Raw genomic sequence first — 72,089 nt, 5'->3', positions numbered from 1 at the left:
TTCACTCAAAGTTGAAAAACAACACAATGAAACAACTTGGTGAAGTCATGACTACTTGAGAGTCCTATGTCATGACTCATTATAGGTCTTATCCAATATGTAACCATACACACTAGTACAGGAAACCCATCCCGATGGCCAAAACCAATTATTCCTCCAATTAGGAGGTAGTGCACTACAATTTCTAATGGGTTGCTTAGGCACACAAACTAGTTGTGAACAAGTCATCCTCTTACAAGGGACTCATGACTTAGATTTCTGTCTAACTCCTATCCAATTCATGTACAATGCAAGAGATGTAGGCTAGAAATCATTTAATATATACGAGAAATAATATAAGTTTGAAATAAAGAATAATATTTATTTTTATTATGTAAGTTTCCAACATATCTAAAAAAATATTTATTATATATTATATAAGTTTGAAAAAAAAATATTTGATGAGGTATTTAAAAGTTATTTACTTGAAAAATGCATTTAATGATAATTATTTTTAGTCATTTATCTTTCATATTCAATTTGATGGAGAAAAATGATTAGGAAATTATTCAACTTGGTTCCACTAATAAATAGGTGAGAGAATGGTGAAAGAGTTAAAAAAGAGAATGAGAAAGGTGGGGTGGTCGGTTAACTTTTTCATTTAATAGTCAAGGGTATTTTAGGTATTTTTTAAAGGCAACATACTTCCTCTCAATTCATACTTTTTCATTGGGTTTTGAGTTTAATTATAAGTGATATGAGGACCTTACCTCAATTACCAATTCCAATAAGGGTGAAAACACAATTTTCCTTTGAATGAGACTCATAAATGTCCTCTTACAAGTTGTCCTTTCACTCTTAATTCACTTTCAATTCTACTTGGTTCCAATTCTTCTACACTAATTTTTTTTTTTTTTTATATGATCATCATTCTTATATAGAGTGCTCATTGGCACCATCTTTACAATCTTGGATTCCTTAATTTATAATTTAAGTTGGGTTTGAAAAGAAGTATCACTCCGAATTCATTTTGGATTAGACATGTATTGGCAACACTAGTCTAATCGAATCTTGATTATGTATTTCTACAAAATTTATAATTTATAATTAATCATAATATGTTGATCTTATTAAAAAAGTTTTTTTTTTTTTTTTTTTTCTAATTGAAGAAATGTTTCCAATACAACTTTCTAGATTATTTTAACTATATTCTTGTATTAAATTTTCTTTTTGACCACATCCCATAAGATGTTTCCCTAAAATAAATTAAAAGAAAGATATTCTTTACATTTTATTCCAAGGAGTAAATATTTCATTCAGAGTCATAAAATAGATCAATTCTACTCATTCTAGTATTTGAGTTGGATGACTTTTGACCATTTAAAGGTGTGTTTGGAATGCTATTTCATAGAATAACTATTTATGGCTAAATCCTTGGATTAGAATTTCATTTGTAACTAGATGGTGTTTCTCCAAAACGGTTGAAAGGGATTTTTCTTTTCGAAATTTCATTTGCCAAGAAATGGATTAAAGATACCAATTTTATGGTGGTATGGTGAAGAATAGCATTTCAAGCCGTGATTATGAGTGGCCAAAAGTTGCCATCATGTTCTTTAAGATTCATGCTTAGTGGCGGACAATTCTCTTTGGGACCTTCCATCATTTTGTTACTAGTACATAATATTTTTCTATTCATCACTCTTGTGTGGGCTCCTCTCTTTTTTCCTTTTATGAAAAATGGTTTTAACTTAACTTCAATTTGTTTACCCTCATTAAGCTATTCTTCTTTTATGCTTGTTCAATCTTAGCTTACAAAGAGCTTATGTCCAATACCATTTAAGGAACTACTATAGTCATAATTTACCTAAACACACTTTCTTAGGATCATCCAATAAGACACTTTATCTTAATCTCATGAGATATGATGGTACCTTTATTGAGAATAACTATTGTTATAAGTTTCCATCCATAGTGACTCAATCCATAAGGGAATATATGATCACTTTAAAATCTCACTTGTAGGTCAAAGCCACTACTAATTTTAGTATAAGCTCAATATTCACTCAAGGATGAAAAACACCATAATGAAACAACTTGGTGACGTCGTGACTACTTGAGAGTCTTATGTTATGACTCACTATAGGTCTTATCTAATATGTAACCATACACACTAGTACAGGAAACCCATCCTGATGACCAAAACCAATTATCCCTCCAATTAGGACGTAGTGCACTACAGTTTCTAATCGGCTGCCTAGGAACACGAACTAGTTGTGAACAAGTCATCCTCTTACAAAGGACTCATGAATTAGATCTTCTATCTAATTCCTATCCAATTCATGTACATTGCAAGAGATGTAAGCCATAATATTCATAAAGTATAGTGCATGAAATAAGGATCGATATAAGTAAAACTGGAACTTTATTAATAAATAATAAATTCTAAATTTTGTTATATCATGTCATGTTTTTAAAAGCTTTATCCTAACATCTTATGAGTTGATGAGTTAGTTTACGATTGTTTTTTAGACTAAGGCAATCCATCAAAAGTCATAATGCACTACCTCTTAAGTGGTGTAATAACTTATTTTGGTCATCAAAATAGGTTTACCACGATGAGTGTACTAATGCGTATGGTTACAGATTGAACAAGACCTTTGGAGAATCATGACTAATGATTATTGGGTTGTCAAAACTTCTCTAAACTACTAAATATTAATTGCATGGGTTCTCAACCTTTAGAGAATATTATGCTAATATCGAGGTCATCAATTACTTTGACCTATGGGTAAAATCTTAAAGTGATCATATATTCCCAAAGGATTGGGTAACTGATGGTTTTGGCAAGTAACAATAGATATTATGATTAATAGAGACATTATAATATCTCATGGATTTGAGACAATATATCCCCTTGAATGATCCCAAGGATTTCACGATCATGTAGTATATGACTATAACAATTCCTTCAATGAAATTTAACATATATTCTTTGTGGATTAGAGTATGTCAAATTGTCATGGTATAGGAGGATTTAAGACTCAAGGATTGAAAAGTGATCTTTAAAGGTTGATAGCTACCACATTTTTGGATTACAAACGTTAGTTTATAGAAAACTTACATATAATGGATAGTAAGTCATGGACCCAAGTTTTCTAACTTCATCTAATATCATAAGATATTGGAGTGCAATTGACCTTCTTTAATATAATGTTGAGTCAATTTTAGAACTCGATTCTAAGGTAGCTAATACGTACTTTCCTATGGGTTCTGGTGGCCCCACTCAAGCTCACACTTTTTAGTGGTATTTATTTTGAGTGTTTTTTAGTACTTAATTATAAGTATGCATAAGGTTGCATTTGTATAAGCAAAGGTTGTACAAGGCCTTATGATTAAATGACTTATAGGTTTTCTTTTTTATCTATTTAATTAATTGAAGCCATTTAGCATAATTAATTGAATAAGACTCACTAGGCTAAGATTAAACAACCTAAGCCCATATGATGAGCCTTAGTCACTTAAGCCCAATTGAGAGTTTATATAAACCCTCTTAGGGTTTAGGGTTAGACTAATTGTTGTCTTATATTTTGTTTAGAGAGAAATCATAACCATCACTTCCTCTAAAGAGAGGTCCATTATTCTTTATAGCTAAGATCCAAGAGAGAGCCATTAGGTAGAAGATCACAATGCATTTGAGATTTCTACTACAAATTGGGAAAAAGATTTGGAGCGAATCCAAAGGTATATTTTTTAAGAACACCTTAGAATATTTTTTTGAAAAATTAGGCATCTTTTACTATACTTAGGATCTTAGTTGCATGCACTCGTTAATCTAGATCTAGAGGTTGTTTTCCTAATAGTAACGTAAAGATAGATGATTCATAGAAGGATGTGCGATAGAACGTTAAAGTTCATTTGGTTTGTTTATAAATATTTTGTGTTTAAATTAATTAAAATAATCTTCTATGCGGTTTGGCTTAGGTTAAGTATAAGGAATTCTTACTATGGTACTAGTGATGGTTGGGGATACATTGATCACTAGTCAACTTGATTTGATCAACTGAGAGAAACTCTAGCAATCAAACCTACATGATGGATATCAGTAATGAAAGTATATAAACTCAAAATTGAAATAATAGACATGTTAAATTTGTTTAAGAGAATAGTACCTTAAAGTTAAATATCCACGCTAGATGCAAATTGGTCTTAAGATCTAATTCAATCCTAATGAACTTTGATCTTTGTCTTAGGGTTAAAAGTTACTATCTCAATCTATGAATCTAAAATTAGATTTTTGAACACTTCAAAAGTTTTTACTGTAGTTTTTATTACTTTCATGATAGTAATGTGATAGAGAATTAGTTTCATAAAAAACTTTGCTTTTAGACCTTTTCAATGTAGATAGAGGATTTGCTTTGTTGAATAGTCTAGTATATGGATCTTAGGGGATGACAACCCAAATACTACAAGTCATGGTGATCTCATCTTTAATTTTTCTTAATATGGGTTACTATGTATTTAGGCTTTAATACATTAATTATAAATATTTAGTTTGAGTGACCTTGGATTAACTTATTGAAGCAATGAAGGTTGATAAATTGAAGATTTCAAGTATGAGGTAATATCTCTATATTTGGAATAGAACATTAGAATTGCTACACTTGTAATATGCCTTGTGATTGAAAACTATTGATTTCCACAAATTAAATTAATTTAAAAATTAAGAACTACAATCTTAGATTACCTATTTGCCCTTTTAAGATAGTTTCATATATCAAGACATAAACTCACAACCCTATTCATGTCATTTCAAGTCACATAACAATTTATTAGTTTTTCAAGATTTTACGAGATTTTTTTTTGTACGTACTTTTCTTCTTTAAAACAAACAAACAAACAAACATGTAAACTACAACTTTTATATCATTTCAACAAAAAAAAAATGGAGTCTATACAAATTTTGTGGCATACAACATAAGCAATAAATTCAATTTTATACAGTTTTGCATGCATACATACCAAATTAACTTTAGAAAGTGATACTAAGACTATGTTTGGTTCCCAAAAAATTTCAAGGAAAATGCGAAGGAAAGAAAATAAAAAGGAAAAGTAGAAAGAAAGAAAAAGTGAAGAAAAAAAAGGTTTAAATTTAATAAATTATGTTTATATGTTTTTTCAAGCTCATTTTACTTATTTCTCTCTATTATAGCAAGATTAAATAACTTTAAAATATCTAAATTGTAAATTAATTTTAATTATATTTGATTTTCTTTTATATTTTATATAGTGAAACCAAACATGATAAAACCATTTTCCTTAACATTTTTTTCTTTTCCTAATATTTTCTAGGAACCAAACATAGTCTAAATGAATCAAGTATCTACATTATTTCATTCCATTAGTAAAAATATCAAAATAATCCAATATCCACATTATTTCATTCCATTACTAAAAATATCAAAATATCTATAATGATCAAATCTATTGATTTGAATTCAATAGGATAAGTCTTTGTCACTTGGAAAATTAGATTCAAGTCTATCCTCTCACCAACATGAAAATGGAAGTCTCCCTTCCATAATTCTTTTTTCTTTGCCACTTTTTTTCTATCCCAAAAAACACTCTAGTCAATACTCGAATTCTTTAACAAGCATAACATTTTTCTTGTCATTTACACATTTAATTTAGTTTATATGTTAATCAAACATTATCTTATCTCTCCTAAAACAATTGGATGAGGTTTCAATTTATTTTAGCTATCTTCTCAAAATGCCATGTTTTAATTATAATTGTTATCTATTATGATAAATAAATATAAACAAGTATGCATCTTAGAACTATTTATATAGTAATTTCTCTAATAAGAAGCATTTAAGTTAGTTGGGAGAGTGAAAGAAAAAGACTTGTGAGTGTGATGTTTGGGCATAATTGAGGGCTTGACTTTTACATGGTTGTAGACCTTAAAGCCTTCCAACTAAAGGCGTTTTGAATGGGCAAGGTAACTAGAGGAAGACGAAAGAAATTCAAGGTTCTCTACATCAGTCACGTTTGATGGCCCTTATCTCTTCACTTGGTTGATCTATTGTGGAAAAAAGAACAAGAAATTTAAGTTATTTTTTATTCCTAAAAAGCAATAAGGAAGGAAAAAATATTTTTTTAAAAATTGATTTTATCATATTTGGTTGTCGTGTGAAAGATACCAAAGAAAATTAAATATATATTAAAATTAGTTAGAAACTTATACGATTTCAAATTATTTAACTTTCATATGAAAGAGTTAAAATCAATAAAATGAGTTTGAAGTAGCATAAAAAATAATTTATTAACTTCAAATCTATTTTTTATTTTCATTCCTTTTTTGTTCTTTCCTTCTATTTTTTCATTCTTTTTTTTTTTCTCTCTCTTACATTTTCCCTCAAATTTTTTAGGAATCAAACATATTCTTAATGGATCAAAAAAAATGGAAAGGATTAAGAAAAAGGAAAAAAAAATTATTTACGAAGAAACATATTTCTTGATGTTTAGGTATCATGAGAAAAGATTTAAAAAGTTAAAAAAAAAAAAAAAGGAAAAAAAGAAGAGAGAAAAAAATGGTTAAAGATTTTCTTCTTAATTTTTTTTAAAAGAATGTGAGAAAATTTTGAAAAAAAAATTGAATTTGTATTAATTTATTTTTTATTTTATTAATTTGTTATGGCTAAATAAGAGTAAAATTTTATAATAATAACGATATTAATAATAATAAAGTTTCAAATTAGGATAAATGAATAAATTTCAAAAATTATATTTAAGACATAAACTAGTGATACACCATATAACTTCATATGATAGAGCCTACATAATAAATAAATAAATATCCATAGTTTAAACTTAGATGAATGAAAATATTAATATCAATGAAAATTTTGATTAAAAAAATCTTGAAATTTGACTATATAAACTTTAAATGAAATTATGAAAATAATAAAACAGTTAATAATGCACACATTAAATTAGTTTTTTACAAAAATAATATATCTATAGTAAATTATATGTCATTAGTTCAGAATAAAATGTCTATGTATGACAAACAAGACTTCAAAAATTAATACTAAATATTAATGTGGAAATAAAATTAGTATCTCATTGAATTCCAATACATTAAAATATATTTAATATAAAATAATAATCTATGGCAATCAATTTTTGTGTTTTTTAATACATTTTCAAAAAATTTGTACTTTTGTTTTCAAGTTATACTTAACTTGAACTCAATTACTAAATAAAAGGATTTTAAAAAATTATTGATAGAAATATCATGATTATTTATATGTATATAACATGCAAATTGATTAAATTTGATGAAATATGTCAATGGTCATATTTTTTTTTAGTTGCCTTCTCAAGACCACGTTTCAACTATGGTTCTTTATTCCTTTTGTTATAATTAGGCATACATTTTTCAACCATTGACACCAATTTTTTTTTGTTTAGGAAGCATTTTAAAAAAAAAAAAAAAAAAAACAACCAAAGAGCTTGATGTTTTGGCCTAATGGAGGGTTGGTGGGACAAAGAAAGTGTTGTGCGATACCACGAAAGTACAATTGGTCTTCCACTGAGGGAGGAGTTGACTTTTAGGAATCAATCCGCTTAACTTGTGTATTGTTTTAGGCTTTAAGTTGTCTTATATTGGCCAATAAACAATTGGTCTTCCATTGAGGGAGGAGTTGACGTTTAGGAGTCAAGCCGCTTAACTTGTGTATTGTTTTAGGCTTTAAGTTGTCTTATATTGGCCAAGAAACAGGAGAACAAAAGAGAGATAGAGAGTCAAGGGTCAGTAAAGGAAGTCGTGTTCAATGGCTCCACTTTTTACAACTAATCATTAAATTTTTGGATTATATTTGATTCGTGGAAAGGATTAAGGGAAAGTAAAAAATTTGTATATTAAGGGAGATGTTTTCTTATATTTGAATATCATGAAAAATAATTTAAAAAAAAATTGAACTAATAAAATATTTTTTTAACATTTTACAAAATATAATATAAAAAAATTAAACAAAAGAGTTCATATTAAAGGAGTAACTCTCAATATCAATAAATTAATAATAAATTTATATTCATATATATATATTTATAATAAATAAATTTAAATTCAAGTATTTTTTAATGATTTTCTTATGGATATTGAACAATAAAAAATATAAAAATTCTATTTTAAATTTATAACTCTCATTTATTTAAATAATACAAATATTTGTTTGGTATAAAGGATATTAATAAATTCATATTCATGTATCTTGATAATCAATAAATTTATATCATTTTTAATATTTTATAAAGAAAAACTTGAAATAAAATATTGGCTTTTTTTAATGTGGTCATGTGGGTTATTTTATTATTAATTATCTTTTATTTCATTTAAAAGATAATTATGGTTAATAATATTAAGTGCCTATTGGTTAGTTGAGGAGATGCTTTCTAAATAACCATTCGCCTGAGAAAAAAATGAGACCCTATTTTAGATTTGATCTTCTCTCTTCAATATATATATAATTTCTCTTCATTAAGAAGCGTACATCAAATTAAAGGGATCAAGAGAGGGAAACCAAGTTGTCTCTAATTTGCTCATCTACAAAGAATTTCTCTTCAAAATCAATCTCAAGATCAATCTTGTGATATATGTATATTCTTAGCTTCCTCTTCATTTCTTAAATTTTTACTTATTCCATGCTTTGCTCATTCCCTTGAATTTTTTTCAAGAATTTATTTCATTGTTTCTACATCAAATCTTACAATTACTCCACAATTTTTCCCAAGGGGACATTAACTAAAACATAGGTTAAGCAAATTGAGTTTCATGTGTTTTTCCCCATAGCTGCTTTTTAAGCTCAGTAATATCTTGGTTTGCATATATATCATGTATGGTAGTATTTAAACATAAAAGAAAAAAAGGGTTTATCCTAGACATAAGCCACTCTAATAATGTTTTTTTGCTAGTTTTCAAACATTTTCCATAATAATAGGGATTGTTCTCCAAATAAATGATCAAACTATAAAGTATATTAGTTTTTTTTTTCTAAACCACTTTTCCATCATGTTCATCTTTAAACGCAAATTTATGCTACCACTTAGTGTTAAATGTTTGACAGTGATTCAATCTTTTTGTCTTTTGTTTAGGCAAAACAACAAACTTTCATCAAGCATCCGTTAAAATGTTATGTTTAAGGCATTCAAATGCTATTAGGTGTTGCATATTTGTCGGTACACAACTCCTCCTAGGTCAAAAGACTCCAAGGGTGGAAGATGTTCAATAATCTCTATGGAATTGGTGAACAGACAAATTATCTGATACTCGGAGTAAGTTGTTCACTCTTCCCGCTTCCTTTGCATGAATGTATCTGTATATAGCTTCTCCTTATCGCATTTTGACTGGCCAGCAAAGATAGCTTTTGCTTTGGGAAGTTGTAGATCATAAGGTCAAACATTAGAGATCTTGTCAAGCTTATCATTGGTTGGTCCAACTTCGTTAGGCAGAATGTAGCAGATCACCAAAAAAGTTTTCTACTGATCATGGGACAGAGCATGCTCAGACTTGGGATTCGATCCTTGTATTCTTTTTTAGCCAACCCTCAACATCTTCCCCTTATAACCCCATGACTAGCTTGGAAACTTTCTATGAAGACATCATGCTTTTACCACCTGGAAACTACTCTTGTCGTGGAGGAACATGTAACTTATCCGAGAGCTTGTAATATTTGAAAAGTAAAATGTTATTTATGACCCTTAGCCAAGTGCTTAAACCTGAACTATTGGTCATAAGACGAATGCAATGCACTGGACTTTTCTAGTGATATAATTTCAAATTTTGGATGACCTTATTCGGCACCTAGTACCTCTAATGCCCCCTTCACAATCTAGTATTGCCAACTCATGAGCATGGTTCAAAGTCGCAGTATTGGTCACTGACTCGGAGGGTCCTAAGGCGTATCGGTATTGGTGTATTGGCTTGGTATCAGACGATACATAAAATAAGCTAATTAGAAAATTTAAAAAATTATAAAAATATTACCTAAATCATCATAAAAATATATACAATTAAATAAGCTCAAAAAATTAATACAATAAAATTATCTCACATTTAACATTATTTAAATAATTATAAAAGTATCTGCTCAAAGTTATTTATGATAATGCTAATAAAAGAAAATTATTTTATTTCAAATATAATAACATTTTTACTAATAAACATACAATACAATAATCAATTCCATATTGAATGACGAAAGGGTTCAAAATCATCATCATCAATCCTGCGATAAGTATACAAATTGGGATGGTAATTCCCGTAGTGAGGATATGGTTGAAAGAGTTGTTCATAACTCAAATATGTTGGCTAAGATGACTGGCTTGATGATCCATAATCATGAAAATATGGTTTTGAAGGTTGTTCAGAATCAACACCATATTGATAGTATCCAAAACCTCGATAAGCAATGCTACTGCTACTAGAAGATTGATCATATCCATAGGAATCACTAGCTCATGTTCCAGTATTTGAATATCCCTCTAGATGCATCATTGGAAATCGATCACAATCATTTCTACTAAAAGTACTAGAAGAGTTATCACAGTCCCTAAAGTTGTGATATGATCTATCATCTACTCCTCTTAAATACGACCTTGATCCTATACCAAAATTCTGTAAGTGCTCATCGATACGGTGATAATTTGATCTATGCTAATCATGCCCACTAGAATATTCATCATCACTAGGAAATGTAGTTAGTCTTTCCAAATACTTTCGTTGTTCCCATTTCCCTAGTCAATATCCATGATTTATATCTTGTGTGGCATAGTAATTTTCATCTCCTTGTGCCCATGACATGCCAGGATCTACTTGACTAACATAACCACCACCAGTGCTACCATCTCCTCCAGTACCCTCACCAGTGCCACCAACTCCTCTACTGCCCCCATAAGTGCCACCACCCTACCTACTACCCCCATTGTTACCATCATCACTACTAGAACTTAAAGAAATTGTTCTAAGAGTCTTACCTTTACGATGGGAATCAATATCTCTTTCTTGTGTACCATTACTTGTACGCCTACTAACTGTACGATTTGTGGCACCATCATCTTCATGAACTGTTTCTCTACCTTCTTCACTAAGAAGAAGACCTTTATCTAACCAATCCAAATTATCAGATGATAAAATAGGCTCCTCTCCTTCTCGTATCCACTCATCTAATATATCATCATCCTTAAAGATACAATTCAGATCAAATGGATTACATAAATCTTTATTGTTTCGCTGTTGCATCAAATTCTTAACTCGAAGTCGCATATTGTAGTGCACATAAACTAACTTATGCAACTTTTTAATTGCCAAATGGTTGCGCAACTTTGTGTGAATCAATGACCATGTGCTCCAATTTCTTTCACAACCTAACAAAGAATAAGTTTGGCTTAAAATTTTAACAGCAATCTTTTGTAGATGTGGACCTTTGTCACCATGGTTGTTCCACCATTCAATTATAATAAAGAAAATGCATACTTATTAATCACTATGATATATTTAACAAAAAATGATGATAATATCTTATTTGTAATAGACATAAATGTATTGAGTACCTAGAAGAGATTGATTTATTGCTCTCTTTGTAAATGCACTTCCAAATTCTCCTTGGTCGTCAACAAATAATTTCACCTACATCATTAACATTTTTTTTTGTTAATGCACATTACATATACAAAGTGTATTATATAAAGGTCACAAACTAACTCTAATCTCTAATCTCTAATCTCTTGATAATCTCATTTAATCCAATTTTAATTTCCAGATGATTGGAAAAATACCTTGAATATTGGAACATTGAATTTAAAAAATATGTTGACATAAGTTAAATAATGATCAGTTTATAATAATTTGTACTTGAAAAAAATAATAAAAAATATATAAAGAATTTTTTTATTATCTGCAGCATGCAAATGTCTGTGCAACTACCTTCCCACCTTCTATCAATGACTTCCCAATATTTTTCCCTTTGCTTAGTCGCTACCTTGATAGCCAATTTAGCTCTATCCATTGCTTCATAAATGATTGATAGCGTGGGCTTTTTATCTTGATCAACCAATTTCAATACTTTGACAAGAGGTTCCATGATGGTTTGAACTTCCCCTGCCTTCTTCCAAAATCAATCAGTTAAGATAAGGTGGGATACCTTATCTCTTAGAATTTTTCTGCTCCTATCTCTATTGAATTCATGCCACTCATTTGTTGTGTACATTCTCTTCAAATTAGCCTCATAACGTATAAGACTCTCAAGTAAAATGAATTTAGTGGCAAAACGGATTATTCCTGACCTTAATAGATCTCTATCCTTGGTGAACACTTTCATCAACTTCGCTATTTCAAGCTATTATAATAAATCTTGTGATCATCTTTTCTTGATCTAATGTCTTCTTAATTTTCTTCATGCTTGCAATATCTTCAAGCATTAAATCAATACAATGGGTTGAACAAGGAAACCAAAACAAATGCTTGCGCTTCTCCATCAACAACATATCAGTTGTTTTAAAACTTACCTCATTATCAATGACTACTTGAACAACATTTTCCTCCCCAACCTCCTCTACAACTTTATCCATAAGAGAAAAGATGTAATCTACTTTCTTAGGTATGTCGGTAGTGTCAACTGAAGAATGGTATATCATACTTCTATCACAATAAATCATGAAATTGATGATAGGCTTTCTAGTCCTAGAACTCCAATCATCACACATGATTATGCACCCATATATAGGTCATTTAGCCTTCAATGTTGTTATATATACCTCAAGCTCTTACACCTCCTCTTCCAAATATGTATTTCCAATTTGGTATCCCATGAGACCCTTGATGCTTTAATCTGCTTCTACTATAGCATCAATCATAGATTGATATTAAGACCCATTGTCAGCTGCATTAGAGAGAAAGAATTTAGAAATAGTTTTACCCACTTTCTTCACGCCTTTAGTATAAAACAAGCTTTTCATTGATTTCTGCTTTGATAGGAACATGTAGGGATCAATTCATTTTGAAAGTATGCTAGTTCATTCTCTTATACTGAAGCTACGTGTCGGTCTGTGCTTAATATTAGCATTAGAAAGTTGTGAGGAACTAGCACCCTTCTAATGCTCTTGTCTACCTTCTTAAAAAATTTGACAACTTTGTTTCATTATTTGTTTCATTTGTATTCTTTCAAAATCAACCATAGCAACTTCCTCAATTTCATCATTAGAATCACCCTCATCAATTTCATAGAAATTTTCTTTATTTAAGGAACTCAAAATTCGTTGATTTTTTTTTTTTCAATAATTGTGATTTTTCTTTTGAAGTATCAGACATATGCTGTCTAACACTATGTAACACTTCTACTGGTACACATTGACATCATTCCACTTGTCCGAATATATGTGTAATGTGTTGTTTTAATCTTGTTATATCACCATGTATAACTTTCCCACAATATTTACACTCTATGGTTCTTCCACTGCCACCAATAGATTCTGCATGCTCCTAACCAATATCATGTTTTGAAGTAATTTTGAAATTTTAACCTAACCATGTATAAAAGGAAAACAACTTACTTTTCAAATTAAATACATATAAACACATTTATTTAAGAATTATAATATTCAATTTTCCACTCACTTATATGTTTCATATTGTTACCATATAAAAATAAATTCTACTAAAAAAATAATAAACACGGTCTCACCTAAGTTCACCATCTTTTAGTTTCCACTTATTTATATGCTTTTTTAATTAAAATAAATAATAGTTAAATAAATGAATATTTTTATAAAACAAAATTCTTTTAAAAAGGTTTGTTTTGATAATTATTGATTTCCTATTGTAATTTAATTGTAGAATATTATAAAATAAAAAATCTACATGATATAATGAAGTAAAATTGATTCAAACATAAATGTAATTTCTTTATACCATGTAAATACATACCCTTCAATCCGTATTATTAAATCATTACTTTTATAGTTATGATTATTTGAAAAAAAAAATTGTTTTAAATAATTATTAATTTTTTAATGTAATTTAATTTTGCAATATTATAAGATAAAAACATAAATTAAAAATATAATATCTATACCATATAAAGTTTACCATATAAATGTATTTTATATTAAGAAATATAATTTCTATACCATACAAAAATAATTTAGTGAACCAATTTATTGTTTTGATAATTATTGATTTCCTATTGTAATTTAATTGTAGAATATTATAAAATAAAAAATCTACTTGATATAATGAAGTAAAATTGATTCAAATATAAATTTAATTTCTCTATACCATGTAAATGCAAACCCTTCAATCCGTATTATTAAATCATTACTTTTATAGTTATGATTATTTGAAAAACAATTTGTTTTAAATAATTATTAATTTTCTAATGTAATTTAATTTTGTAATATTATAATATAAAAACATAAATTAAAAGTATAATATTTATACCATATAAAGTTTACCATATAAATGTATTTTATATTAAGAAATATAATTTCTATACCATACAAAAATAATTTAGTGAACCAATTTATTGTTTTGATAATTATTGATTTCCTATTGTAATTTAATTGTAGACTATTATAAAATAAAAAATCTACTTGATATAATGAAGTAAAATTGATTCAAATATAAATTTAATTTCTCTATACCATGTAAATGCAAACCCTTCAATCCATATTATTAAATCATTACTTTTATAGTTATGATTATTTGAAAAAAAAAATTGTTTTAAATAATTATTAATTTTCTAATGTAATTTAATTTTGTAATATTATAATATAAAAACATAAATTAAAAGTATAATATCTATACCATATAAAGTTTACCATATAAATGTATTTTATATTAAGAAATATAATTTCTATACCATACAAAAATAATTTAGTGAACCAATTTATTATTTTGATAATTATTGATTTCCTGTTATAATTTAATTGTAGAATATTATAAAATAAAAAATCTACATGAAATAATGAAGTAAAATTGATTCAAATATAAATGTAATATATCTATACCATGTAAATGCATACCCTTCAATCCGTATTATTAAATCATTATTTTTATAGTTATGATTATTTGAAAAAAAAATTGTTTTAAATAATTATTAATTTTCTAATGTAATTTAATTTGTAATATTATAAGATAAAAACATATATTAAAAATACAATATATATATCATATAAAGTTTACCATATAACTATATTTAATATTAAAAAATATAATTTTTATACCATACAAAAATAATTTAGTGAACCAATTTAATATTATAAGATAAAAAATTACATAATTTAATAAATTAAAAATATAATCTCTACATAAAATAAAAACATTACATATAAATATATTTAATATCATCATAATATTATCATTATGAATTCTCCAATTTTATATAAACATTACTTTCCAATTCTTCAATTTCATAACATTACATTTAAACATTACTTTACACCGCATACATGAATGTCCTAATTTTACCAATTTAAATACATGTAAATTAATTTAATATTATAAAATAAAAAATTATAATTTAAGAAATTAAAAATATAATCTCAACATAATAAGGTAAATCAAATTTTAAATATATTTTAAATTGATTCAGATTATGTAATTTTTTAATCTAATCTCAAATTATGAATAAAATTAGCCAACAAAATATAATTTACCAATTTATATAATTTGATTCAATAAATTAAAAATATAATCTCAACGTGGTGTGACTGTGTGTGGTAGTGTGGGTGTGTTGATTTAAATAAGGTAAATCAAATTTTACCTTTACCAATGTATCTTCAATTTTCTTTTTGCTAGCTTGTCTTCCCTAATGACCCAACACACCACGATTTGATGGCTATCTTCCCCAACACACCACGTTCTACAAACTGTCGAACCTTCCCCAACACACCCACACTACCACACATAGTCACACGTTTGTAGCAGTCATGACACCACCCAACCACAATCAAAGGGAGGAGGATTGCCTTGTCAGCATCCAATCACCATTGCGGCACCGAAGGCGCACCAAAGATCTACACTCTGGCAATGGTAGATTTAGGGTCAAGTAAGTAAATCTTCAACCATGTCTCATCCCTTATTGATTTTTCTCTTTTTAAAGGCTTTTGAAAGGGTCATAGGTTTGTTTCAAACTTGTTTTTTTTCTTCTTCTCGTTTGATGTTGTGGTTGAAACATTAGGTTCGTGAATCACAAATTCACAGGTGTTTTCTTTTGTAGAGGAATCTTTGATTTCTCTAAAAATCTTTGATTCTTGTTGTGATGGGAAAGGAGAGGGAATCTCTTGATTGTTTTTTTTTTTTTTATCCAAGTTGGTCGAGTTAACTCAAAATATCAACCGAGTCATCCGAGTCCAATCGATTCAAGGTTGTGTCTGGGTATAAATCTGTATCTGGTATAGGACTCATCACGGTCGATGTCGAGGCAGATATTTTTGAACCTTGAGGTCAAGTGCATCATGGGCACTCTTAAGTCTAGCTAGGTGCTTTGTATGCACAATAGGACTTGTTCAAGTACTTGATCACCATTACTGCACTAGATTATAGATTGGCTTAATTCAAGCACTCATGTGTAGGGGTTATGCAATTGTGTTATGCCACTTGGCTCTAGTTAAAGTAGTTATTCTTGATTAGTAGTTAACTGTGTGGTGTCTCATGATAAGCAATTTAAGAGTTGTTAACCATGTCAATAAAATTAGAAAGTTTAGAGAGTGAAGAGTGGCCTCTTGTCAATCGGAGATTGGGAGCGTCGCTACTAAATGTTGTTGACATCAAATGGTCGAAGGAGTCGTCGAGCATTAAGACTTTCTCCTCTCGAGCAGGTTCTTCGATGGTTGAGTTTCATGCCCAATACTCTATTTCGAATGATGTGTGACTTAGCTTCTTAATAAACCTAGAGGTTTTGTGGTCCACCATGAATTCCTCAAACAATGAAATCTAACTTACCCAAAGCAATTCCATATAAGTCTCCAATTGCCTCTTCTTTCACTAGTAAGGCACCGAGTGGTTCCCACTCATTAATTGCCATTTTTCTTCACTGAAACTACCTAGATCACAGTTTTTACTAGCAACTAGGAGGGTCGAAACCTAATAACATCACCAGGATGAGGTCTAATCCCCAAAGATGTCAATTAGCCCTCGTTCAGTCAAGTAGCTTACTTTCTTATAGTAGACTGAAGGTATGGCCTTCATTCCATGGATCCATGCTTAACCAAGGATGGTATTATAGGGAGAAAGGTCTTCCATGACATAGAATTTGACCATCATTGTTACTAACACGATTGACACCGAGACTACGATGTCTCCTAGAGAGACAATAGTTGAACCGTTAAACCTAGTTATTAAGCTCTTAGGCTTTCTAAAGCGTTGATCAAAAGGTTCATTTGCTTGTAGGCGAAAATATGCAAAAGGTGTACAGAACTTTCCTAGTCAATAGGAATGCAGCATACGTCATAATCTACGATGCTTAAGGTCATAATCAAGGCATTCTCATGTGATCAGGCTATGCATAGCAAATTTACCTTAGAAAATGTAATTGTACCATCTATCGAGATGAGGATTCCAGAATCGAACACACATTTTATGTTGTAGACTCGGGTTGTGCACTCAACGTCTTTTATTAAGGACTTAGCTTGTTGTGGATAACATGGATCACCTGCCTCCATTCTGTGGAAGAGCTAGGAGCAACCTGGATGCTATGGGAGTGGCAATCGAGTGAGATAATACTTGTCGAGGAAGCCCACTCGCACCATCCAGTCAATTTAGTAGCGGAGATGTCCACACTGCTCAATAGTGTGTCCTTTGTCATTATGATATTCACATAAACAACTTTGGTTCCCCTAGATGGCTTCTTCCCACATGGTGTTTAGTTAGAGGAAACCATCCAAGCTTTGCATTAGGGGCAATAATTGGGTGGAACTGAGGTGTCAGATGATTACTCTGCTCTTGGCCCCTAAGGTTTCTTATTAAGCGAGGCTTCCTATCCCCAAGTTGTTAGGCATCTGCATTGGGGTGATCCGACTCAATTTTTCAAGGCATGAACACTTGCAAGGCTACTACAATCTATTCAGATGTTGCTCATAAGTCCTTTTTTACTACCACATACTTGTTTGCCTTACAAAAAAAATCGTTCATGGTTTCTGGTGGTTTTTTATATGGGTTCAAAGAAAAAGGTTTCCAAGATTAGGCTTTACTCGAAGGCTTGCATGATTATGTTGAAGAAACGAGGGTCCATTTGGATTAAGGTCTGTCCAAACCTTCGCATGAAGTTCCAAAATGACTCGAACTCCATCATCTTTAGATTGCTCAAGCTATTGAGGCCCTACTTCTACCCAACCGAGCATATGCAATCTGAAACAAATATTTTGGATAGTTCACGAAAGTCTTTGATTGAGTTTGTGGGCAAGCGGTAAAACCAGGTTAGGGTCAAGCCATGAAAACTTGTCAAGAATACTTTGCACAGAAAGGCATCATTACCTACATCTAGAGTCATTACTTGGCAATAGTGCATAAGGTGGTCAAAATGGTATGTTAGCCCATCAAACATACAAAATTTTGGAACTATAAAGCCAAGTGGATGGCCTTACTACACTATGTGTAGAGCCAAGGGTGATGATAGCATGTTATCAAGTATCCAGGAAAGTAATCCCAAGCAGAGCCTTTCTAAGAAAATCACACTAAATGTCACATGCTCTGTTCAGTTTTAAGCAAGATCCACTAAGCAATATCACTAGGTCCTTTCTTCAATAGGGTTAGTAACTTCGTTCAGCTCACACTCTTCTCACAAGAAGTGTAGGTTTTCCCTAAGGCCACACAACTTTGTGCCCTCACCACATAGGCCAGAGATCTCGACTCTCGAATGGTATGGTTAATTTCAAATCTCTATTATAAATAAAACATTAAAGCCTAAATATATGATAACTCTAGCCAAGAAAAACTAGAGATAGAATTACTAAGTTGTAGGCCCACCATTTTGTCCCTTTAACACGTCTTTAAGTTCACTTCCAGTGTTCCACATTAGTTCCTTGGTGGCCCATTGCTACTCATACTATTTACCTTTTTTTTAGTCACCTTGGAGACTTTGGTTGAGGAATTTACCTAACCCCATTGTGACTTTTAGCAGCCCTAATTTAGACTTAGGTTTTTCCTTCCTTTTTAGGATAGCTTTTAGGTGCACTTTTAAGATAGCACACTTAGGCATGTTTAGGTCACTTACACAATATCCTAATCACTTTAGGTCACTAAGGCACTATCCTAAACACCTTAGACCCACTTAGGTACACTTGGCCCATTAAGCACCACCTTAGGCCCACTTAGGCATTCTTGGCTCATTAGGCACCACATTAAGCCCACTACCTTAGGGCCATCTAAGTTCACTTAGGCTCACTTAGGTTCACCTTGACCCACTTAGGTTCACCTAAGCACACTTGGTTCACTTCGTTTGCCCTAGCACACTAGGACACACCCTAAGTTACCTTTAGGCATTTCTACGTGGCTTGCATGACTTGCATGACTCATTTTTGTAAAATCACATGACTTGTCTTTTTATTCTTATATTTTTGTTTATTTTATTTATTATCTTGTCTATTTCCTCCTTTATTTTATTTTCCTATTATTTTGTCACTTTTTCGTAATACTTGTCCTTATTTATTTTAATTTAATAATTTTGTTTAAATGTTTTTTATTTTTATTATTATTATTATTATTATTATTATTATTATTATTATTATTATTATTATTATTATTATTATTATTTTATTTAATTTATTAACTTTGAAATTTTGTAGGGAAGATATGGAAGATGTGCACAGTCACATTAAGATTGATATTTGGAAGGTGGGATTTCCTTGGATGCATGGTCATTGTTTATGTTTTCTCCTTGTCCAAGTGCATTTGGGTTACGGTACTAAGATGTGCTACCATGGCCTCATTCTCCTACCTAAGAATGTTGAGGGTCCTCCTCAGCTAATATAATTGTATCTGACATTCAACTACTTTGGATTTGAGTGTTTGTTGTGATATCTAAGGTCGTTCTTGGACAATCAAAGGGACATATGCCTTGTCAGCGTGGCTGTTTACCTACACGATCATCATAGTTGACCTTTGTTCTCTTCCCATGAATGACTACAATTATTAGTACATGAGTCTTCCTAGGTCGGAAAACTCTAAGGTTGGAAGATTTTCAGTGAAACCAATGAGAAAACGAATTATCTGTTACTAGGAATAGGTTGTTCACTCTTCCTTCTCTTTAGCATAAATGTCTCTTTATGTAGTTTCTCCTTGCCACATTTTTATTGGCTAAGGAGAGAACTTTTGTTTTTTAAAGTAGTAGATTAGAAGGTCAAATGTTGGAGATTCCATCAAGATTATCATTGGTTGGTTGAACTTTATTAGGCAAAACATGGTGAATCGTCAAGAAAGTTTTCAACAAATGGGACAGGATAGGCTTAAACTTGGAATTCATTCCTTGTATGCTTTTTAAGCAAACCCTCAACATCTGCACCTTGTCAACCCTTGACTAGCCTAAAGACCTTCTATTAGGACATCATGATTTTATCGCTTAGAGAATGCAATAGCCAAAAAGGAGCATTTAGATTATCTAGGAGCTTGCTATATTCGAAAAGAAAAATGTTATTTATGGCCCTTGGTTAAGTGCCTTAACCCAAACTGTCGATCACAGGCCAAATACAATGCACTTGATGTTTTTGGTGATATAATGTTAGAATCCAAATCACCTTATTCGGCACCTAATACTCAAACTTGGAATTCATTTCTCGTATGATTTTTGAGCAAACCTTCAACATTTTCACCTTGTAAACCCATGACTAGCCTAATTAAAGACCTTCTATCAAGACATTATGCTTTTATCACTTAGAGAATGCGCTAGCCACAAAGGAGCATTCAACTTATTTAGGAGCTTACAATATTTAAAAAAAAATGTTATTTCTAACTCTTGGTTGAGTGCCTAAACCCAAATTGTCGTTCACAAGCCAAAGACAATGCACCTAATGTTTCTAATGATATGATGTTGGAGTCCAGATGACCTTATTCGGCACCTGATACCTCCAATATTGGAAACCTTTATTAAAATTTTCATCTTCTTTGGCTCATATCATAGGTTCTAAATATATAAAGTATATTTTAAATTGATATGCTTCAAAATATTGTTGAAATCTACTTTATTATTGTTTGTTACTTAAAGAGGTTGTTTGTGTTTGTAAGGTACTTTAATGATGGTCCTTCTTAGAAATTGGATTGCTATATTACAATTTTTATTTTGTTAAGATTCTTGTCTTAACGACTTTGGTAATTAATGCAAGAATCTTTAGGTTTGAGGACTTTAGCTTCTTATATGATTTTTTTTTTCAAGGAATTCATAACTACTAAATGTAAAAATGACTCAATTTATGAATGAAGGGATTTGCAATTCTATTTTAATTATTTTTTATTGGTGTATATGACTCCTTTGTTTTGGTATTCACTTAATGTACTCCACCTAGAAACTTGTTAGAACTAAATTTTGTTGGGATTTTGATAAAATAAAGTTTAAAATTTTAGTTATCTTAAAAATGAAATAAAAATATTTTGTGCAAATTATTTTAGTAAGTCCAAATTCGTTAATTTACATTAATAATCTTTAATATTTCCAATCGTTAGGTTGGGAGTTATGAGTTTTAATGAGAATTATCTGTTACATTTGTAATGGTCTTCTCAAGTCTACCTTTAAAAGAAGAGTCTTCCTTATTGGAGTGATCGAGAAAAATTTTGTCAACTCTCAAAAACCTAAGTTTTTTTTCTATTTTTGTTATTTTCCTCTTTTGTTGGGCAATGAGATGTGGATGGTTTAGTTCATTTTTCTATTAACATTATAACGACCCACTTCCACTCATGTAGATGTTGTCCGCTCTAAGCTCAAATATAGACTCTTATAGCTTTAAAACGCATCTACAAGGTAGAGAGGAGTCCCTACATAGATAGCGTTAGTAACTCTCTCCCCCATTCAATATGGGACATCACAAATATCTTCCTCCCATGTAGACCTAAACACAATGTCCTCGTTATGTCCTATGGGATTGTGAGGCCAAATAGACAAACACTCCTTATAAGGCCAAACAAACCCTCATACTAGGGTCGAGGCTCGACTCTAATACCATTTGTAACAACTCATACCCAACCATGTAGTTATTGTTCGCACCAAGGTCAAGGATCAACTATGATACCATTTGTAACAACCCGCACACAACCGTGTAGATATTGTCCACTTTGGGCCTAAAATGGCCATCACAACTTTAAAACACGTTTATAAGATTAAGATGAGTCCATACTTATATAGTATCAAGAACTTCCCCCCTATCCGATGTGGGATGTCACAAACACCCCTCATGTAGACACAACGCCCTTGTTATGTCCCAAGGGATTATGGGGTCAAATAGACAAACACCCCTTACAAAGCCAAATAAACCCCCATACCAGGGTCGAGGATCAATTCTGATATCATCTGTAACAACCCACATTCAACTATATAGTTATTGTCTCTAGGCCCAAAGAACCCTTATGGGTTTGAATTACATCTATAAGGTGGAAATGAGTCATACAAATATAATCCCAATAACTTTCTCCCTTATTCGATTTGGGACATCACAAACACCCCTCCATGTAAACATAACATCCTCATTGTGTCTCACAAGATTGTAGGGCCAAAAAGATAAACACCCCTTATGGGGCCAAACAAACCCCCACATGTAATGACCCACTTTCAATCGTGTAGATATTGTTCATTTTTTGTCCCAAATGAGCTCTCACGAATTTAAAACTCGTCTACAAGGTGGAAAGGAGCCCATACATATAAAGTCCTATCTGATGTGGGTCATCACCCAATTGTGTAAATATTGTCCGCGGTGAGCCCAATGGGGGCCCTCACAGCTTTAAAACTCATTTACATAGTTAAAAAGAGTCCATACTTATATAGCGTCACAAAATTTATCTCCTATCCGATGTGGGACATCACAAACACTGCTCATACAAACACAACATTCTCATTGTGTCCCACGGCATTATGGGGCCAAACAAACAAACACCTCTCATGAAGCCAAATAAACCCCTACACCAAGGTCGAGGATCGATTAGCTTTGATACCATTTGTAATCACTCATTCCCAACCGTATAAATAGTATCCGTTGTAAGTCCAAAAAGGCTCTCACAACTTTAAAACGCTCTACATGGTTAAAAGGAATCCATACTTATATAGCGTCAGAAACTTTCTCCTCTATCTAATATAGGACATCACAAACATACTCATAGAGAAGACATTGTTGAGAGCTATTGAGGTTATATCTTGGAGTAACTATCGACCATTGGTACCTAATTGTTGAGAGGCACAATAGTAGCCATAGATTGCTAGGAAATTATTCCATGTTGACAAAAATAAAAAAAATAAAAATCTAAAGCTACTATCCCATTTAAAAAGGGAAAAAAAAGTATTATTTTTATAGTAAAATTTGACATCTTTATTATTTTATTTGTAAGAGATCTTTCACACCCTATTTGTAATGATAAGTAACTTTGAAAATTTTTAAAATTTTTTCTTATAGTGAGCATTTAGAAAAATAATTTATTTTATTAGAATTATTTTTTCTAAAAAAATAAAAAATAAAAAATAAAAAAAAACCTTCTAAGGGAATACAAGTTTTGATATGGTTAAAAAAATTAAAAATAAAACAATTTTGAAACTTGGAAGAAAATACAATTTTCAAAGTTGTAAGGAGAAGGATAAGATTATAGTCACGTTAATATATATATATATATATATATATATATATATATATTAACTTTTAAATTTATATGCCATTTGTTGGCTTTACTTTAAGAAATTTTATTTGTTGGATTTTTATATTTAATCTTCATATGTTTGCTAAGATTTTCTATGTCAATATTTGCTACTTCATTTAGATTATTCTCAGCTTATATTTGTTATTGCATTTTGATTAATATAGTTATTAATTTAGTATTAGTTTATAATTTCATTATTGTTTCAAAATCAACTAAAAAAAATTAGTGTTAAATTATTTGAGTAAAGTTGCTAAAAAATTATTTTGTTGGAAAATATTTTACAATATTGTATTGTTAAATTATTTGAGTAAGTTGCTAAAGTTACCTTATTCAAATATTAATTTGTTTATTATTTAATCATTTATTGAGATGATTTCCTTTATACAGTTAATAGAACTTCCTTTGAAATTGCGACAGTAAATTAAAAAAAGAATGAATTAGTTAATTTATTATTGACATAAATTTCTATCTACTTCTAGTATGATTTTGCCCTTGTTAAAAAAAGTTAAGTTTAAAAATAAAAATCTTTTTGTTATTATGACTGCCTATAAAGAAGCCAATAGTATTAAATCTAAAAAATTTAATGGGTTTCACTTTTAGAGATGGAAAAAACAAATCAAATATTGGTTAATTGTCTTAAGATTTGTTTATACTTTATAAGAGAGGAATGATGCTAACAAAAATTAAGAACCCTCATCCTCCTTGGTACCACAACAAATAGATTATCATTGTCATAATAGGATTTAAAGTGCACTCTCCAATCATCTTTTTGTACCACACTACCACTAGTGCTAAAGATCTCTAGAATGCCTTAGAAGCCCAATATGGCATAGTTGATGCAAATATAGAACACTTTATAGTTTCCAATTTCAATAATTTTGTTGTAGTAGATGGAAAACTAATAAGTAGTCAAATTCATGAATTTCAAAAGCTTTTTAGAGGTGTAAAGAAAAAATGTACAACTTTTAGTGTAGATTTTAAATTATGTTGCCTTATAGATAAACTTCCTCCTTCATGGTCCAATTTTGCTCAATTTCTTAAACATATATAAGGAGAATTAACATTGACCCAAGTAATTAATTCATTGAGGATTGAAGGAAATCATAGGTCAAATGTTAAGCAAGAAAATGAAATAAATTCAAGGGAAAATATGGTGGAGACCTCAAATAAATCAAATTTTAAAAATCAATTTCATTCTAGAGGAAAGAATCTTAAAAGAAATGATAGAAAAAAATAATAATCATCAAAACCACCGCCAAGATAATCAATCTTGTCATCACCAACCAAACCCCAAACCCATTAATGTAAAGGACAAAATTAATGAAAAGGGGGTTTGCTTTGTGTGTAAAATGACAAATCATATAGCTCATGATTACTATTATAAAAGGACCAAGGAATACAAGACCAACATAAAAAACAAACAACGTCCAAGAACCCAAGTTAATATGTTAACAAATGGTTAGAACTCAAGTGAACATTCTATTAGGTATAATCTTAATTCTCCCTTGATTAATTTTACTTATTATAATAAAGATTGGTAATTAGATTTTAGAGCTAATGTCCATATATGTTTTGATCATGTATGTTTTAAATCATATCAAAACTCCAATGGAGTAAGTGTGACTCTAGGAAATGACTCTGCCATACATGTACTAAGAATAGGATAAGTAGACTTGAAGATGACATCTGGGAAGGTCTTAACTCGTAAAAAATTGCAGCATGTTCTAGAAGTGAGAAGGAATCTAATTAACGTCATCATCCTTAGTTTGATAAGGTTATAAAGTTGTATTAGAGTCTAATAAGTTTGTAATTACCAAGAATAATGTATTCATTGGAAAGGATAATGTATGTGAAAGGTTATTTAAATTCAATGTTAAGTGTAGGATAAAAGTAATAAAATTTCATATCTTTTCAATGTTGAATCTAGTAATATTTGGCATGATAGGTTAAGACATGTGAGCCTAGGAAAGTTGAAAAGATTGATGGATCTCAAATTAATTCCTAAAGCAAATATAGAAACATAAATATGAAATATGTACACAAACAAAACAACCTAGGAAACCTTATAAACCTATAGTGAGAAATACTAAATTACTAGAATTAATACATAGTGATGTATGTGACTCAAATCGACTTCCTACTAGAGCTAAGAATAAATAATTTCAATAACTTATTATTGAAAATTGGATAGTATAACATTGGAAGATCTTTTATCCATACCAACTCAAAAATTTTATTCGTGATCTGCTCAATAATTCCTTTATTTATCCACCTTTTTTCTATAACCTATTGTCTTTCTTAGACAATAATGACTAATGGCTTTTCCACTTCCATTGATTATAAACCCAAAAAAAGAAGTAAGATGGAAAAAAGGAATAGGGGTTAAGTTCTAAACTCCTTTTTTTCATGATCTAATGTAATTGGAAGACAAAGAAATATGACAAAGACAAGCGAGTACAAAAGATCTAATATTCCAAAAAATTCACTATTTTAAAGTTTGTTCTTTGATGGTACCCCTAAAAAAACATAATTCATTACCTTGGTAAAAGTGGTGGGATCGTTGTTTAATTTTACTTTTTTTTAATATGCCCTTTCCTTGGATTTGTAATTGGACTTATATATCACAACTTCATTATAAAATTTGAAGGAGATCAATCCTTTCAAATTAAAATTAGCAATTGAAGTTACACAAACTCAGAGCCAGTAACAAAGATATGATAAATTTGAAATGTATTCTATAAGGGTAACTATGTTAAATTTATTTCTTTTATATCATAAAAAAATAATAATAAATAAATAAACCACGAATACTATATCCGGTTGGTCATTCTTCACAAACTTTATGTTTTTTCAAAAAAAAATTTTAATATGAAAGCCTCATGATGAAACTTTTATAAGTAGATGGGCAGCCACCTTATCACCTAGTCTAATAATCACGTGTATATGAATCTTAAATCCCTTATGGCTTCAGATGTGTTGATTGGGCTGAACATAGGCCTAGCTACCTCGGTTGGTCTTATCATGTACCAATCAGGCCCATATTTTTTGAACGACCCAAATCCAGCCAACCAAGTTTAATCCAACTCGAGCTCACATCCAGCCAAAATATCTGAACCATCTCCTACTTGGTTTGAATACTTTATGAATCTCCCAAATTAGAAGTTTATTTTGGGCACTTTTAACAGGGCTATAGACTATAGTTTTGAATAAGAAGCTTGTCCGCACATGGGTAGAACAGATTTTTTTTTTATTTAATACATACATATATATATATATATATATAAATTGGATCTCATTTTCGAACTTTTTCCATAGCTTTGTTTTTAAAAAAGAAAAAAGAAAAAAATAGAGTTTCAAATTTCTTAGATGGATTCAGAATGTAAATTCTTTAATAAATCAAAAAAAAATTATTTATATAATATTTTAGAGAAACACCTTCATACTTGCATCACTAAAAGCTGGGAGTAACGTCATTCGGAAAATCAAATTCTTATGATCCTCAAAAATATTCCCCATTACACAGTCCAAATATAAAGTTATGCATTCACCAGAAATTTATAGAAATCAAACCTAATTATACAACTTTTTCATTAATGGAAATAGACTCTGACTGGTAACTAAATCCCTCTGCACCACTGCTACATTCTCCGCCTCCGAATTCTGTGAGCTCTTCTTCCACCACTTGCTCTTTGGTCTTGGTGATGGAGAATCCTTGAAAGAATTCTATCAACACGTTTGTAGTAGCATTGCCTCCATCTCCTGCAAAACAATAGAGGCCAAATCACGATTCCCAATCCTGTCACAAATCCAATTTCAGGAGCTATGTATTCCCACTTAATCTCCATACGGGAAGCTGAGTGCCTGTCATCAAATGTCGGTGGTGGTGCATCCTCTTCGCAAGTTACATTCAAAGGTAGCCCACACAATCCTTTGTTCACTTGGAAAGAAGCTTCTGAAAATGTTTGAAATTGATTACCGCTTGGGATTGCCCCCACTAACTGATTGAAGGAGAGGTCCAGGACTGAAAGGAAAGTTAGGCTCACAAGCTCTGTGGGGATCTTCCCACTCAGATGGTTGCGTGAGAGGTCTAATGACTCGAGCTGTCTCAGCTGCCCCATTGATGATGGGATTTGGCCTGTGAAACCATTACCAGATAAGTTGAGGACATATAGTGATATGAAGTTTCCCATCTCATCTGGTATCTGGCCTTCAAATTTGTTGAAGGAGAAGTCAATGGAAGTGAAGAAGAGAGTTAGGACCTTCACAAGCTTCATTTCTTGACCTTTGCTGGTGACTGTTACAGCGTCCTGATAATACAATTCACTGAATTGGATCTTAAATTGCATGTGATTTAGCTTTGATTGGACTTCATCTTCACTAGCCATCATTGCTTTCCAGGTTAAGAAGCCTTTTGCCGGCAATTTACCACTAAAATTGTTGTAAGCTAGGTCAACGATTTGAAGCATTGGCCAGGTGGAATTGCTATTTGGACATCCAATGGGTCCATGGAATCTGTTGGCTCGCAGAACAAGCACACGCAAACTGCTCATGTTCTTCAACCAGCAAGGGAAGTTATCATCTATGTGATTATTCCCGAGGTTTAAAACCTCTAGCTCTTTGCAATTGGCTACAGATTCTGGAATTGTCCCTTCTAAAAGATTCCCATTGAGATCTAGAGTGCGTAAAACACAGTTGCCAGGAAAATTCCCAGATATAGTCCCGCTGAACATGTTTCTCCGTAGATTCAGAACCGCAAGAGCCTCATTCTCAATCAAACATGAAGGTATTTCACCACTCAAAGCGTTGTCAGACAAGTCAAGAACTTGGAAGTTAGTTGCATTGCAGATTGATTCTGGAATTATTCCAGAGATGTTATTCTTTGAAAGAGAGAAGAAAATAACGTTGGAAATGTAAGAGCCAATATCTTCAGGGATGGAAGAGATGAAGCTGTTGTTTGAGTAATCCACATAGCTGGAAAATTGGGGTGGAGTGGGGATTCGTCCACGGAGCAGGTTGGAATGTAGGTCAAGGGTATACAAATAAGGAGGAAGATTAGGGAAAGGTTCTTGCAGATCCTCCAGTGAGTTATGGGAGAGATTCAAATGGAAAAGAGAGCCCTTACCAATCTTCCAAATCCAATTAGGGATGTTGCCGCGAATTTGGTTATCGGAAAGGTCTAAATATGCCAATCTTGACTGGGTGCTAAGATCAGGTAATGATCTGAGCCTGCAAGAAGCCAATTTCAAGGTGGTTAGATTCGGCAGTAGGAGTGAAGTGGGATTACGAACACTTGCATTGATGGACAAGTTGTTGTACGAAAGACAAAGAGTGGTAAGATTCCTAAGTTTCTGAAAGCTGCTTAGTTCAACAGTGCCATTGAATTTGTTGGAAGAAAGGTCAAGGATGTTAAGATGCTGGAGATCAAAGAGGGATACAGGTATTGGTCCTTCCAGATTGTTGCTACTCAAATCAAGGGTGTCCAATACAGAAAAAGGCACAACTCTAAATTCACTTAAGGGACCAGAAAATTGGTTGTTGCTCAGTATTATCTTCTTCAGTGATGGGAGGGAAAACAGGAGCTTGGGGAGACTTCCATTCAGTGAATTGTTACGTAGGTCAAGAGTCACTAGATTCACAAGGCCATCCCAGTGAGAGGAAGGAATTCCACCTGTTAAATAATGAGAAAAGTCTAATCGGGTCAGATTCTTGAACAAAATAAAAGGTGGGATTGGACCGGAAAACTTGTTATTAGAGAAGTCCAAGTAAACCAGTAATGTAAGGTCTGCCATCGAGTTTGGGATTGCTCCACTGAAATCACAACCTGCAAGGTCTATTCTAGTCAACCTCTTGAGATTGCCGATGGAGTTAGGTACTTTCTCTGAAAATTTTGTGTCCGAGAGCACCAAGGTTCCTAGAGATCCATTCTGAGGGAATTCCGGCACAGACCCCTGGAGTAACTTGTTGTTTGACAAATCAAGAATCTGGAGGGTTGGTACCTGAAATATCTTTTCTGGAAATGTTCCATATAATCCACAAGTACTGAGCCGCAATTGAGTCAAATTCGAGAAATTGGCTAGGAATTCTGGAACAGGAGCAGAGAAGTTGTTACCGTCAAGGAGAATGCCTGAGAGACACCGAAGCTTCTGCAGAGAAGAATCAAGAGGACCGGAAAGATAACAGCTTGGCAAGCTCAGCACTTGGAGATTAGGCACTGAAGATGATAATGCCTGGCACCATTCCTTCCCTTGTGCCGATATGTTTACACCACTAAGATAGAGTTCTCTGAGCTGTGTCAGGTTCTGAACCAGCATTCTCAGATTTGGATTCTCAAGTTTCAGCGTAGGAACTTCAGGGAAGTAAAGGACAGAGAAATCAATAGTAACCAACCTTGTCAAGCGGGAAATCTCGATCGGGATCTGCCCAGAAAAACCAGCTTCAGACAGATTGAGGTAAGTCAAATTACCAAGCTTGTGGAATCCAGATGGAATTTGAGAAGAGTAGAAGTTGTTGTTAGCCAAATTCAAGCTCTGCAGATACTGTAGACTGAAAATGCTACTGGAGCTGTTGAATCCACCAGAAATGAATTCGCTACTGAGATCAAGAGCGACAACATGACCAGTGGCATCCCAGGTTACACCACCCCAAGAACAGCAGTCGGCGCTTTGACTCCAGGAAACAAGTTTATTAGATGCAGCAGCATTGAATTTGAGGGTGCTCTTCAGTTGCAGCAACAACATCCTCTCATCTTCCAGGCATACCCTCCCATCACCCAGACACTCGCCGGACACCAAAGCAACATACATACCAAAAAAGCTTGAGCATAAAGGCAAGAAGAAAATCCATGAAAAGAGTAGAATTCCCATTGGTAGCAGCTGGGAGATACTGCTAAGCCCAGACATGCTTAAACATTACTTTTATGGATGGTTCTTTTCCCTATTCATGTCATTCCAAGTCACATAACAATTTATTATTTTCCTAAGGTTTTGTGGAAATTTTTTAATTTTTTCCAACTTTTCTTCTTAAAAAACCATGACAACTACGAATTTTGTACTATTTTGGTAAAATAATTTGAATCTACAAATTTCATAGCATTCAACATTGAAGTAAATTCAATTGTATTGACTTCTACATGGATAGTTTGTAGGGAATTAAACCAAATTCCCAATCCGTAAGAAACAAAAAATAGAGAAAACACACGCGAAAGAAAAGATAATCACACGCACAAGACAATATTTACGTGGTTCGGCAATTTGCCTACGCCCACGGAGTTGCAGGGATATCACTATTATCAGGGAAGAATACAGAGTACAACCTGGCGGCTACAATATTCTCTCTATATATATAACACGGCAACCCCACCACACTAAAAAACCCTAATTACAAAAGGTGGTTCCACAATGGGCTAAACGAGCCCAACAGGCCTCAATAAATCTCCCATTAAAAAGTCATGCAATATTATTCGGGTCGGGTCGTCAAATCGGATCAAACAAAACTAGGCTCCACAAAGCCCAACAAATCTCCCACTTTGAGACTAGTCCAATCACCAACATCAAACCGCTATCCTCCAAGAAACAATCCCTCATCCCTACAACTCATCCTCCTGTCCTCAAGCTAGAAGACCAATTGAAGCTGCGCACAGCTTCAACTTCTCAATAGTGACACCCTTAGTCAACATGTCTGCAGGGTTCTTAGATCCACAAATCTTCTCAAGTATTACCAGTTTATCCTCAACAAGATAACGGATAAAGTGGTATTTTGTTTGTATATGTTTCGACTTTGAATGAAAAGCCGAATTTTTGGCAAGAAAAATTGCACTCTGGCTGTCACTGTGTAGAATGCTCATCTCCTGCTTCTTACCCAATTCATCTAAGAAACCATGTAGCCAAATCATCTCCTTTCCAGCTTCAGTTGCTATAACATACTTAGCTTCTGTAGTAGACAAAGAAACAATCTTCTGTAAATTTGAAGTTCATGATATAGTTGTACCACCTAGAGTAAAAACAAACCCAGTAGTACTCTTTCTACTATCAATATTACTAGCAAAATCAGCATCTACATAACCCTGCAATTTCAAACTTGCACCTGTGAAGCAAAGACATGTATCTAATGAACCCTTCAGATATCTTAAAATCCACTTGACTGCCTCCCAATGCTGCTTTCCAGGCCTACTCATGAATCTGCTCACAACTCCCACTGCATGTGCAATGTCTGGCCTTGTACACACCATAGCATACATCAAACTGCCAATAGCTGAGGCATAGGGCACCTTGCTCATATGGTCCCTTTCTTCTTCTGTCTTCGGTGACTGTTCTTTGCTTAGTTTGAAATGACTACCCAAGGGTGTGCTCACTGGTTTAGCTTCATTCATGTTGAACCTGCTGAGAACTTTCTTCACATACTCTGACTGTGAAAGCTTCAATGTACCATTAGCCTTGTCTCTAATGATTCTCATACCAAGGATTTGCTTTGCGGCTCCCAAATCCTTCATTGCAAACTGTTTGGACAATTGCTTCTTCAGATTATTAATCTTCTCAATGTCAGACCCTGCAATAAGCATATCATCCACATACAACAATAATATGATGTAAGAATTGTCAAAGGACTTAACATAGCAACAGTGATCAGCTTCACATCTCTTGAACCCAATTCTATGCATAAAATTGTCAAACTTCTTGTACCACTGTCTAGGAGCTTGTTTAAGGCCATACAAGTTCTTTCTCAATTGGCATACTAGATTCTCTTGTCCCTGAACAATGAACCCTTCTGGCTGAATCATGTAAAGGTCTTCCTCCAAGTCACCATGAAGGAATGCTGTCTTCACATCTAACTGCTCAAGATGTAAGTTTTCTGCAGCCACCATTCCAAATACAAGTCTAATTGTTGACATCTTCACAACTGGAGAAAATATCTCTGTGTAGTCAATGCCCTCCTTCTGCTGGAACCCTTTAACAACTAATCTGGCCTTATAACGTTTGCTACCATCATGCTCATTCTTTATTCTGTATACCCACTTGTTGTGCAAAGCCTTCTTTCCTACTGGCAATTCAGTCAGTTCCCATGTCTGATTCCCCAACAGGGAATCCATCTCATCCTTCATGGCTAACTCCCACTTGCTTAAACTCTCATCTTGCAAGGCTTCATCATAACACTCTGGCTCACCACCATCAGTCAACATGAGATAATTTAAAACAGGTGAATAACGCTGCGGAGGTCTAATGTTCCTGGAAGATCTGCGAACTTCAACTACAGGTGTACTCAAATCTACCTGTGAATTTACATTCTCCTTATCTTCTTCACCCCCTTTTTGGACAGTACTTTCAGTCAATTCATCTAAGTTGACAAATTCAGATTTTTTTTTATCTATCTCTATAACATCTGGCACTACAGTTGACCTGTCCTTGTACATAACCTGTTCATTAAATATCACATTTCTACTTCTGATGATTTTCCTGTTTTGTTTATCCTAAAACCTATAGCCAAATTTCTCATCACCATAGCCAATGAAAAAACATATTTTTGACTTTGCATCAAGTTTACTACGAGCATCAGAATCAATATGAACATAAGAAATACAACCAAAAACTTTTAAATGTGAAAACTTCACCTCTTTACCGTTCCAAACCTCCTCAGGAAGTCTGAACTCCATGGGAACTGATGGTCCTCGGTTTATCAGGTAAGCTGCAGTGCTAACAGCATCAGCCCAAAAAGTTTTTGGTAGTCCAACATGCAACCTCATACTTCTAACAAGCTCATTGAGAGTTATGTTCATACGCTCAGCCACTCCATTCTGCTGTGGTGTCCCAGGAATGATCTTCTCCATCCTAATTCCCTGTGCAGCACAATACTCACTGAACCCTCCATCTATGTACTCTCCTCCATTATCTGACCTCAAACATTTTATTTTCAAACATGTTTCTGTCTCAACCATGGCCTTTCACTTCTTAAAAGTTTCAAATACATCAGATTTATTTTTCAGAAAATAAACCCATACCTTTCTACTTGAGTCATCAATAAAAGTGATGTAGTACCTTGAACCTCCTAGGGATGCAACCGGAGAAGGCCCTCACAAATCAGTGTGTACTAGTTCCAATTTTTCAGCCTTCGGTGTCCAGCCAGTTTTCAAGAAGCTCACCTTTTTTTGCTTTCCTAAGATGCAACTTTCACACATGTCAAAATCAATGGACTTCAATTATGGTAGTTTTCCTTTTGACAACAACATCTTCATCCCTTTCTCACTCATGTGACCAAGTCTGCGGTGCCATAGGCTTGTATCAGTACTTGCATCAGCAACTGCAATTGTGTCTCTTGGACATGAGGTCATATACAGAGTACCAGTCTTCTTTCCATGAGCCAATACCCTAACTCCCTTTGTAACCTTCCAAGTACCACCAATAAATAGTATTGCATGTCCTTCATCATCAAGTTGTCCAACATAAATCAGATTTCTCCTCAGGTCAGGAATATGTCAAACCTTCTCCAGTAACCAAACAGACCCATTGGGCAACGATATTTAGACGTCTCCCATACCCACAACATCCAAGGCTGAACCATCAGCCAAATACACCTTACCAAAATCACCTGTAACATAATTCTGTATGATTTCTTGGTGTAGAGTGGTATGAAACGTAGTTCCTGAATCCAAAACCCAATCATCAAGTGGACTGTCTACTGCAAGAAGTAATGCATCATGTACCTCTTCCGTTACAACATTAGCAGAATCATCTTCATTTTTCTTCTTAGGACTTTTGCATTGCCTTTTAAAATGACCTGTTTTCCCACAGTTCCAACATTGTACTTGTTGACCTGATCTAGATTTGCTTCTGTTTTGATTAGAATTTCTGGATTTTGATCTACCCCGGTTTGAATTTTTGTCATTACCTTTACCTCTTATCTCAAGGTTTAAGGCAGAACCAGATCCTGAGGTTTCGCCTACATCTCTTCTGCGAATCTCCTCAGCCAGAATTAAATCTCGTATATCATTGTACTTGAGTTTTTCCTTTCCTGTAGAATTGCTTACTACCATCCTCATTGCCTCCCAACTGTTTGGCAAAGAAGCTAAGATGATCAGAGCATGAATCTCATCATCAAAATCAATTTCTACAGACGACAATTGATTTGTGATTGTATTAAATTCATTCAAATGTTGTGCTACTGATGCATTCTCTGCCATCTTCAAATTGAACAATTTCTTCATCAGATGCACCTTATTATTTGCGGACGGCTTTTCATACATACCGGACAAAGCCTTCATCAGATCTGTTGTGGTCTTCTCCTTTACAACGTTGTGTGCAACAAACCTAGACAGAGTTAACCTAATAACTCCTAGAACCTGTCTGTCAAGAAGCGCCCATTCCTCAGCCTTCATACTTTCAGGTTTTGTCCCCAAAAGCGGCAGATGCAATTTCCTCCCATAGAGATAATCTTCAATCTGCATCCTCCAATACGCAAAGTCTGTGCCATCAAACTTTTCTATTCCAAACGCCTTTCCTACTTTCTCTGCCATTGCTCCCACTCAAACCTAACCCTAGGCTCTGTCCTCCAATACGCAAAGTCTGTGCCATCAAACTTTTCTATTCCAAACGCCTTTCCTGCTTCCTCTGTCATTGCTCCCACTCAAACCTAACCCTAGGCTCTGATACCAGTTGTAGGGAATTAAACCGAATTCCCAATCCGTGAGAAACAAAAAATAGAGAAAACACACACAAAAGAAAAGACAATCACACACACAAGATAGTATTTACGTGGTTCGGCAATTTGCCTACGTCCACGGAGTTGCAGGGATATCACTATTATCAGGGAAGAATACAGAGTACAACCTGGAGGCAACAATATTCTCTCTATATATATAACACGGCAACCCCACCACACTAAAAAACCCTAATTACAAAAGGTGGTTCCACAATGGGCTAAACAGGCCCAACAGGCCTCAATAAATCTCCCATTAAAAAGCCATGCAATATTATTCGGGTTGGGTCGTCAAATCGGATCAAACAAAACTAGGCTCCACAAAGCCCAACATAGTTGACGCAATAAATCATTCAGTATCCATGCAATTTCGTTCCACTAACAAAAATATCTAAATATGTATAATGATTTGGACTCAACAAAATAACTCCAATGTCAGTTAGAAATTTGGACTATTGGGGTTCCACCAACATGAAAAAGGAAGACTCCATCCCATTAATTTCTTTTTTCTTAGCCCAAACAACACGTCGGTCAATGGTCAAATTTTAATTTTTTTTTTTTTTTTAGTTGCCTTCTCAAGGACCACGTTTCAACTATAATTCTTTTTTCCTTTTGTTATAATTATGCATACATTTTTCAACCATTTTTACAAAAAATTATTTGTTTAGGAAGCATTACTAAAGTTGCTCATGGAGAGTGAAAGAAGAGGACCAAAGAGCTTGATGTTTTAGCCTAATGGAGGGTTGGTGGGACAAAGAAAGTGTTATGCGATTCCACGAAAGTACAATTGGTCTTCCTCCCTCAGAGGAGTTGACTTTTGGGTGTCAAGCCGCTTAACTTGTATATTATTTTAGGCCCCAAGTTGCCTTATATTGGCAAAGAAACAGGAGGACCGAAGATAGATGGAAAGTCGAGGTTCAGTAAAGGAAGTCATGTTCAATGGCTCCACTTTTTACAACTAATTATGAAAATTTTGGATTATATTTGATTCATGGAAAGGATTAAGGGAAAGTAAAAAATTTTGTATATTAAGGGAGATGTTTTTTTATATTTGATGAATATCATTAAAAAAATAAAAAAAGGATAAAAAATAAAAAAAAAATAAGTGAGATAATAAAAAAAATTAAATATTTACAAAATATAATAAATAAAAAAACTTAACAAAAGAGTTTAGATTAAAGGAGTAAACTTTATATTAATAAATTCATATTCATATATATTTATAATAAATAAATTTATTCATGTATTTTTGAATGATTTTTCTATTGATATTGAACAATTAAAAAATAAAAGTTCTATTCTAAATTTATTACTCTCAATTATTTAAATAATATAAATACTTGTTTGATATAAAGAATATTAATAAATTCATATTGATGTAGTTTTTTTTAATGTGGTCCATGTGGTTTATTTTATTATTAATTATCTTTTATTTAATTTAAAAGATAATTATGGTTAATAATATTAAGTGCTAAAATTCTATTAGTTAGTTGAGATACTTTCTAAATAACCATTCACATTGATGGGGCGTGAGAAAAAAGAAGGCTCTATTTTAGACTTGGTCTTCTCTCTACCCAATATATATATAGTTTTCTCTCGATCAAGAAACACACATCAAACTAAAGGGTCAAGAGAGAGAAACCAAGTTTTCTCTAATTTGTTCTTCTCTGCAAAGAATTTCTCTTCAAAATCAATCTCAAGATCAATATATATACTCAGTTTCCTCTTCCTTTCTTAAATTTTTACTTATTCCATGTTTTGCTCATTCCCTTGAATTGTTTTCAAGAATTTATTTCACTATTTCTGCATCAAATCTTACAATTATTCCACAATTATTTCCCAAGGGACATTAACTAAAACATAGGTTAAGTAAATCGAGTCGCATGTGTTTTCCCCCATAGCTCATTTTAAGCTTAGAAATATCTTGATTTGCATATAAATCATGTATGTTAGTATTTTATTTTATTTAAAAAAAAAGGTTTATCCTAAACATAAGCCACTCTAATAATACTTTTTTTTTTTAGTTTTCAAACATTTTCCTTGATAATAAGGATTGTTCTCTAAATAAATGATTGGACTATAAAGTACTTAGTTTTTTTTTTTTTTTTTAAGACCACTTTTTCATCATGGTCATCTCTAAATGCAAATTTATGCTACCATTTAGTGTTAAATGTTTGATGGTGACTCAACCTTTTTGGCTTTTGTTTAGCAAAACAACAAACCTTCATCAGGCACCCATTAAAATGTTATGCTTAGGGCATTCAAATGTTATTTAGGTGTTGCATATTTGTTGGTACACAACTCTTCCTAGATTAGAAGACTCCAAAGGTTGGAAGGTGTTCAGTGATCTCTATAGAATTGGTGAACAGACAAAATATCAGATATCAAGAGTAAATTGTTCACTCTCCCCACTCCCTTTGCATGAATGTCTCTGTATATAGCTTCTCCTTATCGCATCTCGACTGGCCAAGAGAGACAGCTTTTGCTTTGGGAAGTGGTATATCATAAGGTCAAACATTAGAGATCGTGTCAGGCTTATCATTAGTTGGTCCAACTTTGTTAAGCGGCGTGTGGCAGATCACCAGAAAAGTTTTCTACCAATGGGATAGAACAGGCTTAGACCTGGGATTCGTTCCTCGTATGCCTTTTAAGCCAACCCTCAACATCCACCCCTTACAAACCCATGACTAGCTTGGAGACCTTCTGTCAAGACATCATGCTTTTACCACCTGGAAACTACTCTAGTCATGGAGGAAAATGTGCCTCATCTAGGAGCTTACAATATTCAAAAGGCAAAATGTTATTTCTGACCCTTAGCCAGGTGCCTGAACCCGAACTGTTGGTCACAGGCAAAATGTGATGCACCAGATGTTTCTAGTGATATGATGTCAAAATTGGATGACCTTATTCGGCACCTAGTACCTCTAATGCCCCATTCACTGTCTAATGCTACTAACTCGTGTGTGTGGTAGACCGCACCCGAGAAAGAAAACTTGGCTTATCACGGGGACGGGTGGAAGGCAAAGGCGAGGGAACATTTATTGATTTACTAAACCAGTTGTGTAAGGCCTGCCATCGAGTTTGGGATTGCTCCACTGAAATCACAACCTGCAAGGTCTATTCTAGTCAACCTCTTGAGATTACCTATGGAGTTTGGTACTTTTCCTGAAAATTTTGTATCTGAGAGCACCAGGGTTCCTAGAGATCCATTCTGAGGAAATTCCGGCACAGAACCCTGGAGTAACTTCTTGTTTGACAAATCAAGAACCTGGAGGGTTGGTATCTGAAATATCTTTTCTGGAAATGTTCCATATAATCCACAAGAACTGAGCTGCAATTGAGTCAAACTGAAGAAATTGGCTAGGAATTCTGGAACAAGAGCAGAGAAGTTGTTATTGTCCAGGAGAATGCTTGAGAGAGACCGAAGCTTCTGCAGAGAAGAATCAAGAGGGCCAGAAAGATAACAGCTTGGCAAGGTCAGCACTTGGAGATTAGGCACTGAAGATGATAATGCCTGGCACCATTCCTTCCCTTGTGCTAATACGTTTACACCATTAAGATAGAGTTCTCTAAGCTCTGTCAGGTTCTGAACCAGCATTCTCAGATTTGGCTTCTCAAGTTTCAGCGTAGGAACTCCAGGGAAGTAGAAGGAGAAATCAATAGTAAACAATTTCGCCAAGCGTGAGATCTCAATTGGAATCTGCCCAGAAAACCCAGCGCTAGATAAATTCAGGTATATCAAATGGCCAAGCTTACCGAATCCAGATGGAATTTGAGAATAGTTGAAGGTGTTGTTAGCGAAATTCAAGCCCTGCAGATACTGTAGACTGAAAATGCTACTGGAGCTGTTGAATCCACCAGAAATGAATTCGCTACTGAGATCAAGAGAGACAACATGACCAGTGACATCCCAGGTTACACCGCCCCAAGAACAGCAGTCGGCGCTTTGACTCCAGGAAACTAGTTTATTAGATGCAGCAGCATTGAATTTGAGGATGCTCTTCAGTTGGAGCAACAACATCCTCTCATCTTCCAGGCATACCCTATCAAAGGTAACCTTATTTTTTTTCATAATCAATTCCATAAAACAGAGTACAAGATATAGAGATACAAGAAACTATTTTTGGAAGCTATTCTTCGTATATACAATATTTATGGCTACAATCATGTTTGACCCTTGAGTGAAGGAATTCCTAAATCTAAGATTTTCATAACTGGCTAATTGCAGGACTCAGGCCAACACTCCCCCTCAAGTTGGTGTGTAGATATATCTCTAACACTTAACTTGTCAAGTGAGTCATTGATGTTTCTACTAGAAACTACCTTGGTAAGAATGTCAACCAACTGGTCTTTAGATTTAACGAAAGGGAACTGAATAATCTTCTCTTCTAAGTTCTGTTTGATGAAATGTCAATCTACCTCCACGTGCTTGGTGCGGTCGTGTTGAATTGAGTTGTGAGATATGTGGATGGCAACTTTGTTATCACAGAATAAATTCATTGCAGAACTAGGAGGAAAACCAACCTCTGTTAGCAAACTTCTAAGCCAATGAAGCTCACACAATCCTTTCACCATGCCTCGGAACTTAGCTTCAACGCTAGACAATGCCACTACTTTCTACTTTTTACTCCTCCATGTAACTAAGTTTCCTCCCACGAATGTAAAGTAGCTTGAGGTAGATTTTCTATCCAAGATATTCCCAGCCTAGTCCGCATCCGTGTATCCTTCAATATTCAGATGGGCGTTCTTGGAGAACATTAATCCTTTTCCTGGTGATGACTTTAGATATCAGAGAATTCGAATTACAACACCCATATGGTCTTCACTCTAATTATGCATAAATTGGCTTACACACTTACAGCATAAGCAATGTCTGGATGAGTGTGAGATAAGTAAATGAGCTTCCCCACTAGTCTTTAATACCTCGCCTTATCGACTGGCACCTGGTTTGAGTATTCTCCAAGCCTATGGTTCTATACAATCGGCGTATCCACAGGTTTACACTCTAGTAATCCCACTTTCGTCAATAAGTCTAGTAAATATTTCCATTGATAGAGGAATATGCCCTTTTTTGACCTCGCCACCTCTATTCCTAGAAAATTCTTAAGCCCTCCCAAGTTCTTCATTTCAAATTTAGAAGACAATTGTTCTTGTAGCCTCGAGATCTCCTCGGTGTCATCCCCCATAATTATCATATCATCCACATAGACTATTAATGTTATCACCTTACTTTGTCGGTGTTTCAAGAAGAGAGTATGGTCAGAGTTACTTTGGTAATAGCCATACTTCCTCATAGCTGAACTAAATCGGCCAAACCATGCTCACAATGACTATTTTAGCCTATACAATGCCCTCTCCAATTTACAAACAATTTTGGTCTCAACCGATCCTGTATATCCTGGCAAAATATCCATGTATACCTCCTCATTAAGGTTGCTGTGAAGGAAAGCATTCTTCACATCGAGTTGATGTAGTGGCCAGTCCAGATTTACTGCAAGAGATGGTAAGACTCTAATGGTATTCAGTTTAGCTACTGGTGAGAAGGTTTCTAAGTAGTCTATGCCATGCATTTGGGTAAAACCCTTTGCCACAAGTCTCGCCCTGTATCGGTCAATTGATCCATCAGCCTTGTATTTTATAGAGAACACTCATTTGCATCCCACTAATTTTTTTCCTTCCGATAATGAGACCAATTTCCAGGTATTATTTTTCTTTAAGGATTCTAGTTCTTCTTACATCGCTTGTGCCCACTCTGGATCAGATAACGCCTCCTCAACACTACTGGGAATATGGTAGGAGGATAGTGTTTGAGTGAAAGTCTTGAGCGGCTTGGACAAACCTTGAGTAGATACATAATTTGCAATTGGGTACTTGGACTTTCTTTCTTCTTCATCTGGGTTGTATATGTTCGGTGGTTTCCCACGATTGTGTCTAAAAGGCAACACATAACCAGTAGAAGAATCCAAGATATTAGCATGTAAAGGTGCAGCCGGAGTACATACCTCAAGGACATTCTCAGAAGGAGGAGGGTCTTCGAGTACTGAGGAGTGATGGAACTAAGAGTACTCTGTATTTTATGGTTCTTCATTCTCGATTTCTTCATCTCTAGGTTCTTCATTTCGCAATTTGACATGTTCAATCTCTGGTGGTATCTTATGTGGTTCAACCTCTCTATTTCTAGTTCCAAGCTCACCCACGGAGGTCATCAACCAATTCGACTCCTCTACTTGAGTCCCCCCTTGAAGGAAAGAATTGGGTACCGGTGAAGGATAAAAATTCTCGGACTCAAGAAACGTAACATCTAATATAGGTTCGATTGGTAGTGGAGTCATAGCACCGGAAGCTTTTTTTATGTAAACCATATCCTAAAAATAAGCATCAAACGGGACATGGGTCCAGTTTGGTATGTTGATTCTTGTAGGGGTGGACAAAAGCAACATACCCGAAAATTCTATGAGGAAGCATCAATATTGAAAGGAGGGATATATGAGTAGAGAGAATTTGTAAGGGGTTTTAAAAGTGTAAAAGCTTAGATGGCATACGGTTGATTAAGTGCACGGTAGTAGCCACAGCATCCCCCCAATGGCAACTCGGCACCATTGCTCCAAGGAGTAGGGCACGGGATGTTTCCAGAATATGACGATTTTCCCTCTCAGTGACACCATTTTGTTGTGGTGTTTAAGAGCATGAGGTCTCATGGAAGAGGCCATGTTGTTGGAAATAGGCCTGAAATCTTTGGTTGATGAATTTGCCACCATTATCGGAACGAAGAATTTTTATCTTGGAAGAGAATTGAGTCTGAACCATGGCATGAAATGCTTGAAAAATGGTGAAAACTTTGTATTTGGTTTTTAGTTGATAGAGCCATGTCATTCAAGTACAATCGTCAATAAAAATAACAAACCAACAATGACCAGAGGAAGTAGTTATCGGGGATGGTCCCCACACATCGGAGTGTGTCAATGCAAATGGAGTATTAGTTTTAGTCAAGCTAACTGGATAAGAAACTCGTTGGCTTTTAGCCTTAATACATGTATCACATTTAAAGTCCACATTCTGTAAACGGGAAAATAAATATGGGAGTAAATGTCGGAGATAGCCAAATGATGGGTGCCCCAAGCGCCTATACCATAGCCAAATTTGTCGTTCGTGATTACTGGTTTGATGGTGTGTGTGATTTGCTTTGCCTGGGCTGGAGTCATCCAAGTAGTACAGTCCTCCCCCCCCCCCCCCCCCCCCCCCCCCCCCCCCCTCCTCTTAGTAGCACGCCCAATAATCTCCTTGCTAAGAACATCTTGAAGAAGATAAAATGTAAAGTATATCAATACAACACAATTAAGCTCTTCAGTAATTTGACTCACAAACATCAATTTGTTGGAAAGAGATGGAACAAGAAGTGTGTGAGCTAAAGAGAGAGAAGGAGACAGAGGCACAGTTCCAACCCCTGTGACTGGATAAGTTGCACCATTGGCATTGGCAATGCAAGTCCTCCTTGGCTCAGTTGTGTTAGAGAAGTCCTCCTTTGGATCAAATGTCATGTGATTCGTCGCTCCGAAATCGATAATCCAGGCACCATCATTCCGAGTAATAGAGCTGCAAAAAACATGACCACAATTACCTTGATCTGGGGTTGAGGTAGCAAGTTCAGCCACGGGAATAAGGGATAGTTGAGATTCAATCGTGGCCACCGCTGCTCTACCCGGGACGTCTTCAGTTGTAGGAGCATCTCGTTTTTTCAAGCTCAAAATTCGTGCCACCGGTCTAGGTAGCCATGCAGTTTGAAACAGGTTTCCTTAGTATGTTTTGTACTTCCACAATGAGTGCACTTATTCCCATCTGAGTGACCTTTGGATCATGAGGAAGACCCAGACTTTAGCAAAGTTTGTGAGTGGCCAAATTTCACTCCTTTGATGGCCATAACATTACCACTAACCACTGCTTCCGCTCCCGATACCATCACAAATTGTCGGAGATCTTCCCTTCAAATGTGAGCATATGCTTGCTCAATTGAAGGGAAAGGTTACAGGCGAAGAACATCGCTCTGAACATGATCCAATCAATCATCTAGTTCGTCAAGAAAAGTGTATACTCGCTCCTCCTGTAAAATGGAGTGGTAGTTTTGTATGTCAATTGCACATGCCATCAGATTTGGTCGATAAAAATCGATCTCTCGCCACAAACCCTGTAGATCGTTATAGTATTTTTCTATAGATCCACCTACTTGTTTCATTTGAGATACACAACGTCTGAGCTCGTATACCTACGAGGTGTCAGTTCCATCAAAGTAAGTTATGGCAACAAAATCCCATACCTACTTAACCATTGGGTAGCGAATAAAGTTCACGATCAAAGAATGGTCCATGGAGTTGATCAACTAGCCTTTCACCATGGCATTCTCAATGCGCCATTTATTAAAGGAGAGGTCGGTTTCTGGTGGTTGGGGTGGTCTCCATTGATGTGTCCTAGTTTGTCTTTTCCTGAAATGTACATCTCAACAACCTGGGACCATAATCCATAGTTGGAACCATCCAACTTGATGCTGAGTAGAACCATCAGGGAATCAGTGATGGGAGCAAAAGAGGTCTGGGACCCTTGACGAGACCTCCATCATCTTTGATGTTAAATTATCAAGGATGGTTTCAGTGGAGTCAGCCATGGAAGCCGAGCAAAAAAACTTGACCCCTACCTAATAAAAAAACAGGGAACCCAAGATCATGCTTTGATACCATGTCAAACATAACCTTTATTTTTTCATAATCAATTCCATAAAACAGAGTACAAGATATAGAGATACAAGAAGCTATTTTTGGAACCTATTCTTTGTCTATACAATATTTACAGCTACAATCATGTTTGACCCTTGAGTGAAGGGATTCCTAAATCTAAGATTTCCATAACTGGCTAATTGCAGGACTCACGCCAACATACCCTCCCATCAACCAAACACTCGCCGGAAACCAAAGCGACATGCATACCAAAATAGCTTGAGCATAAGGGCATGAAGAAAATCCATAAAAAGAGTAGAATTCCCATTGGAAGCAACTAGGAGATACTGCTAAGCCCAGACATGCTTAAACACTACTTTTATGGATGGTTCTTTTCCCTATTCATGCCATTCCAATTCACATAACAATTTATTATTTTCTTAAGGTTTTACGGAAATTTTTAAAAAAAATTCCAACTTTTCTTCTTAAAAAAAACCTATCAACTACAAATTTTGTACTATTTTGTTAAAATAATTTGAATCTACAAATTTTGTAGCATTCAATTGTATTGACTTCTACATGGATAGTTGACCCAATAAACTACAAAAAGAAAATGACATTGAATGAATTCTGTATCCACGCAATTTCATTCCATTAATAAAAAAATATCAAAATATGTTGAATAATAGAATTTATTCATTTGGATTCAATAGGAAAAGAAAATGTCACTTGCAAATTTGGAATGCCACCGAGGGCTCCATGAACATTAAAAATGAAGTCTCCATGCCCCATTAATTTCTTTTTTCTTTGCCTACTTTTCTATAGCCCAAACAACACATTTTTCAAGGGTCAAATTTTTTTTTTTTTCTTGGTTGCCTTGTCATAGACCACGTTGCAACTATAATTCTTAGTTCTTTTTGTTATAATTATATATACATTTTTCAACCATTTACACAGTAGTTTTTTGTATAGGAAGCATTACAAAAGTTGCTCATGAGAGTGAAAGAAGATGACCTAAGAGCTTTGATGTTTTGGTCTAATGGAGGGCATAACTTGCATATGGTTTTAGACCTCAAGTTGTTTTATATTGGCAAGGAAACAGGAGGAGAAAAGAAGGAGAAGTCAACATTCAGTAAAGGAACTCGTGTTCAATGGCTCCACCTTTTACAACTAATTATGAAATTTTTGGATTATATTTGATTCGTGGAAAGGACAAAGGGAAAGTAAAATTTGTATATTAAGGGAAATTAATGTTTTTTTATATTTGAATAATAAATTATTAAAGAAGACACTCTCTATATTAATAAATTTATATTCATATATAATTGATAAATGAATACATATTCATATACTTTTATAATAAATAAATTTATTTTCATATATCTTTGAATGATCTTCCTATGGATATTGAGACATAGAAAAATATAAGTTCTATTTAAATTTATTACTCTCATTTATTTAAATAATATAAATAGTTTTTTGATATAAAGGATATCAATAAATTTATATTCATGTATCTTTGTAATAAATAAATTCATATAAATTTATATAATTTTTAATATTTTATAAAGATAAAAATGAAATAAAATTTTAGTTTTTTTGAATGTGGCCCATGTGGCTTATTTTATTATTAATAATATTTTATTTAACTTAAAAGATAATTATGATTAATAATATTAAGTGCTAAATTTTTATTAGTTAGTTGAGGAGATATTTTCTAAATAACCATTCAGGTTAATGAAAATTGAGAAAAAACGAGACCCTACTTTAGATTTGGTCCTCTCTACCCAATATATATATATAGTTTTCCCCCATAACTCCTTTTGAGCTTAGAAATATCTTGATTTGCATATAAATCATGTATGGTAGTATTTAAAAATACAAAAAAAAACTTAACCTAGACATAAGCCACTCTAATAATACTTTTTTGCTAGTTTTCAAACATTTTCCATAATAATAGGAATTATTCTCTAAATAAATGATGGACTATCAGGTACATTAGTTTTTTTTTTAAGACCCTTTGTTCATCATGGTCATCTCTAAATGCAAATTTATGCTACCACTTGGTGTTAAACGTTTGATAGTGATTCAATCTTTTTGTTTTTTGTTTAGCCAAAGCAACAAACCTTCATCAAGCATTCACTAAAATGTTATGTTTGGGGCATTCAAATGTTATTTGGGTGTTGCATATTTGTTGGTACATGACTCTTCCTAGGTTAGAAGACTCCAAGGTTAGAAGATGTTCAATGATCTTTATAGAATTGGTGGACAGACAAATCATCTAATACCAGGAGTAAGTTGTTCACTCTCCCTGCTCCCTTTGCATGAATGTCTCTTTATATAGCCTCATTTGATATGAAGAAGTGTAGTTATCAATTGATTTGAATGGTATTTTTTAAAAAAAATTTTCCTTTCTTTTTGACTTTTTTCCAATGGTTTGAAAATCGGACCGGACCGACCGGTCCGATCGGTCTGACCGTCGACCGGTGGCGTTTCCAGTCCAGTCTGGCCAATTGGACCGGGATGGAATTGAACCGGGGTCGGACCGCCTAAACTGGTGGTCCAATCGGTGAACCGGACGAACCGGCCGGTTCAATTTCAAAATAATTTTTTTTTTAACTGCATCAAAACAATGCCGTTTTGGAGGGTATATATATTCAATCTGCTGGTTGGCTGCAAATCTCAAATCTGGAAACCCGAAACCCTCCCTCCCCACCTCAGTCTGCCCCCTGCAGCTGCTGCCGTCGTGCCAGTCCCCCCCTACAACTACTGCCGCCATGCCAGTCCGCCCCTTATAGTTGCTGCCGTCGTGCCAGTCCGTCCCCTGCAGCTATTGCCGCCGTGCCAGTCCGCCCCCTATAGCTGTTGCCGCCATGCTACTCCGCTCGCCCTCGACATCCGGCTGGCCGCAACAACCAGACGGCTTCCACCGGTAACCGTTACAGGCCAGCAACTTGCTGCGTTGGAACTTTGAAGCCGACAAAGCTCGTCCTCTGCTGTTATTCATCATTTTGAAAAGGTATTAACTAGTTTCTGGAATTGCAAGGCTGCCATAGATTTTTTTCCTATTGGAGGGATTCTTCCTGTTGCATATTTTTCAAAATCTTTGGCTTTGATTCTATGTATTGATTGTATTCAGTTAAAAAACTGATAGGCAGTATGAAAGAAGTGCTTAAATTAAAATAATGTTAAGTATGTTTGGTAAAAAAAAAATGTTACAACTTAAAATTAATAATGCCTTCAAGTAATAAATTAAAATATATAAGGGATCTATTTAGCAACATTTTTTAAAGTAGTTCTCAAAAATCAATGTTTGAGAATAATTTTTAAAAACATTTCTCAATTATTTTTGAAAACAACATTCTGTTTGAGAACTCAAATATAAAAAATAGTTTTCTCAACTATTTTTTTTCTGTGAAGTTATTGTTCACATATGTAATGCGAAAATTTCCAAAATATTATTTATATTTTCAATTGTTTCTTAGAACATCCTACAAAAAACACTAAAAAACACCTCAAATTTGTTCCAAAAACAACGTGTTTTCAAAAAAAATTCCCAAAAAACTAATTCCAGTCAAGTGCTTTTAAGTTAGAAAACTCTTTTTTGTTTTAAAGAACACAAAATTGTTTTCAAGAAATAGTTTCCAAATAGACCCTAACTTTTGCTAAATCCTAACTATCCTTTACTTTAGCTAACCATGTTTCTTTCTTCAACGTGTATATATATCAATTTAATGGTTTAGAAAACATTCAAAGTGTTGTCACCAAACAACATTAATGCTTAGAGTACAACTTAAATATTTTTTTTTTGATAGGTAAATGAGAGAATATATTAAAAAGCGCTAACAAAAAGGCACATCAATGTACACACAAACGAACACCCAAAGCTTAAAATGAAGGTCTATTTGAAGAATATGTTTACCCATTGATATGTGATTGTTATAAATTGTTGATGACTTGATTATAAATAATTAATATGGGATTTTTATTTCTAATTTGATAGAGAAAAAAAATGGAATCAAACTTGACTTCATCCTCTGGTCAAGATTCAACTACCAATTCACAATCAACTAGAAGTAAAACCGATCCTGCATGAGAGCATGTTTCTAAAGAAAGATATGCAAATGGAAGGAAATCTCTTATTTGTTTGTATTGTAGAAACATTACAAAAGGTGAGGGTATTCATAGAATGAAACAACATCTTGCTGGAGTGAAAGGAGATATTGGTCCATGTAAATCGATTCCTCCTGATGTCAGATTTTGAATGGAAAATTCTTTGCAAGAGTTTGTGAATTCCAAGAAAGCAACCCAAGAAGCATATGAAGAAATAAATCCTTATGGTCATAATGTGTCACAATTTGAAGGGGATATGGTAAAAGGTGAAGAAGAGGTTCAAGAAATGCAAAGTCCTATGGCAGCTAGTAGTGGAAAAAGGAAAAAATCAACAAGGGATAAGTATTTTGTACCAAGAAATACTCAAGGAGCTCAACCTTCCATGAGGAGTGTATTAGCTGGGAAAGAAGCTACTTGGAAAGTGGATATGGCGGTTGGAAGATTCTTTTATGATGCATGCATTCCTACTAATGCTATGAATTCCTTCTACTTCAAGCCAATATTAGATGTTATATCTGCAATTGGTCCTGGATATAAGGGTCCAAATTACCATCAGCTGCGGGTTAATCTTTTAAAGGATGCTAAGAAGGAAGTTCAATTACTTGTGGACTCTTATCGTGCAATTTGGGCAAAAGTTGGGTGTACTATAATGGGTGATGGTTGGACAGATAATAGACAAAGAACACTCATCAACTTTCTTGTGTATTGTCCTGAAGGAATATCGTTTGTGAAATCTGTTGATGCTTCGGACATTGTCAAGGATGCAAGTAATTTGTTTCTGTTATTTGATGAGGTGATTGAATGGGTGGGTCCACTCAATGTAGTTCATATTGTGACTGATAATGCAACAAATTATGTGGTCGTGGGGAGATTGATTTCTCAGAAGCATAAACACATCAATTGGTCACCTTGTGTAGCTCATTGTCTTAATTTGATCTTTAAGAATATTGGTAAGATGAACCATGTTGCTGAACTTGTAAGACGTGCATCAAAGGTGACAATTTTTGTGTATAATCATGTTGCTTTGTTAAGTTGGTTGAGAAAAAGAGAAAGATGGACAGAGATTCTACGACCTGGTGCAACTCGCTTTGCTACTACATTCATTGCACTCAAGAATCTTCATATCATAAACATGACTTGCAAGCTTTGGTGACTAGTAAGTTCTTTGTGGACTCTAGATATTCAAAGGATAATAAAAGCAAAGTTGCAGTTTCCATCATCTTGGATAATAGATTTTGGAATGATTGTTTGATTGTTGTTAATCTTATGTCTCCACTAATGCGATTATTGCATATTGTTGATTGTGATGAGAGACCTTCGATGGGATATGTGTATGAAGGCATGTATAGGGTTCGTTTGGGCGTAAAGAAATTGTTTAACTACAACAAAAGACTATACAAGCCTTATATAGAGATCATAAACCAATGTTGGGATCAACAACTGCATAAAAGCATTCATTCAGCAGCTTATTGGTTCAATCCATGTTTCCAATATGATCAATAAAACTTTTGTAATAAGCCAACTGTTATTGGAGGTGTCATGGATGTTATTGATCAGAAAGTTCTGAAAGGCAAGCTTGAAACAATGAATGAAATGAAGTTGTTTCGTGATCGATTAGGAAGTTTTGGAAGAGACCTTGCTTATTCTTCACGTGAAGTACTTCAACCTGGTAAAAGATATTTTCATTTATTAATGTGTTTGATCTTTTTTATTAGTTACCTACTTACTATTTAATATTTTAAACTTGCTAATGTGTTTTATTTTTTTTTTTTTCTTATTTTTAATGTGAAATGGTAACTAGATGAATGGTGGAGGCTACATGGATACAGTGCACCACATTTGCAAAAGTTGGCCATTCAAATATTGAGTCAAACTGCATCGTCTTCTGGATGTGAGAGGAATTGGAGTGTCTTCGAACGTATACATACCAAAAGAAGGAATAGATTAGAACATCAAAGGCTTAATGATCTTGTATACATTCATTACAATTTTCGGCTAAAAAATTGGTATAAATGTTTTCTTAGTTGTTTTGAATTTAAATTCTTTTATTCACAATTATGAATAATTATATGTTTTTCCTTTTTAGGTTTTATAACAAGAAAAGAATCTATGATCCCATTGACTATGCATGCATTGATGAGACCGATTTTTGGATAGTTGATGACGATCAGCCAACAGAGCTAGATGTTGAAGAATTGGAAACTCTTCTATATGAAGAAGGGTCAATTCCAATAAATGAAGTGGAAGGTTCAAGTTCTCACGTTGGTTAGTAAAATATTTAAACTTATAAAAGTTCAATAATTATATTTTTTTTTTCTTCAAAAATGATTTCTTGTTGATATATATTCAATATTTTTGTAGATAATGAGGATGGTGGTGACGTGGCTATAGAAGGGCTTGATGTGGAGAACTTTGGTTTTCTAGATGCTTATTTTTAATCTCCATATTCCAATTTCCAAAATGAATGATGACTTGATTTTTATATTTATTAGTATGCAAAAATCTTCATGAATATTCAAACATTGACATGTTATATTTTTATTTTGAGTAATTATTTAAGTGTTGTGGACCTATGGTTGACATTTGTATTATCTATTATGGACAATGTGTTAAGTTAACAACTCTTTGATAATTTGGTTATTATAGGATAGTAATGGTTTGATTATTTGATAAATATTGAGTTTATTGACATTATGAATGTATAACATCTTATATTGTATTATAGATATCATATATGATAATTAATGACTTCTACAGGTAAAAAATTTTGTGACAAAACTCAGCAAACAAAGTAGATGCTGTCAAAATTTACATAGAATTTATTACTTTTAAATTTTTTATAATTTATAAAATAATAAAATATATATTTATGACGTCACTGATTCGAACGCGGTTCAACCGCCGATCCGACCAATGAACCGTGAACCGGTAACTTTTCCGGTTCAATGACCGGTCCGGTTCTGAAAACATTGATTTTTTCTTTCCTCGCTTGAACGACTCAATTTTTGGGCCTTCCCCACTTTTTTTTTTCTTTTTTCTGTTTTCCTTTTTCCCTCCCTCACTCCCAGCCACCCCATCATACCTTCCCCCCAAATTAAATTAAGTTTTTTTTTTTTGCAATACTTTGATTTTAATTAATTTTTTTAAATAATTTTCATCTTTTTTCCCTATTTTTGAAATTTACTTAATTAAAAAAATCAATCGTTATTTTTAAAAAGTACAATTCATTTATTCATTATTTCTTTCATTTTCTTTATTAACTTTTTATTTTAACATCATCTATAATTAATACATTAAAATAAATTAGTTTTTAATATAAAAATATACTCACCTATAATAATTAATAATCTAATAAATAAATAAATACTAATATTTTAAATAATATTGATTTCAAATATATATATAGATTATATTTTATTTTGTTTGACATTCACAACCTTTTTATATTTATAATTTTTATATTATGGATCTCATTTTTATATTTTTATTTTTAAATTTTTTATAGAATATTAAACCTAAATTTTTAAAAAATAAAAATAGAAAAACACCATCCACATGTGTTGAAACTAATTTTTTTTTCTTCAAAATAAAAACATAAAATAATATTAAAAAATATTAACTTACCTTTAATTTCATCCAACAAAAAATTAGTAATGATCATTCTTTATTAGTATTTAATTTTAAAAGGAATATTTGAAGGTATGTAAAATTAAAATTTTTAAAGTGTTTGCATTAAAGTTTTAAATATAAATTCACAATTCTCATCATAATACATTGATAAACAATGTTTTTTATTAAATATGTAAAATAAATAAATTTTTATTTAATTAAAAATTTAAACCATTAAAATTATTTTATTTTAATAAATAATGTTTTGAAAAAGTACACTGTGTATTTTTTTTGGCATGTTATTTAATAATCATTGTCAAAGTCATAGCAATGACAATAACAAAAACTTAATAAGTTAATACATGTCGCTATCTATAGTAATACTTTTAGTTACTAACATTGTTATTTTTAGGTAAAAACAATGTTACTATCTTTAGTGACATATTTGATATAGAGGCTGAAGTGATGATGAATGATAAATAAGTTAGTACTTCCTTTTATCTATAGTGGTACTTTTAGTTACTAGCATTGTTACTTTTAGGTTTAAAAAAATTATTTTACTATCTGCAATGGCATATTTGATATAGATGCTAAAGTGGTGATGACAGTTATGGACATGGGTATAGGAATGGCAACGGGGCAAGTTTGGACAAGTCATTCCTATCCCAGGCCCACCCCCAATTACATAGTTATTTCTCATCCCCAATACAAACCTAAGTCAGGGCAGGTTGATTGGTTCCCATCACCATTAACAAAAGGATTAATAACCCCATCTCCGCCCCATCCCGGATGTCCATTAAGCCCTAACCCTAACTTATCATATCTAAATGCATTTTCCTTTCACTTTAAAATAAAAAATAAAAATATTGATAATATACCAAATATGAAAAAATAATATCAAAGTTCAAATTAACACCACAACAATCAATAATCTTAAGCCAATAATTTGCTTAAATGATTGAAAATTAATGCAAAACACGAAAAAAAAAAATTTATCATCTAAACAATTCACAAGAAAACAAAATGAACAATGAACCAAACAGGAACATGGGTCAACATCAACCATGAATTTGAATATCTCTGTAGTCCAATCTTTGAACTAAGACTTCATCAAATCTATTACTTCAAAGGCTTTCGCATTCCTCTTGAGTTGTGCTCTAGGATAAAGACTTCGAGGTGATATTCTAGATTATTGTGTTACACATATTTAGGGTAAGGAGATCGGGGCCTATGACCAATTTGGTGTCGCGATAGAGGAGTTTTGGGCACTGAGGCTAAATCAAAAGCAAGATGGAATTGATTTTAGAGCATTTCAGTTGGTGTGATGGAAGAAGAAGAATTGGTATTGACCCTAAAGATAGGGTTTCAAGCAGTACATCAGAGGAAAAAGAAAAAGAAAAAGAAGCGGTCATCAAAATTAAGGCAAATGGGAAGAATGAAGTATATATGTACTTAAAGGTTTTTGGCATTTCACTAGCAATTAAAGGATAATTTTGTAAATTTATATTCGGGGTGGGGCAGAACAAAATTCATACTCATCCCAAATTTGATTCGGGTTTTTAAAATATCCTCAAACTCAACCTATACCTATTTTTTATGTTTCATACATGTCCCAATAAGGGCAGAACGAGGTGGGTTACCCGGGTAGCCCTCAAAATTGTCATTCCTACATGCGTCCAATCAAGTGTACCTATGAATTTGTCTTATATAGGTGGCAATCGACCAAACTATTCTACTGCATGAAATGGGTATTATTTTCCCCAAAATGTGCTCTCCATAAAAGTGACTTTTTTGGGGTTCTGAATTTATCCATATTTTATAAACAACACATGTTTACCCAATTCCCCCGATAAACAAATAATAAACAAAAATATATAGTAGACTCGTGTTCTAAAAACTATTTCTAAAACTCTCAAACATTGTAGAGAACATACATAGAGAAATCTAGGATTCCAATTTAGGCGAAGAGAATGAAGACTTTGATTGTTTATTCTTTTAGAGAAAACTTCAAGATAAGTGATACTTATTAAAGATATTTTTTTTATTTCTTCTTTTTCATGTACTTTAGTTTTCTAATAAGAATCATAAAGAATCATTGGAAAAAAGAAATTAAGAAAATGGATTGAAAGTGATTAAATCTAGAACGATATAAAAAAAAATGAAAACCATAAGAATATTGAAAACTTGATGTTTTGTTGTCGAAACCTAGAAGAAAATTTCTATGTGAAGTTGTGGAGCTTATATTCAAATATAAGATTTTTGGGGGTAATGGTTGTGAAGTTATTATATAGAGGAGTTAAAAATTGTTTTAAAAAAAATGAGGTTGAAGCCTAAAGTTTTGTTGGTTTTTCTTTCATAGGTATCCATGGATTGTTTGTTTGTGTGTGTGTGTGTGTGTGTGTGTGTGTGTGTGTATATAGAAGTAGAATCATATGGCTTTGATTTGTGAAGGCTTTTTATGGGTATATGTGCATAGTGGAATTTTATATTTGCATGAAGTATAATTGTATGGGAGATATATAGAAAATTTTAGTTGTTAAGCTAAGATTTTAGTGTGGTGTTGTGTATTGGTGTGTGTGCATAGCAGAAGTGCATGAGACAAAAGTTTTTGATGAAGTGTTTACATAAGAAATAAAGTAATATAAAAAAAAAATGAATCTCAGTAAAAATTTAAATAATATAAAAATATTGAAGGTCAGAAATTTTATTATGCTAAGATTCTAGAATAAATTAAATTTTTCTAAGTTAGATAAAATAAATTAAATTAAATTTAGGTAATTCAAATTAGATTAATTATAAGTGAAGAAATTGTTGAGATATTAGGAATGCTTTCCTTATATCATTCTTTCCTTATATCATTCTTTCCTTGTATCATTCTTTCACATTCTTAGAATGGTAATTACCCTCTATATATTCTCTGTACATGAACAAATAAAAGTATGAATGAGAAAGAAAAAAAAATACCATTCATCAATTTGAAGATGGTATCAGAGCCATGGAACTGAAATCTTGGATATTTTGTCGGTAAGGCCAGTCACCGTCCCTCCTTCGAAGCCAAAAGAGGGCAAAATTATCAGAATCAAGAAAAAGGCAAGAAACCCTTGAAAAAGCTTCCAAGCAGCAAGAAGAAGAAGAAGGGGGCCAAGAAGAAAAAGCGAGGGCTTACTCGGAGATTCAATGTCTCTTCATTGAGACGCATCCTTTCGTGTTCTTTTTTCACCGATCACTTTTCAAGATCGGCGTTTCTAACGTTTCCGTCATTTCGAGGATCGGTCCAAGAAGGTGTTTTGGTTTCTTATAGGCGCGATTTGTGGCCTAAAATAGGAGAAATCTTGGCTCTAAAGAGAGATCCTGTTGCGTTGCGCGATTCGAAGAAGAAGATCTTGATTTCAAGAGTTGTTTATGGGGTTTGTTGCTTCGGTTTGATCTTTCTCCGAGAGAAATTGCAAAAAAAAAAAAAAGATATATTTTTTAACTTTAATTGAGTTCAATAAAAAAAATGAGTGAAAAAAATACTATTGTTTTTCAATCTGAAGATACGTTTAATCCATGAATTATTTTGAATGAATCAAACTATGACGTTTAGTCACAACTCGTGGAGATGCATATTGCCGAACGGGAAAAACTTCCCTACATTCGAGGTAAGACAAATCCACCAAAAGAGTCAGAAGATAGATATGAAAAATGGTATACTGGGAATCAAAAGGTGAAGAAATGGTTGTTAATATCCATGAGTCCAGAAATTATGAAGCGTTACTTACGCTTACCCACCGTTCAAGAAATTTGGAGTGCATGATTAAAGGCCTTCTATGATGGAAGTGATGAATTACAAGTTTTCACTTTGAATCAAAAAGCCTTCACTGCCAAACAAAGTGGCAGGTCTCTTTCTGAATATTATGGAGAGTTAATTGAGATTTTTTTCGAATTGGATCATCGGGATAAGGTAGTCATGAAAGACCCTGATAACATTGCAGCATACCAAAAATCCATTGAACAACAACGGGTGCACATCTTTCTTGTTCGATTGGATGGTGACTTTGAGCAAGTTCAAAGAGAGATTCTACGTAAATATCTTCTTCCCAATTTGGAAGAATGTTATGCCCTGATTTGACAAGAGGTAGTGCATTATGCTAGTATGAAAGCAGAATCTGACAATCCTGACCCCTCAACTATGGTAGTCCGACAAATATCAACCCAGAATTGGCAGGACCAATCCAAGACCAACCATCCTAAGACAGACCCTAATATTGATAAGTCAACCTTCAAATGCACTCACTACAATAAGACCGGTTATACCAAGAGTCATTGCTTTGAAATTGTGGAATATCCAGACTGGTGGGATCATAATCGTGATCAACGGAAGAAGGATTCCAAGAAAACCCCGACTGCAGCTATTGCCGAAATAAAAACAGAGGCTAATGTTGCTAAGAAAGCCTCTGCATTAGTAGCCGCTACAAATTATGGTGGTAAGTTTTTAAATATTTCTACACCTGTTATTAATAATGCATGGATAATTGATTCTGGTGCTACAGATCATATGACTTTTGATTCTAGATAGGTCTCACCCCTTAGACTTTCCTCACAAAAAATTGTTTCCACAGTCAATGGTAACATAACCCCAGTCGTTGGGGAATGATCCTTAACTCTTACTAATACTTTGAATTTGGATTATGTTTTAGTTGTTCCATCTTTAGCTTACAATCTTTTGTTACTTTCTCAAATCACTGTAGCCTTATCTTGTATTGTTATTTTTTAGCCTAAATTTTGTGTTTTTAAGGACATCCAAACAAGACAGATGATTGGTTGTGGTGTTAAGCAGGGAAAACTCTATTACTTGGACTTGCAGTTAAAGGATTCCAATAGGTTGCGACAAGCCTTGATGGCAGATGGATCTAAGGGGAAGAAGAAAAAATTTGAAATTTGGTTGTGACATCGATGTATAGGACATGCTTCCTTTTGTTATTTAAAAAAAATTGTTTCCTAGTTTGTTTGCAAGAAGTGATATTTCTGGTTTCCGTTGTGATATTTGTGAATTAGCTTAAAGCCATCGTGCTTCGTTTCCGTTAATTTTGAATAAAAGTTTGCTTCCTTTTATGGTTGTACATTCTGATGTTTAGGGCCCATCCAAAGTCCCAACTTTGAGTGGCTCACGTTGGTTTGTTACTTTTATTGATGATTATACCAGAGTGACCTGGTTATGCTTGATGAAGACCAAAGATGAAATGAACTTATTGTTTCAAAATTTTCATAAAATGATTAAAACTCATTACAATGAAAAGGTTTGGGTTCTACGTAGCGATAATGGTGGAGAATATCAGAGTTCTAATCTTCAAAAGTATTTGGAAGGACATGGCATCATTCATCAGACTACTTATTCCAATACACCCTAGCAAAATGGAGTTGTTGAACAAAAAAATTGGCACTTGTTAGAGGTTGTTCGTGTTTCCTTAATAACAGCAAAAATGCTGATATCTTATTGGGGAGAAGCAATCACATTTGTCGCATACTTGATCAATCGGGTACCTTCCAGCTTAATTGACTTCCAAACACCTCTCCAAGCTCTTACTAATGTCGTAGTTGCCCCAACCGTCCCAAATCTACCTTCTTGTGTTTTTGGTTGTGTGGCATTTGTGCATCTACACAAACACCAACGCACCAAGTTAACTTCCCGAGCATTGCAATGTGTGTTTGTTGGATATGTATTGCACAAAAAGGGATATCGATGTTACCATCCTCCAACTCGACGAATGTTTATTACAATGGATGTGGTGTTTCATGAAGATTCGATGTATTTTTCATTTGAGTCTGAACTTCAGGGGAAGTACCATAAGGAAATTCAAACTCTCAATTATGATTATCATATCTCTGAGAAGACGAATCTGGACAATCTGAACTAGTGAACCAGGAAGTGGGTGAATTGGATATGAGTGGTACAACTCTGGAACTAAGTAGTAATGACCACCCAGAAGTTGAAGAAGTGATAGAAAAGTGGAAAGACAGTACAATTGAACCATCTAAATAATTTGGGTCTGAAGATGCCTTCACTGAAATACCAAACCAATCGTCGTCTGCTGAGGGTGTTCTTAATTTGGAATCTGATCCATTCATGAAATGGTTACCACATCGTCATAATAGAGGTATTCCTAAACCCACATACGAACCTGAATTATCTGTCAAAGTCAAATTTCCCATGAGCAACTATGTGTCAAACCATCGTTTGTCTGAATCAAATAAGTCATTTGTAAATCAAGTATCTACTGTAGCAATTCCTAATAGTGTGTAGGAAGCCTTAGCTGATCCAAAGTGGAAAGCAGCCATGAATGAAGAGATGAAATCATTGCAGAAGAATGGAACATGGGAACTCGTAGAATGTCTACCAGGAAAGAAACTAGTTGGGTGTCGTTGGATTTATACTATGAAGTACAAGGCAAATGGTAGTATTGAACGATTTAAAGCAAGACTGGTAGCAAAAGGGTACACTCAAACTTATGGAACTGACTACACAGAGACATTTGCACCTGTAGCTAAGATCAACACAATTCGAGTATTATTGTCTTTAGCTGCAAACCTAGATTGGCCATTACAACAGTTCGATGTGAAAAATGCTTTTTTGCATGGCGAGTTATCTGAAGAAGTATATATGGATCTTCCACCAGGATGCATGGTGTCAAAAAAGCAATGTTAGAAAGTGTGCAAATTGAAGAAGTCATTGTATGGGTTGAAACAATCCTCGAGAGCATGGTTTGGAAGGTTCACAAAGTCAATGAGAGCTTTTGGCTATCGTCCAAGTAATTCAGATCACACTTTGTTCCTGAAAAAACAACATGGTAAGATTACGACACTTATCATATATGTGGATGACATGGTAGTTATAGGAAATGATCCTAAAGAAAGAAAAACTCTACAGAATTATCTATCTAGAGAATTCGAAATGAAAGATCTAGGTCCTTTGAAATACTTTCTTGTGATTGAAGTTTCTTGATCAAGTGAATGAATTTTTCTGTTTCAAAGAAAGTATGCCTTAGATCTTTTACAGTAAATTGGAATGTCGAGATGTCAACTTGTTGATACACCAATAGAAGAAGGTCTGAAATTGTGTGTTGAGCCTAATCAAGTATCAACCGATAAGGAAAGATACTAGAGACTTGTGGGGAGATTAATGTACTTAACTCATACAAGACCAGATCTTGCTTATGCACTAAGTGTAGTGAGTCAATACATGCATAATCCTGGAGAGCAACATATGAATGCAGTCATGCGTATTTTGAGGTATTTGAAGAATGCTCCTGGGAAAGGAATTTTGTTCACTAAAAATGCTGATCATCAAAGTATAGAAATATATATTGATGTTGATTTGGTCGGTGCAATGGATGATAGGCGATCTACATCTGGTTACTTTACCTTTGTAGGTGGTAACCTTGTGACATGGAAAAGTAAGAAGCAAAATGTCATCGCTCGTTCAAGTGTAGAAGCAGAATTTAAGGGTATGGTCTAGGACTTTGTGAGGCATTATGACTAAGACTCCTCTTACAGGATTTAGGTTACCTATCTAGGCAACCAATTCGATTGTTTTGTAACAATAAAGCTGCATGTGACATTGCTCATAATCCAATACAACATGATCGTACAAAGCATGTCGAGCTAGACAGATTCCTCATTAAGGAGAAGTTAGATGATAAGATTGTGGAATTGCCTAAGATTCGATCAGAAGATCAACTGGGCGATATCCTCACCAAAGTTGTCTCAAGTCAAGTGTTCTCAAAATTTTTAGACAAGTTGGGCATGTGTGACATCTATGCACCAACTTGAGGAGGAGTGTTGAGATATTAGGAATGCTTTCCTTATATCATTCTTTCCTTATATCATTTTTTCCTTGTATCATTCTTTCCCATTCTTAGAATGGTGATTACCATCTATATATTCTCTGTACATGAACGAATAAAAGTATGAATGAGAAAGAAAAAAAAATCAATCATCAATTTGAAGAGAATTTTGAAAAGTTCAAGAAAATAAATTCAAGATGATTAAGTAATAGAAACATGATATTTTTTCTAAATGAATAAATAATTTATATATGTTTGAAAAAAAAAGTATACTAAGAATATAATTATTATTAGAACATTAATTTAAAAAGTTTTCCAATTTTTCAGGTGATTCATAGGAAATTTTGTCACTTTTTATCTTTTGGAGTTTAAGTTCAAGTAAGGGGATTAATTGAAAGAAAAAAATATTTCTTTTAAGAATGGTCAAGTATAATTTTTCTTTTGAAAGATTCATAAAAGAAAAAAAAAAAGTTTGGTCAAATTTATGAGATATTGAAATTGAGAAATATTTTCTTATTGTATATGTTTTCTTACATGTGTGATATGAATTTTTTCTTTCAAAAAAAAAAATGGGTTTTGGTAATCTAACCCTTGTTAAACTCTCATTACCTTTGGTGAAGGTAATGATGAACTATAAACTCAGTTCGTAGAGTAATTACGGACCTATGGTATACCATCATATTGATTTTAGTTCCGCCTATCATCATTTAAAGAGCACATGAAGCTAGCCACTTCTATAACTCTCATTATAAAGGGCATCTCTATAAGTCCTAATTTGATTGGCATTTTCTATAAAATGCTAAAATTGTTCATTTAATTTGTATGTTCGCAAAATAGTGTTATGTTTAAAATGTACTGAAAATTACACATGTAATATAAGTTTGTTTTGGTGTGCTTAAAAGTATGTTGTAAACATTTTCTATTTTATTTCTTAAAACATGTATACTTGATCTATACACCTATTATTGGGTTTTAAGTTTACTCCTTTTACTAAAATGTCTTTAGGTACACCTAAATTTGATAAGGAGTGACTCGGATAAAAGAGGTTTTCATAAGTACATTTAGTTCATAGTCTTGAATTTAGTGTCATGGTAACATTTTGTTATTAATAGTTTAATTTATCATTTCTATTTTGAATAAATTGTGATATTTGGATTATGAATTTAGTACAAAAATGACAATTTCTTATTATTTCTTATTAAGATATATGAACTTTTTGAGATTTGCTCGTAAAATGACCTCGGTGCTTAGCCTACAAGTTTGAGTCATTACACATAACAACTCAACGATCTCATTCAATGGTGCAACTCTACCTAGGACATTATAGGTCACCTTCCCATCACCATGAGAATTAAGTTACACTCTATATGTGTCAGCATGATTAGTACCTTATTTATAACTCATATTTCAATTGAATTTCTCCTCAATTTCATCTTTACCTTTCTCACCAAACAAACAAGAAATGTAAAAGATTGACATTGACTCTATCCAAATTCTAAATAGGAGATCTTGGTTCCATGAAATATTTAATGCAATTTTCTTCATAATTAAACTATTTTGAAAAATAGTCTTTGCCTGGTTAAATTTTTAATATAAATTATTTCACAATCAAATATAAATTTTGAGGAAAAAAACAAAATAAAAAAGGAAAATGCTCTTGGTTTTCATTATTTAAGAGCAATTTTTTTCAAGCCCAAACAATAAGCCGTTCATATGAAGTTTCTAAACTTTCGCAAGCAACATTAGCAGTAAATGGGCTAGCTGGGCTTCAGTGTTTCGAATAGAACGGGCCCAAAATTCAACCCAAATGGAATTGTGAGCAAGGCCCATTTAGGTGTGTCTAGGGTTTACTTATATAAGCCATCCCCCGTGACCCGTGTGATAAGTTAGGGTTTGCCCGGTTTTGAAGCAGAAGCTAGGGTTTGATCACCATGAGGGCCAAGGTAATGATCTGAAACTCTTTCATCTTGTATCAATGCGTCGTGGTTTTGATTGTGATCTCATTTGGATTTGTGCGTTTGGTTTTTTCAGTGGAAGAAGAAGCGCATGAGGAGGTTGAAGAGGAAGCGCCGAAAGATGAGGCAGAGATCCAAGTAGAACCATCTTGTGGTTTTCATGTTCTAGGGTTTTGGTTACATTTCTAGCTTCTGTAAACGAACCAGTTGTTGGATTTGGTTATTAGTTTTGTGTTTTATGTGATTTACTTGACCTCCGTTTGGTTCTTGGGAAAAAAATGGAAGAAAAAGAAAATGCTTAGAAGGCTGCTCGATTGAGTGTTATAAGAATTTTCTATATTTTTCTAAAAAAAACCTGGAATGGAACTGGATGCGAGTAGATTTTGGTTGTTTTTGTGTTAGGGTTTTGTTTGGTTGGTATCTCAATTTAGTGCTGTGTGGATTTCGCGTCAAATGATTCAGTTCTTTCTGAAAGAAGATGATTGGTTGATTCATAGACCCATCAAGCTTCTGAATCGATAAATTGGGGGCAAAGCACTGGATTTAGACTACATTACTTACCCAACTTGAATTGTTAGCCATGCATCAGCATTCAAATTTATGCCTAGGATTTGAACAACATCCATTTCCTTTCCATCAAAACTCAAACCTGAAGAGCTAAGCTTTAAGCTCCTCGGTTTGGACCAGGAATTGATCAATCTTTACAAAGGTAACTGCTCTCAAATATGAAGTAGGAAAAATCACGGCTGCGAATGAACTAGTTAATTGTCATCTGAAGGGGGCCTGAGGCTGATATGATCACAAAAGTGGGTGGTTTCAAGTATGAATTTAGTTTAGAAGCGTTAACGAAAGTCAAAATTTGTTTTCAGATTGATCGAACAAATTGAGATAAATAGAATATAAGTTTATGAGGGTGAAGCTTGTTGCTAATGTAGTGGAGGAAATGCCGCCATCGGTGGCAAATGCAATTTCATGGGGCAAAATGGGATTCTTACGAGATTTTGGATGGGGTAATTTGGGTTGGGTTTAGGATAACAATGAAGCTAACCCAATTGTTAGATTTGGCTTGGGACATAATGAAGTATTGGATCATTTTAATTAAATTATTATTAATATTGTATTTAATTAGCGATATTTAAATTTTAATTATTTTTAAATTTTTAATTAATATTCAAATCATTTATCATATATAAAAATGGATATATTATTTTTTTATTTGTTAAAATTAAATAGTTTATCATGTATTAAATTAATACATCAAATTGAATTTAATAAACTAAAATAAATTTAAAGTGCATTCGACAATGATTATTAGAAAAGTTTTTATTCTTTCTACCACTTAAAATTTTTTGTATTTTAAGTATTAAAAATATTTATTAAAATCACTATCTAATATTGATATCAATTTATAACTTGTTAACTTGTTCAACCCGAACTTTATATATTTTTATTTAACTCACTAATCTAGGCAAAAAAATATTTGGACTTAGCTTAAATTAGGCAAACTTCATTTTAGATTTGAGATTATCAACTCCACCAAACTGTCCAAATTGTAGCTATTTGCGTCATGTGTCATTAGAAGAACAAACAAAATAAATTAAATAGTTAAATACATTTTGTCTCTTTAATGTTTATTTTGAATAAGCGGGGATAAAATGTAAACACATAAAGGTCAAAGGGGGTATGGTATATTTAACCATAGAATAGAATAACACCCATCTTGAGTGGTTGGCTGCTTCCTTCCGTATAATGTCACTTGCTCTGGCCATCTGCAGATCAAATTTCTGCCACTATCCCAATTTCCAAACAAGTGATATCGGCAGTGACAAAATTGGGATTGAGCTATCCGCAGTCTATCATTTTCTATCACCGAGCAACTTTAAACTCGTAACCAAACAGACACTTTGTGACATTAACTGAAGCATGTAGAAGAACATCTCAGGCAGAGACTTCTGTAAAGACCATCGGCAGCTTCGCCATTCTAGAGCTCTTAAACGACACCTCCAAAATGGCCGAAATGGATTGCGAACCCACTTCTAAAGGTTTTTTTTTGTTTTTTTTTTTTTGGGTTTCTGATTTTAGGGTTTTCCAAAAATCATCAACGTGATCCATTTTGATAATAGAATTAGACTGTTGCATACAGAAGGAGAAGGGCAGGGGAAGCCCATTGTGGTATTGCTAATGGGTGCACCAGGTAGTGGCAAGTCCACCTTCTGCGAACATGTCATCCGATCCTCCACTCGACCCTGGGTTCGAGTCTGTCAGGTCTCAATCTCTCCTTACACCCTCTCTTCTTTATTTCTTTAGTTTTTATCATGGATGTAACGTGTTTGATGAAATGCTTGGCTCAGCTTCAAGTTCAACAATGGTATACTAGCTTTAGTTTCCGTGAACGCTTGAACCTGATAATGGGTATCACTGAATTTCTAATTCTCTCTTAATATAAGTGCAGATTCATAATTTTTTTTTTTTTTTCCAATTCTATTTTGTCCCTTGAACTCTTTTTTTTTTTTTTTTTTTTTTTGGATTAATGTAGCTCAGTTTTCCAACAATTTAGAGTCAGATACTTGTCTACATCTGTCTTTCGTTTTTTTTTTTCTTTTAACTACTCATCTTTATTATGACTTTGTTTTTGCTTCATTTATTTTTGGGTAATGCTTAATTTTCAAATAATGTAAATGATGCCATATAACATCTTGCTTTTTGACTGATTAAATACATATCTAGGAACTGGAAAGAATTGGGGGACTATGTCATTGCAACTGGCACTTGTAAATTGTAATGATATTGCAAAATACCATGTTGTTTTCAAATTGTGGAGTCTTCTTTTTGGACAGTGATTCTCCTTGATTTTGTTTGCGCCTCTTTTCAGGACACCATTGGAAATGGTAAAGCTGGAACAAAATCTCAGTGCCTAAAGAGTGCAACAAGTGCGTTGGAGGATGGCAAAAGTGTATTTATTGACAGATGCAATCTAGACAGAGAGCAGCGGGCAGAGTTTGTGAAGCTTGGCAGTCCCCAAGTTGAAATGCATGCTGTGGTGCTTGATCTTCCTGCCCAGCTTTGTATTTCTCGCTCTGTAAAGCGGACTGGACATGAAGGAAATTTACAAGGAGGAAAAGCTGCTGCAGTTGTGAACAGAATGCTACAGAAGAAAGAATTGCCTAAATTGAGTGAAGGGTTCCACCGAATCACATTTTGCCAAAATGACACTGATGTTCAAGCTGCCCTCAACACTTATAGTGCACTTAGTCATCTTGATACTCTTCCACCTGGCTGTTTTGGCCAGAAGAACCCAGATGCCAAAATACAGCTAGGTATAATGAAATTCCTAAAGAAAGTAGAGGTCCCTGTTAATGTAGGACCTGATGCAAATTTCCCTAAGCATCCTCTTTCTACTCAAATTACTAAAGAAAAGGATTCTTGCTGCAAACAACCAGAAGACATTTCCTCTTCATCTGGCAATGCAAAGGAAATAAAGGGTGGTGAAGACATAGTGGTACACTCTGTTGATGGAACTGTTTCTTCAAAAGATATTCCCACTTTAGCATTTCCATCTATTTCAACAGCAGATTTCCAATTTAACCATGAAAAAGCAGCTGATATTATTCTTGAGAAGGTTGAGGAATTTGTGAATAAGGTTGAAAATGCCAGGCTTGTTTTGGTAGACTTGTCTCATGGATCAAAGATTTTGTCTTTGGTTAGGGCTAAAGCTGCACAGAGAAATATTGACTCAAACAAGTTCTTTACATTTGTTGGAGATATAACTAGACTTTATTCAAAAGGAGGTCTACGCTGCAATGCAATAGCTAATGCTGCCAACTGGTAAGCTTGTACTGGATTCTTTAATATAATTTCATGTGCAGCCTTCACTGAAGTGTTACTCACTTGTCTTGATCCAAGTATTACTATTTAACAACATAATAGTATTATTTCCTGATTATTTCAGTTTGGAACAAGAATCCAACTCCAATGCTTAAGCCTGTCATCCAAACACCCACTCTGTTATGGTACAAAAGTATAAGCATATTTTGGAATAAGTTGTTTATATAATTGGTTGTTCCCTAAACTTGACTTTCAATTACTTTTTTGGTAAAATTAAAGCAGGATAAGCTCAGTCAAGCAATATCTAAGCTGTTGATAATTCCAGAGCTGGGCTGGCTTCTGAATCCTCTGAACCCTAAACAACTCTTGATGTCTATACTTATATTTCCTAGGCCTATTAGATTGTTATAGTAGCATGAAAAACAACAATATCCAATCATTTCCCCGTTAAACCATGAGAACAATGTTGCTAGGCTACATATTTGGAAGGTGTTTTACCTTCTGAGAGGTCTTGATGGTGATCTGAAACAATTGACAAACCTGGTGGGTGGTTCACCTCTTTTATCTATTACCTTTAAGTGGAACTGTTCTGAAAAAATAGTATCATATCACATGGAGTACAACCAATTCAGAATCATGCTAATTTAGATTGCATTTTTTCCAATTTAGTGACAATGGGAAGTGAAATCTACTTATCGCAGTTTGTGAATGTTAGTGCAGTAAATTTCCATTTGTAGGTTTAATTTGCATGTCAAGAAGATCTTTTGAAAAAGCAAGTCCATGCAGGAGATTGAAATCTGGAGGTGGAGGTGCAAACGCTGCAATATTTAGTGCTGCAGGTCCAGAACTAGAGGTTGAAACCAAGAAGCGAGCCGGATCTCTTATCCCTGGAAAAGCTTTGGTTGTCCCTCTTCCTTCAACTTCACCCTTGTTTAGCAGGGAAGGAGTAACACATGTCATACATGTTCTTGGACCAAATATGAATCGACAAAGACCAAACTGTCTCAACAATGACTATGTCAAAGGCAGCAAAGTTCTTCGTGAGGCTTACACATCACTCTTTGAAGGTTTTGCATCTATAATGAATACCCAAGGAAATTTACTTGAGGGAAGCAGTGAAAACCTAAGGTCAGAGCTATCAGTATCACAAGATCACTTCAAGGGAAATCATATAAAAAATGTTCCAAATCACGATCAGAAGATCAAGAGAGTGGGGGTTTATGAATCCGAGACAAGCAAAAAGTGCAAGGGATTTCAGGATGAACATGAATTTGATTGTACTGAATCCAAGGAAGGCAAGGACAATTTGAACAATGAAAAGATTGGTAGAAACATGACCAAGACCTGGGGTTCATGGGCTCAATCTCTTTACCACATTGCTATGCATCCTGAGAAGCATAAAGACAATTTGATAGAGATATCAGATGATGTTGTTGTATTGAATGACCTCTATCCAAAGGTAAACAAGACCTTTATCTTTTTCTTTCTGTTTTTATTTGCAATTAAAGTTGGATTTCAAAGAAATGGGAACTCCTTTCCTCTTTGCAGGCACAAAGACACCTTCTGGTTCTGGCCCGATCTGAAGGTCTCGATTGTCTGGCAGATGTTGGTGGAGAACACCTTCAGTTATTGAGGACAATGCATGCTGTGGGTTTAAAGTGGGCTGAGAAGTTCTTATGTGAAGATGAATTGTTGGTCTTCCGCATTGGATACCATTCTGTATGTGATAGTCATTCAAGCTGTTTGTTGTTCTCTCTCTTTTTACTTTTCCCCTTTATACAATGCAGAAACCCGAAAAAGATTTTGGCCTTGGAAATTTTGAGTTGGTAGTGGGAGTGTATCACAGAAATCTTTAACATAAGTTGTTGGGCCATCTAGATATAAAGCCAAGGGCCTTAGTCCCATCACATGGTTTACCCTGGGTCCTGGGGCAGGCAGTAAAGAAGTGAGGTGAGGCCGGTGGAGATCTAGTACTTTGAAGCCTCCTGAGGTTGTTAAATATGCATAATAAAGTCCCTTCTACAGTTGAAAGACCAAAAGAGAAATAGGTTGAATTACATTTACGAGGAAGGAACAATAACCTATGATTTAAAAATATGGTCCTCAAATGTAGTATTGGGGAAAAAGAATTTGTGGTGCCCAACTCCTAATGGTTGGGATATGTCTTTGTTGATGTCAAATATTCCAATTATTTGAATGGCAGAAGTACAACATCAATATTTGAGTAATGAAGTTACCATTAAAGAGGTATGCTTAGGAGGATTAAATGTGTGATTTTTTACTTTTTTTTTTTTGGTGGAGCAGTGTGGATTTGGCTGACATAGGTTTTGTTTGGTCTTTCTTCCTATATTTTTCATGCCATTTTTTCTAATTTCATGCTCAAAACTCTGGATGATCATTTTATTCGAACATGTAGCTGAAATTAGTAGTGTTCAAATCAATTAATAATCGAAGCTGATAAATGAGATTGCTTCTCTAATTACCATGTTGTTCCATCTTGCAGGCACCATCAATGCGACAACTGCATCTGCATGTTATCAGCCAGGATTTTAATTCCAAACATCTGAAGAATAAGAAACACTGGAACTCATTCAATTCTGCTTTCTTTCGTGATTCAGTTGACGTAATTGAAGAAATCACTAATCATGGAAGAGCAACAATAAAAGGTGAGGACAGCCAATTATCAATGGAGTTACGTTGCCATCGTTGTAGAAGTGCCCACCCTAACATGCCCCGGCTGAAATCACACATCAGCAATTGCCAAGCCTCCTTTCCTCCATCTCTACTCCAAAATGATCGTCTTGTACTTGCACCCAGTAAATCAGGCAGTGAACCCTAGGTTTGTACAGGTCATCCCTCATCCAGATTTTGTTGTATATAACTATTGAGTCACACTGGTTTACCTTACCCTCTGGTAGCTCTGATGAGATCTTTTACTTCTTGTGGTCAGAGTCATTTAGGTTGTAATTTTTGCCCTTTCTTTGAGCAAGGTACTGCTTAAAATTTTGGTTTTAAAATGTATTTGGCTTTTAAATTGAAGGAAACTTTTTTCAATTGGGTGGTATATCTTGCTGTTGGCTAGATCCTTTGGTTCATTAAATTCAGGTTATGCAGCACCATTCAACTAAAGGATGGCTTTAGGTATACCAATCTGTTGCAGATAGAAGCCATTCAGTGAAAGCACCGGCAGTCTACCTCTCTTTACTCTTGTGGTGTCATGTCTTCTTTTTGGCTCTTTATGTAACAAGGGAATATTTTGATTCTACATGCTGTATTATCAGGAACCATAAACATTTCACAGCTTATCATATACTCACTGAATTGATTCCCTCTGAGCCATAAAGAGTTTGACTCGTTCCGAGTGAAATTCATGGTAAGCCACAATTAGAAAACAAGGGTTGTAAATGGTTTTGCAATTGTGGATGAGTCAAAAAGTGTAAAGTTGATTACTATTTAAATAAAGGCTTAATTTCAAGCCAATCCGAGGTTTGGTGATGCTGATTGGCAAAATTTGAAATCAATGATGATTTATTATATTTACTATTTACACTAGAACTTTTAGGCTATGTTTGGTTCTCGGAAAGTATAAAGGAAAGAAAAAAAATGTTAAGGAAAATGATTTTTTCATGTTTGGTTGTCCTATGAAAAATATATAAAAAAAAATCAAATATAATTAAAACTAATTAAAAAATTATGTATTTTTAAATTATTTAATCTTTATATTGATGAGTTAAAATAAATAAAATGAGTTTGAAGTAACAAAAAAAATAATTTATCAACTTTTAATCTATTTTTTTATTTTCCTTCACTTTTTCTTTCCTTCTACTTTTCCTTTGTATTTTCTTTCCCTCGCATTTTCCCTCAAATTTTTCGGAAACCAAACATAGCCTTAGGGTGTAAATGAAATCAAACACAGTGTAGTATATCATGAAGCAATTTTAGGTTTGATTACTTTATGTCCACATCTGATCTCATTATTTTGTATTTAGATACCATTTGTATTACACATAATTGCATCTTTGTTGGGTTCTAATTTGATGCCCTTGAGCTTTCCTTCCTTTATCTAAACAGGTAGTTGTAGGATGATATGTGATACCAATTGAATCTTCAATTAATGCTAACATTAAATAGTATTGTTGGCCAAATTTATTGCCTACCTTCATTGACTTGATGAAGTGGAAGGACATCTAATGAAAATTGGTAGAAATTTCCACCCCTCAGTAAAATTCTCCTTATTGGAAGACCTTTCGTTTTAGAAATTTAACCAAGACGTGCTCAAATGGAAATTTCCATTCTGACTCTTAGACAACTACATCTTTTGATATACAAATTTTAATTCATTAATCTATTATTAAAATCTTAAAAGTGCAGATTCATGCGATATACCTTAAAAGACTTTTTTCTCAAACTTACATATGTTCCACCTAAAAAGATTCATCCTCCTAAGGACAAGCACAACATAACTTTGAGGAAGTGAAAGAAAGTTGAAATGGAGTTGGTATAAACCATCTATTGTCAGAGAAAATAATTACAAGACCCTCCAGCCCAACGGGACAAGAGTACTAGGAAGAAGGGGGGGATTGATATTCGGAAATGCCGAAGGAAGAGGGCTCCACATGCCAGAAATTTCAACATAATTCGTCATCTTTTGCTTTGCGTCATTTTCATGACCTCTGATATTTTTCTCTCACCACAAAAACCATAGTGCCCTCCTTTTCCATTAGGACCCATTACAATCACCTCTTCCCCATTACAGATAAAAACCAAGCAAATTTGCCATACCCACAAATCCTCCATTCAATCAAAAAAGCATTTATGTTATATGTCTATTCAGAAAAATTTTCATAGAAAACAAGTTCTTAAAAAGAAGGATGGAAAAAAAATATTCATATTCGCTTTGCTTTGATTTAATATAGAGTAAAACTACAGCAATCAACTGTTGCCAATGCCATAACATTATTTGGGAAAATTTAAGGAAAGGTAGTGATAGCATTGGGAGTGATGGAATTCATAGCAAATATACAGAAGCATGACTCTGGAAAATACTGAAAAACAGTTCATGAACACGAAAATAGACCTCCATAACAAAAACCCCTAAAGTCCCATAAGAAATCCACCCTTTCAGCAAGAGGCAGTCCGTTTGCAGCAGAAGGAAAAATTTTACTGAGGGTTTGGCGGGCGGCTATTGGCAGCAGAGACCCTGGAGCCCCATTCCAGCAGCTCTTTGCTTGTGTCATCTTTGTGAGCGATCACCTCAATGAAGCAAAAGCAGTCCTTTTTGGACCCTGTTGCTGTCTCAATTGCGTTAATGAGATCTTCCTCGCAGACAACCTGCAGAGAGTTTCAACATTTGGCTCAATGTCTTGGTAATCAAACTGCATTAGTAGTGATGATTATTGATTAGAGAAGAGGCATGAAGCTTTATGACTCACCTTTGTGGTCCAGCACTTGCCTTCACCATTGTGGATGGCATCAACTAGGCCAGTGTAGTTCCAGTTCTTAATCACATTGTAAGGTCCATCATGGATCTCAACCTCAATGGTGTATCCACCATTGTTTATCAGGAATATGATGCTCCTCTGCTCACAGCGGATCATTGTCGAGACATCTTGTGCGGTCACCTGCTCAGCATTAACCCCAAATTTAGGACTCAGAAGAACTCTATAGGAAAAAGCTGGGAAGACCTACATTTTGTTTATTTAAGTACATTCCAGAATGACATGAAATGTTAAGAACAATCATTCACAATCATCTTTGAATAAGTGATCAAATGTGCTCAAATCAGACCATGTGCACCCAATGAATGAATACATAGCGGTCTGAACTCAAGCCGTGGGTGCCTTACCTGAAAGCTACCATCACCAATGCAAGAAATCACCCTCTTGTTTGGCACAGCCTGTGCATACCCAAGAGTGGCACCTACTGACCAACCAATTGATCCATATTGCATTTGGAACTCATATCTGCAAAACCCAATTCCCACATTCCATGTTAAAGATTATACTCCAAAACAGAGAATCAAATGTCAAAAACTAAAAATCACTATGAAAGTTTCCATTTCTCACCCGCATCCCTTGGGCAATTTCAGCTTCTGGCAGTTAAACCAAGAATCCCCAGTCTCAGCAATCACAGCAGTCTCACTTGACAGCATTTTCTGTATATGCTGGAACAGAACATTAACCCTCAAAGGCTCCTTGGGATCAGACCTGAGAGGCTGCCCTTCAGGAACATAGATCCTATGGTAGTTCTCATAAGCAGTGGTATTGCACTTGAGCCTCTTGGAGAGTGCCTTGAGGAAATCTTTCATCAAAATGCAGCCAAATGCTGGCCCATTACCAATCACAACCCGCTCGGGCTGTACCAATATGGCCTTATCCTTCTTGAGCAACAGAGAATACCCAACAGAACTATAATCGTTGAAAATGGGTCCTGCAAAGATGTATGAATCAGCGGATTCCACAATCTCCGCACAAAAGGCCGTGCTCACCGCACCCCAGTAAGTCCCAATGAA

The 72,089-nt window shown here is 33.9% G+C and overlaps 4 protein-coding genes and 1 long non-coding RNA gene across 5 annotated transcripts in view; 2 read left to right on the top strand and 3 right to left on the bottom strand.

The window, feature by feature from the left end:
• Positions 1–27,501: 27,501 nt before the first annotated feature.
• Positions 27,502–30,762, bottom strand: LOC117920584 (receptor-like protein 7). Its single transcript, XM_034838194.1, has one exon. It carries the CDS (start codon positions 30,760–30,762, stop codon positions 27,502–27,504), a length of 3,261 nt encoding a protein of 1,086 aa, XP_034694085.1.
• A 7,835-nt stretch (positions 30,763–38,597) lies between these two features.
• LOC117920583 (receptor-like protein 43) lies at positions 38,598–41,666 on the bottom strand. Its single transcript, XM_034838193.1, has 3 exons — positions 41,551–41,666; positions 41,285–41,479; positions 38,598–39,591 (listed from the first exon to the last, which is right to left on the bottom strand). The coding sequence occupies exons 1-3, from the start codon at positions 41,664–41,666 to the stop codon at positions 38,598–38,600; spliced, it is 1,305 nt and encodes a 434-aa protein (XP_034694084.1).
• Positions 41,667–61,659: 19,993 nt separating this feature from the next.
• LOC117920012 lies at positions 61,660–62,147 on the top strand. Its single transcript, XR_004652176.1, has 2 exons — positions 61,660–61,741; positions 61,830–62,147. It is a non-coding gene; the product is annotated as an uncharacterized LOC117920012 (long non-coding RNA).
• Positions 62,148–63,353: 1,206 nt separating this feature from the next.
• LOC117920967 (transcription factor bHLH140) lies at positions 63,354–68,841 on the top strand. Its single transcript, XM_034838695.1, has 6 exons — positions 63,354–63,795; positions 63,897–64,018; positions 64,626–65,578; positions 66,365–67,037; positions 67,127–67,297; positions 68,082–68,841. Exons 1-6 carry the CDS (start codon positions 63,762–63,764, stop codon positions 68,415–68,417), a joined length of 2,289 nt encoding a protein of 762 aa, XP_034694586.1. The 5' UTR covers positions 63,354–63,761; the 3' UTR covers positions 68,418–68,841.
• A 1,609-nt stretch (positions 68,842–70,450) lies between these two features.
• LOC117920461 (pyruvate decarboxylase 2) overlaps positions 70,451–72,089 on the bottom strand; it is a 3,045-nt gene continuing 1,406 nt past the window's right edge. Inside the window, exons 4-7 of the mRNA XM_034838009.1 lie at positions 71,644–72,089; positions 71,424–71,541; positions 71,011–71,199; positions 70,451–70,909 (exon numbers count right to left, since the gene is read on the bottom strand). The exon at positions 71,644–72,089 is cut by the window's right edge and continues 205 nt beyond it. Of these exons, the coding sequence (XP_034693900.1) occupies positions 70,739–70,909; positions 71,011–71,199; positions 71,424–71,541; positions 71,644–72,089 (924 nt within the window). The 3' untranslated portion in view covers positions 70,451–70,738. The remainder of the gene's footprint in view (positions 70,910–71,010; positions 71,200–71,423; positions 71,542–71,643) is intronic.

The sequence above is a fragment of the Vitis riparia genome, chromosome 8 (genome assembly GCF_004353265.1).
Source record: "Vitis riparia cultivar Riparia Gloire de Montpellier isolate 1030 chromosome 8, EGFV_Vit.rip_1.0, whole genome shotgun sequence".
NCBI lineage: Eukaryota > Viridiplantae > Streptophyta > Magnoliopsida > Vitales > Vitaceae > Vitis > Vitis riparia.
This window is presented reverse-complemented; position numbering and strand designations above follow the sequence as displayed.

Coding starts and splice junctions, on each gene's coding strand:
- LOC117920584 (XM_034838194.1), bottom strand. CDS start 30,762: ATGTCTGGGCTTAGCAGTATCTCCCAGCTGCTACCAATGGGAATTCTA.
- LOC117920583 (XM_034838193.1), bottom strand. CDS start 41,666: ATGAAGAACCTAGAGATGAAGAAATCGAGAATGAAGAACCATAAAATA. Junction 41,480..41,550: donor CTTCTGAGAATGTCCTTGAG/GTATGTACTCCG, acceptor GTTGCCTTTTAG/ACACAATCGTGGGAAACCAC. Junction 39,592..41,284: donor CCAGAGTGGGCACAAGCGAT/GTAAGAAGAACT, acceptor TACCTTTGATAG/GGTATGCCTGGAAGATGAGA.
- LOC117920967 (XM_034838695.1), top strand. CDS start 63,762: ATGGCCGAAATGGATTGCGAACCCACTTCTAAAG. Junction 67,038..67,126: donor TGAATGACCTCTATCCAAAG/GTAAACAAGACC, acceptor TCCTCTTTGCAG/GCACAAAGACACCTTCTGGT. Junction 67,298..68,081: donor TCCGCATTGGATACCATTCT/GTATGTGATAGT, acceptor TCCATCTTGCAG/GCACCATCAATGCGACAACT.